The 51,195-nt window shown below is 41.0% G+C and overlaps 2 protein-coding genes across 2 annotated transcripts; one reads left to right on the top strand and one right to left on the bottom strand.

Annotated features, from left to right (window-relative positions):
* Positions 1-19,353: 19,353 nt before the first annotated feature.
* On the bottom strand, positions 19,354-27,670 carry LOC307128954 (uncharacterized protein). The gene is made up of 3 exons (XM_079821044.1): positions 27,618-27,670; positions 27,278-27,410; positions 19,354-20,963 (listed from the first exon to the last, which is right to left on the bottom strand). Exons 2-3 carry the CDS (start codon positions 27,360-27,362, stop codon positions 19,651-19,653), a joined length of 1,398 nt encoding a protein of 465 aa, XP_079677170.1. The 5' UTR covers positions 27,363-27,410; positions 27,618-27,670; the 3' UTR covers positions 19,354-19,650.
* A 1,583-nt stretch (positions 27,671-29,253) lies between these two features.
* LOC307128953 (uncharacterized protein) lies at positions 29,254-44,233 on the top strand. The gene is made up of 3 exons (XM_079821043.1): positions 29,254-29,310; positions 29,864-29,996; positions 40,706-44,233. Exons 2-3 carry the CDS (start codon positions 29,912-29,914, stop codon positions 42,022-42,024), a joined length of 1,404 nt encoding a protein of 467 aa, XP_079677169.1. The 5' UTR covers positions 29,254-29,310; positions 29,864-29,911; the 3' UTR covers positions 42,025-44,233.
* The last annotated feature ends 6,962 nt before the right edge of the window (positions 44,234-51,195 follow it).

The following is a 51,195-nucleotide window of genomic DNA, read 5'->3' as shown; positions in this document are numbered from 1 at the left end:
GTAACATACTAACTATTGATGTTGAAGTAAAGTAAAACTGTTTGCATGTGCTTTATAACAGAGCCTCAACAGGTGCGGGATTGTTTTGTCCCCAAAAGTTCCGCAGTCACAACGCAGTGATTACCACACATCTGAACATATAAAAAAATCTATCTATAAATATAAAAAACCTAAACAATTACACTTGCAACAAATACATGTGCAGAATAAATAAAAATAAATAAACCAGTGATTTTTTGTTTACCTGCCATGCTGAACACCCCCTTTCTGTGTAAATAAATTACAACAACTGGAGGATGATGACCACATTTAAGACATGAAAAGTTGTAATCATGGTGAGTCAGTACCTCAAAATAAATAGCCATGAAGAAACTCTGGGTGCTTCTCAATATCCCTCCTCGTTTCCTCGCTCCTCCGTCGTCCATCCTATGAGCCGGAAACCGACCGAGCTCAGCCATCTTGTAGGACATCTCAATTCTCTAATTGCACCGCGAGGATCGAGGAGTGAGGAGGCTTCCTGAGGAATCATGAGCGAGGATACACAGGTGTATCCTATGCGGAAGTGATTTATCGACTAAACGTGACGCGCGTATAAATTCTCCTCCCCATCTGTACCAAGAGCCAACCATGGCAGAAAATACAAACACACATAAATGTGAGTGTTAAGCATTAAGTTATTGTTAATGTGGGTTATGTTTTGACAGTGCCTTTATTTTGTATGTATAACATGTACTTTTCAGCACAGTTTGAATTACGTTTATTTACGTCTTTTGATTTTAATGGCTTATTATTTGTAATTTTTTAATTAACGCCTCTTATATTGGTTAATAGAGAATACCTTTTAATATAAACCTGTAAATTCGTTTTGATGTGTTGATTACACAGTATATTGTAGTTTATGGGTTAATATGTAACACATGAACATGTAGAACTGCTTCACTGTGGTGTAAAAATCTTTCTTACAGGGACTGATAAGGAGACCAAAAAGTTAATTAAAATGCGCATAGAGCTTGATTCCAACTTCACTGGGAAGAGAAACCAAAAAAGCCTGGATGTGAGTTATGTTCCAGTATGCATGGAAAGATATGCTGTCTTCACTTCACTTTGTTTGATAATTGCATATTTCTAATAATATTGTTAAACGATTTTTGTTTTTGTGTGTGTTTGAGTAAATAATTTGTTGATTTTTATTGTATAGTAATGTTATTCACAGGAATGGTTTAGATGGAAAAGTTACACCAAGTCAAATTTCCAAAAAAATGGGGCAACCTAAAAAGAAAATATAAGGTATGGAAAAATTAATGCATGTATTCATTTCATTTGGTGTGCATTTTCTTCTTGCCAGTTTAATAGAGAATATATTTATTTTATTTTGGGAGCTTCGCTGTTCTCCTACAGGAACTGGAACAGATAGTGGGGAGGCTACAGCAGCCACATGGCCGTGGTTTTGGGGGGAGGCCGTCTATTGAGCCTCCCATCCTAATAGACTCATGCGATGCAGAAGTCACAGAAGCTGTGGCCAAAGACACTGGCTTGCCACCATCCGCATCTGTAGAGGAAAGGGACGAGGAGGACACGATGTCTGGCACAAGCAACATACAGGAGGAAAACCCCTGTACTTCTTCGGGTCCCCCGCCACCTAAAAAAAGAGAAGATCCAACAGAGTATTAGATTTTCTTGAGAAGGAGACTGAAAAAGAGGAGGAACGTTTTCACGCCACACATGAACTAATGAAATTTACTTCCAATAGGTTCCTTGACCTCTTTGAACAGTTGATTAAAAAAAGATGAACACAAACTCTTTTCTTCATTTGTCCTTTTTGTTTTGAGAATGTTGTTTGTGTGGCTTAATATGACTTAATATATGTTTTATGTTAAACACAGTTGCCAAAATATTGCTGTAATTGGCTAACTTGTTTATTTACGTGAAACTATTTTATTTATTGATAATGTGGGTATTGCAAATAATTTAATGCATGAGACATGGGGAAGAAACTGTAATCCATACATGAATAGATTATCTGAACACAATCTGAACATAAACATTGTGTGGAGCAACAACTATCTTTTATGTATCTACAAATAATCATGCTCATTTAACTCCACCGGATACACCTAAGGAGCTGAGAGTTTTGCTGGCAGTCTATCACGCCAGGCATTACCACTACAGACCCCTCTCGCTGGACAGGGTACAGGTAAAACAACATCATCCACAACTTCAGTGGCTTCAATTATGTCTCTTGTTGTCAGACAAATGTTGTGCAGAACTGCACATGCCACAATAACTGTTGGGGCAAAGGTGTGGTCTACCTCAAGAGATTTGAAAAGCAGGCACCTCCAGCATGTTTTCATCATACCAAAGACCCGCTCAATTATGGAGTGAGCCTTGGCATGGTGGTGATTGAAGCGGACCTGCACTCTCCCTTGGACTGGCTGCCGGTACGGAGTAATGATGGCCACAGGATGGATGATGCAGGGGTAGCCTCCATCCCCTCCATCTCCTTGTGGAGGATACAATGCCTCTTTATAGATATTGCTGTTTCTCAGGACTCTTGTATCTTGGACAGAACCAGGATATCACACAAAAACATTAAGGAACCTGCCTTTCCCATCACATACTGCCTGCATTTGAATGGATGGGAAGAGTTTTCTATTGATGTAGTCCTGGCCAGTGGGTCCAGCACTTTAGCCCCCACACACTTTGGCCAAATTTTCAGAGCCAAGGCCAACCTCATTAAGGTCTTGTGCATCTGGCAACTGTATGACCTGCTGGTGCAGGGCAGCAATCTTTATGGTTCCTGTGTGAACCAGCCTGCAAACAGAGGATACTGGCACCTGAAAGGTCCGGCCCACCACACTGTATGACGGACCGTGTGCTAGCCAGTACACAGTTATCAGTACAGTTATGTGGTGTCCCCATCCATGTGCTTCATCTTGTGGCAGCATCCTTATCAGAGCTGCCATATAGTCCCGGCTCAGTCGAAAATCCACCTTGAGGTCCTGCCTACCATCAAAGTATAATTGTAGCACTGGTACAGTGGCATTTATTTCAGCATAAATCGAAGTAGCTGTTCTTTTAACCTGTTATTAAAAATATCATGTAAATGTTTATTTTTTGTATTCACATAGCACTGTTTAGTTTAACCCTTAATCGCCCCTCAAGTAGGGTTTACGTTTGAGTCCCTTGGGGTCAGATAGACCCCAAACTTTTACAGAGCGATTGCATAAGGAAATATAATTTTTTTACATGGAAAACTATATATCATTTTTTTTATTTACTTCTCAACTATACATTTATGCTGTGTTTGTGGGTATTTGGTAGTTTTTTACCTATTTACTGCACAAATACTTAACTATGTCATAAATTGGCTCATTAAAAATCATTTTTTTATGAAAAAATCACTTGAATGATGATCTTAAATAAATATAAATAGTTTTTGGACATTGCTCTATGTGTTAGGGATAGAATACCGCCATCTGTAGGTTTGTGGAAAAACTTTAGGAATTATAGTTAAAGAGAAAGAGAGTGCAATGACCACATTATCCACTAGAGGTCCATAGGGAAGTTATGCAAAAGTTAAGCTGCCTTTCATCTTTCTTTTATTTGCCCTTTTCCCTCTCTTTCTCATGATTGTTCCATGTTGCATTTGTGCTCTAGTATTTGTCCTTCATTTATGTATGGAATTTTTTCAGATTTATGCCAGTTTTGTTGATTTTATTTGCCAGTTTCTATAAAAATGCTCTCTGTTGCAGTCACACACATGTGTGTGTTTATGTGTGTGTGTGTGTGTGTGTGTGTGTGTGTGTGTGTGTGTGTGTGTGTGTGTGTGTGTGTGTGTGTGTGTGTGTGTGTGTGTGTGTGTGTGTGTGTGCGCGTGTGTGTATGAGACAGAAAGTTCGTTCCACTTTGTGTTTATGCTCTAGGACCAGATCTTGATATAAATGTAGACATTTTCAGATTTATACTGGATTTAGTTGATTTTTTTTTACAAACAAAGTGAAAAAAAAGCATTTTTTACATTTTCCCATTCATTGCCAAAATCCAAAAAAATGCTCCAGACACCTGTGTTTGTGTTTGTGTGTGTGTGCGTGTGAGTGAACATGCTTGTTCCATATTGCATTTGTGCTCTAGTATTAGTACTTCATTTATGTATGAAAATCTTTCAGATTTATGCCAGTTTCTATAAAAATGCTCTCTGTTGCAGTCACACACATGTGTGTGTTTGTGTGTGTGTGTGTGTGTGTGTGTGTGTGTGTGTGTGTGTGTGTGTGTGTGTGTGTGTGTGTGTGTGTGTGTGTGTGTGTGTGTGTGTGTGTGTGTGTGTGTGTGTATGAGACAGAAAGTTCGTTCTACTTTGTGTTTATGCTCTAGGACCAGACCTTGATATAAATGTGGAAATTCAGATTTATACTGGATTTAGTAAAAAAAAAATTGACAAAAGTGAAAAATGTATTTTTTACACTTTCCCATTCATTTTCAATGTGGGGTCAATCTGACCCCAAGGGACTTAAACGGTAAAACATTTTTTACACACCTTTAGAACAACCAAATCAAGCCCAGATTTTTTGTGCATGTTTAGATAGATTATTTAGGAAAAGTCAACGAGTCTCATGGCCCCGAGATGAACACTTTTAAAAAATGGAGGAAAAGTCCAGTGGGGTCAGCTGGACCCCAAGGGACGATTAAGGGTTAAATAAATACAAAAATAAAGATTCACAACAAAGGCTGTAAATCTGAATTCAAATATTATCCTCACAACATACCTGCACATAGTATTTTTAACAATACCTCAGCCAGGAGTAGTTGTACACAATAACGCAATCATGCTTTCCATCTACTTGAGTGACGCGGTTCATGTGGTGCAATTTGGTGTAGAATGTGGTGTAATGATAGGGCACAGGATATACCTACTATCGTTTTCATTTTAATTGTAGATGGAAATGCATAATGCAAATTGGTTTATATACAAATACACACCTGACACTTATAAAAGTCCACTGATGATGTGATGGAATTAACAATAATACTATTAGCCTAATAAGTAGTGTTGTAAACAATTGATCCTTGTATGTGTAACCGGTGTTAGGGCCGAGGGACGATTACCACACTCCGGAGGAGCAGACACCTGAGGATACCAAGAGGCGGACAACAGAATGACTTTCAAAGGCAATTTTTTTTTATTAATTTAAATCAATAAAAACAGTGCTGAGAATGTTCGTGGCTGGAACCCGATTTGGGAAGAGGAACTGGGGGGGGGGGGGATTCCTCTTCTCTACTGACTCGTGGGTGGGACAGTAATTTCTTCGACTCGTCAGAAGGTGCTTGTAGGACGGACAGAGGCTTCTTCTCGCCTTCAACTTTCCCCACGGACAGAGCAGGTAAGTATTTGGCCCGTGAAGGTGTTCTTAGGACAGCCGATCGAATGAACAGTAGCTTCCTCACCTCTTCTGAGGGACAGACAGTGACGGTGCTCAGACTCGGCTTGTGGACGTGTTCATAGAACAGCCGATCGAATGACAGCAGCTTCCTCACCTCTTCTGAGGGACAGACAGTGACGGTGCTCAGACTCGGCTTGTGGATGTGTTCATAGAACAGCCGATCGAATGACAGCAGCTTCCTCACCTCTTCTGAGGGACAGACAGTGACGGTGGATCAGGCAATAACAAGTGAGACAGGACCGTGGTAATTTACCCGCCTTTACTCTCGTTCCGTGCGTAGCAGAGCGGCGTCGTTGGGAGAGTTCGTGAGACTGGACTTTCGTGGACGCGAGAGACAGTGCTCGTGGAGTGTGGTACTCGGGGTGCGTTGAGCTCTTTCCCTCCACACCGTACACTCAAGTGGGAACCTGGACACAGCTTTAGACAGATCAATTTGAAGGGATCTTCACAGTCATAAGTCAATATTCATCCATCAAAGTTTCAGAGGGAAACGCAGTCGTTTGATCTCACCACACTTGTGCATAAATCACTCTTATAAATCTTCACACGTGTGCACTTCACTCTTTCAGACACTGCAAACTCACTTCATCTCCACAGGGATTAATCGACTCGTTTCTCTTCTCTCTGTAGGGTGGATGACTCGAGGAATAACGTTTTCAGAAGATCAGCATGAACACAGCAACGATCCTCCCAGCTGTTCCAGTTACTACGCTTCGTTCTGTCAACAAGATCACACACACTGCCCACAAACAAAGGTTAGTTGCACTCTGGTGATGGTCAATCTTCAACTGTGGTTCTCAACGGGTAATCAAATGAAGGGTGCACTTAACTTTTCCTCGGTGAGTCACTCAATATCCTGCAGTGGTTTCCTCTCTCACTTACTTCATTACGTTGCTGTTCGTGGTTTCTTCAGCAAACTCACTAAATGAGCATGCCTCGGGGAATCTCACAGTAGAACTCCGATCCGGCATTAAACCTTCAGCCTTCCTCTTTCACCGCCGCTGTCAGAACACACACTGCTGCCTACCCGTCCTCCCACACTGCGCAAACACTGCCTTTTTATTCTCCTTTTCCTGAGCACATGCTTCAATGAAGCACAGCTGATTTGCTTCAGCTGGCGCTCGTTATGGCCAACACTCAACAGAGCCAGATTTAGAACCAATGAGGAATCTTTTTGGATTTACCAGGTTTTCACCCGGTGACATATGTTTGCATATGCAAAAAAATATGTATGTATTGTGCATGAATTCATAGTTAAATAACCTAGACCTTTTGCAAACTTTTATTGTATTCTGATTTAGAAAAGTGTTCTTGCTAATGATAATTATGATTATCATTATTGTTTACATGTACAAGACAGAAATGTATGTCAAATCACAACTGTAGTAGGACAGGTGCAAAATGATATCAAAGTTAAAGAAATTAAAGAAAATTAAACAAACTGTAATAGTATACAACAAATAAATAACTGGGAATAATTCATTGTTAATAACAACTGGTAATATAAAATAAAAAATTGACAAATGTGGTATTTTGTGGAGGTTGAAACTATTACAATATAAATAGTTATCTCTAATGTTCAAGAATCCCGACGTGCAAGCTAAATCCAGCAGTGTAGAGTCATCATTAATTGACGACGCTTTGAAGTGACGCTAAAGGGAGCGAGGATATTTTATTTCACTTGATTCAATTCCTCCGTCCTCATGTCTTTTCCTTGTGTCCTTCCCTCGCATCCTAAAGGGGTGGAGCTAAGACGTGAGGAAAGGAAACGAGGATGCACAAATAAGAATTGAGAAGCACGCTCTGACTCCTTTGGGCAAGGCACACGTGTTGTTTTTTTTGCAAAATGGAACGCACTCTTCCAACTGACACATGAGTCTTAGTGAGAATAATCAAAAGTACATGCATTAGTTTTAGTTGAGGAAGAATCTTAGAATAAGAATAATTGGTCTCATTCACCAAGCATGCGTACAAACAATTAGGAACAAATTCACGTGTGCACACAAATGTATTGAATTAGGTGGAGATTTTTCTTGAGAAGTTCTCCTGTGCGTACGAAAAATGAGAGAAACCATTAAGTCATTAATGAACGAGACCCAATGTCCTTTCCATTTCACAAATAACTCATTAAAGATCTTCCTTATAAAGATGCACAGGAAGATGGTCAGCAGCACTTTGTCATTAAAATTGTGAAGCCCATGCATCCAGTCCTGGTATCTGTAAAACATACCACAATTACTGCATTTCTTGCAGTATGTGGATAATCCTAAAGGGAAAAAAACAGACAATAATAGGACATGAGGTAAAACAATCACTTGCAATTTATTTTGTGTATAGCATATTTCAACCTAACACTGCCCCAATATTGGAACAATGCAAAATTACTGCAAACTGACATAAACCAATGACTTACTGAATATTAAATATTCACATATATTAAATATTGAAAAAACAAATAATCCTACCAGTCACTACACCAGTGAGCATTGCCACTTTACCATGTCTTGTGATGAGGACAGGAGCACTGAGAGCAGAACTCCTCCTCAGGAACAAGATGTTGAGGAATACCTTCCTTCTTTATATCCTCCATAAAAACATCTGATAGTGTGTCAGGAAGCTTTTTATTATGGTATATATATTGTACCATTTGCTTCAGGCCCTCACTCTCTGGAGGATATTCCCACTGTTGACCACACAGGTGGTTCAATCTCTGCCTCTGCTTGTGACAGCGTTGTGAAGAGCTGTCGCTTCATTTGAAAGAGACACCATTTTGCAATGCTCTTATGCAGGCATGATTTCCTACCTTTAATACAAGGGCAATGCCAAGTGTTTCTCTTGGAATTGTAATTAATCAAGACTCTGCCCAGTCTACTGTAATATGAAATCTTTGCCTCATACACCGATATATAATACTTGTAGTCAGGTCCAATACTTACAAGGCTAGTAAATGTGGCACCTTTACTATTAGCCTGATCTTGCTGTTTAAGGCATTGTTTTTTTCTTGTGTCTCCAAACCCTTTTTGCTCAACAATCTCAGTCAACACATCCTCTGATAAATCTCCATTTGGAGCAATAAGACTGGAGTAGTCTACAGACCTCAGATGAAGACATGGTGTAACCAAAAGGTCACTCATTTGGGCCATTTCAGCACAAGTGTTGCAGATGTCCATTTCACACATATCCTTTTGTGAAGAGGGCCCACAAAAAAAACATACATCCAATTGTTTTTATCAACACACTGTGCTGGTAGATTACAAGTTGAAGTTATAGGACGTATGACTTCATGTTTAGAATTCATCCTCACTCCACAGTGTGGACACTTGACAAAGATTTGCTTTCTCTTAATCACTAGAGGAGCTGCTGATTCTACAGGATGAGTTGCATGTTGCAGCAAAGTTGTGGCCTTTGCTAAATGATTTGGAACTTGCAGCAAAGTTGTGGTTGAGATTCCAATCCGAAGGGGGCAAACATTTTCAGTTCAAATGGCACTGCGAATGGCGTAGGGAATTTGGGAACATTGATAAGGGATCAGTCTCCAGCCCACCTTCTATGGCCTTAGTCTCCAGTCCACCTTCTATGGCCTTAGTCTCCAGTCCACCTTCTATGGCCTTAGTCTCCTGCCCAGCTTCTATGGCCTCAGTCTCCTGCCCAGCTTCTATGGCCTCAGTCTCCAGGCCACCTTCTATGGCCTTAGTCTCCAGTCCACCTTCTTTGGCCTCGATCTCCTTCCCAACTTCTATGGCCTCAGTCTCCAGCCCACCTTCTATGGCCTTAGTCTCCAGTCCACCTTCTTTGGCCTTGATCTCCTTCCCAACTTCTATGGCCTCAGTCTCCAGCCCACCTTCTATGGCCTCAGTCTCCAGCCCACCTTCTTTGGCCTCGATCTCCTTCCCAACTTCTATGGCCTCAGTCTCCAGCCCACCTTCTATGGCCTCAGTCTCCAGCCCACCTTCTATGGCCTTAGTCTCCAGTCCACCTTCTATGGCCTTAGTCTCCAGTCCACCTTCTATGGCCTTAGTCTCCAGTCCACCTTCTTTGGCCTCCATCTCCTGCCCAACTTCTATGGCCTCAGTCTCCAGCCCACCTTCTATGGCCTCAGTCTCCAGTCCACCTTCTATGGCCTTAGTCTCCAGTCCACCTTCTATGGCCTTAGTCTCCACTCCACCTTCTATGGCCTTAGTCTCCACTTCACCTTCTTTGGCCTCCATCTCCTGCCCAATTTCTATGGCCTCAGTCTCCAGCCCACCTCCTATGGCATCAGTCTCCAGCCCACCTCCTGAGGGAGGAATCTGTCAGGGTAGCCACAGGACACATCAATAAACCTGCCATTGTAGTCACAGATGGCTTGCAATACAACAGAATGGAAAAGTTTTCTATTGAAATAACTGTTGAGATGCCAACTGGGGCTTTTATGCGTATGTGGCAACCATCTACAGTGCTCAATGCCCTCAGGAAAGAATGGTGATCTGCCAACCTGGCAAAACCTTCACTTACTGCCTTCCTTTCATCTTCTGTGGATGGGAGTTTTATTATATTGCCTCTGTGGTGCAGGAGGGACCTCAGTACCTCTCTTACTGAGCGGAAGACTGTGGTCTTGGCTATAGAGAATGCCCGGCAGCCAACTCTGTAGGAGGTACTGCAAGCCAACCAGAAGATGAATACCAGCACCTTTATGGTTTGCCCCCAGCCATGGTGTCAATCTTTATACAGCATGCTCAGGAGTGCATTCAGGGGTTCACGAATAAGGCGGTAATCAGGTCTGGTGTCACTTTCCTCATCAAAAAATAGATGAAGCACGGGCACAGTAGGGTTTATTTGGATGTAAGCTCTGGACTTTACATCATACAAAATTAGATGCAGGGCCACACATCAACTTTTATACACTTATGACTTCCCTCATTCTATTCAGTGTTACTGATATGGTCGTATGGATATGTTTATTCACTGGACTATATTTTGTAAAAATGTAGAGGTATAGTGCATAGTTAATTAGTAAACATTTTACATAAATCTACTTGTTATATGGTCTCTTATTCTGCCCGATTTTAGCCCTGATTTTGACTTGCCAACTGGTTTTGCAATATCGCAGACAAATGCCTGAAATCATAGGCAAATTGGTGCTTGTTCATGTGAGTGACAATCGCGCAGTGTGAATTATCAAAGACGCGATCTGAGACAATCCCAGACGAATCGGCGAATTCAAAATCTGCTGTGAAATGTGTTCTGACTGAAAATTACAATTTAAAAATGGTACCGCTCAAATAAATGCATGTGGATATGACAAAAAAAAAATCCTCTACTGACGTAAAAGTAACTCCCTACAGATTGGGAGAGAATACGGCGTAAATTCTTTTAAAGTGCTGGAGTAACAAAATTGTTCTTAAACTGCTAGAATAACAGTCATATAATGCTGCAGCAATAAACAAGACTTTGAAGTTTTAAAACAATTACAACACACCTTGCATGGCTTTTTAAAATTGTGTCTATTACATTTGGTGCATCCATGAAACAAACGTGCTAAAGCAATCAAGTATTGCAACTGTTAAAACAACATTCGACCTTACATTAAAACTCAAAGCTTTCTTTTTTGGCATATGTTGTGCTGTTAAGGAACAAATGTTACTGAAAAAAACAGGAACAACTGGAATAACATTAGTGCTTGCCCTGCTTATCGACTGCAGCTTTTAGACATTAACACTTTGTTTTTGAATGACTGGACTCTTGCTGAGCACTGGGGGTCAAGGCCAGTAAACACTATTTGAATTGTTTCAAAGGTGTACTTCAGTTATTTAGGATAGTTTATGTTCAGGCAATACATCAAGCCAATGAGGAGAGAAACACCAGTGGGAAGGTCTTGCACATTATCCAGCACAACTAGCTCCTCTAGAACAACCGATAGGCACCTTACATTCGAGTTGAAATGGTTGGTGGCAACGTCATCTTTGACGATGCTCGAGATGCCCATCTACATCCCCTTTGTGTAATTGTCCTCTAGCTCTGTGTCCTACAGTAAAAAAGCAGCATAAAAACAGGGTCAAAAGCAATTTTTGATAAATTTAGTTCTGCTGGACCACAGTGTTAAACACCTTCCTTAACATACCTTCATTTGTAAAGTAAAGGTGATCATGTTTTGAAGCTTGTTCCAATTCAGCCATAGCACTAAAAAACAATAAAACTGCCTTAATGTGCCAATCCCAAACAATGGCACACTTGCAACTGCACTGTTAGACAGCATATCAGCACTGATGCGAACACCTGTAGCACCCGTTGGCAGCAGAATACCCAGCCATGTTGATCTAACACTTTATATATTGTTTAAAAGATTTAAAAGAGATGCAAAATGCATTGTGTTGACAAAAATGTCTCAATAATCCTTCCAAATATCTTTCGAGATCCTCAGAAGAAAGTAAATTGAGTTTGAAACAAGGCTGAGTAAATAATTTAATTTCTCTTTAGTTTGAGTTTATATCTGCTGTGTTCATATGCTTGTGTACGCTTTCATATTATATTAATTTGATTTATTCTTTACTGTTGCTACACTTTTTAATCTTATGACTGTGCTGTATTGTTTTCACAGGTTGAAGATGAGAGGGAATGTCTCAATCTTTAGGTTCTCAGGATTAAAGCAATAATTTCCCACTGTCTTTGCTTTGGTATAACACTTGTTGAATTTGTGCTATCAGATGAAATCAGATTGATCACTTAGGAAAAAGATTATTCTGCAACACTTTACAATAAGGTTTCATTAGTTAATGTTAACGAATGAGACCTTATTGTAACGTGTTACCATGTACCTGTGCATGCGACAACAGGAAGTTAAACGGTCGAATTTAGAAATCACAGTAACTTAACAATCCGTGTTTTTTCCTTTTTATATGGTAGAGGGTGCTATTATGTCAAAACAAAGGCAAAAGAAGAAGCAGAAACAAGTGATAGAAGCAATTATTTTGTGTATGTGCTTGGGTTATAGAGGGAGACTCTAGCCCCTTTTATGAGCTTGTCCCTCATGATTGCACATTTTATACTTTTCCCCTGGATTCACAAGCGTTCATATTCATTCTGTTCATCATATAAAGCAATCGTGTCTCTTCAGAAAATTTTGGACTACACCACAAATTTTTCCTTTAGTACAGCATTATATTCCTTATTTGGCTATAGAAGAAGATAGGGTACTTTTCAGCAAATTCTCTCACAAAGCATGACTCACATATTTCTCTTCAGCTTTGCACAGTATATTTCCATTTGCAAGAGCGCGCAACACATTTTCTTTGCATATATGCACAAATATATATTCTTAACATAAAGTCTGCCTTCAACTCTCACTAGCAGGCAGGGGGTATAATTTCACTTCTCGTTTTTTTCTCCCCAACTAGACAGGATGTGTATTTCTGGCTTGGTGCATGCATTTGTGTAAGTCTTCACAAAGCATATATTGTATGTTACATTATTTTTACCTGCTTGACAAACGCTAATGTTCCTCTGGGATCAGAAGCTTATTATCCTCATTTGTCAAAAATTCCAATTCACATTCAAAACCTTACTGAGTTTCATAAGCCTGTAGCGACTATGAGTCAGATAAAATAATAACTCAACGGGGAACTGAATTAAAATGAAAGACTCGAATGACACTATGTAGTATAAATAATTCAGAATTAATGTTTACACCTTAACTTATTCGTCCGCCGATATGTAAGGACTTAAAGGGGGCTCTGTTAAAGGGAAACCTGTATATTTAGCTCAAATGAATGAATTTAATGAATTCATAGGGAATTTTGAGAGTCTATTTTACAGCCGAGCAAATGACTCTTCTAGCGTTCATTTGAACGGGCCGTAAATATCAACTCTGCAGCGGATATTAATATCCGAACAATAGTGAAACACTATTTAACAGCCAGGTAACTTAGATCGGCAGTTCAAGACATTAAATTGATAAGCACATAACACAAGAACAGTTATCTTTGAATACAAACGGAACTTTATTGATTAATCTAACACATCAAACTAATATCTAACATAAACACACACACTCGCACATTCACACGTTGCAGAAAGGAAGAAGGTGAGGAAAGAATAAGTTCTAAGAGAGAGAAATTATGAAATCCTAAGCAATCTATGCATTTATGAAACATGACCTGAAGAAACCATTGATCAGTAATTTAACCTCCTATCGTTTCTTAGGCAGGGTTATTACATTTGATCTAATGCACCAGTTCAGCTTGGAATCAAAAAGGCGTTACTTGCGTTTGGGTTTCGCGTGTCGTCTGACAAAGGGGGATTCCCTTCTCCTGGCTGTACAGGGATTTTCCCGGATCTTTGATTCGCTGAAGGTCTGGTCGACGTCTGGGGAGGCCGAACACGTGGGGTGTTGGCGGCTGGATGAAAGTCTTGTGGGCGTTGTTTGAAGTTGGAGCGCGCTGTTAGAAACTCGTTGTTGAGAGACTTTTACGGCGAAACTTAACAGACCCGAGACTTAGCGGAAATAAAATAAACTTTAAGTAAAAGAAAGGAAAGTGAGAGAAAAGCAGATGGCCTGAATGAAATCGTTGTTAACCCATTTTCTCTGAAGTTGGTCTGTCACGATCGTCAGATCGTCTCCTGGACTCTCTCTGGTCATACTGCTAGGACTTAGCTCATCTCTGAACTGCGAACAGGCCGCGAACCAGCTCGAACCGAACTGGAACCGAACTTGAGCTGGACTCTGCACTGCTTCTGGTCTGAACTGTACAGAACTGTAGGGAACAGAACTGTGAACAGAACTGAGAACTGAACTTGAGAACAGAACTGAGAACTGAACTTTTCGTTCGTGTTCTGAGACTAAACTCAAACATTTGCCCATCCCCTGGATGGGTTCTGGCCAATTAGGCTTCAGGGGTGACTGTGTCTCCACCCCTCCCACAAAATTAGGTTATCTCTAGAATTTAGTTTCCTGCTCTTAAGCAGAGAGTAAATTTAGACCTAATTTCTTACTATAAGGACATGATCAATTCTATAAAGATTTCATTCAGCTCATCTGTTGGATTATACCCATACGAACGCACCGGTACCAAACACGATGCTTTTTCATCCACTCATTCAATAGTTACATAATTGCATGAATTGTGAGTAATATACATGCATGATAGTCATGTGTATCAGTTGTAAACACACTAACAAGTTATGTCGAAGGCTATTTGAATGAAATTCCAATAATCAGCGATTTGGTGCACTCATATGTAACAGTTTCTGTGAGCTTGCTTGGAGTTTTAGCTGTCACGTGGAGTTCATTTACTGGTCATGCAAAGACAGAGGTCTGGTTGTTTCTTTGTCTTGTGACAACCACGAGCCTTTTGTCCTCTTTTAACTGAGTTTGGTGGCGAGTCCATAGGAAGTCAGAACTAGTAGCTCCGGGCAGAAACAAACCCCCCATCTCACTCGTGATGATGATGGTTTCCTGGAGCTGCATTGTGCTTTGTTGAAAAGGATGTTAATTTGATCGAATCATTGGAAGATTAACTCATCTATATGTCTGCGTCCATAATTGCTACAAGCCTTTTGTTCAATCGTTCATTCTACCTAAGAAATCAAAATGATCTCTCTTCCTTTTGAGGCGATCGTCTCCTGGTTGGAGTCCATTCTTCTTCCTTCTCCTTTTCCTGTTTGGTCATTTTTGTCATGTTTCTTTTGCAAATCTGCTGCAAGTAAATCATCCATAAAAACTTTTAGTTCACCTGGGTTATCTTGGATTTCATTTACTACAAGAATTTGGCCTAGGGATTTATCGTGAGAGTGCCCTTCACAAGCTCCCGTTCAAGATGATAACAAAGAGACACATATTTGGATGCATTCATCCCCAAGATCGACCTGAAGGACGCATACTTTCATGTCTTGATTCTTCACAAAAGTGCCCTTGCCCCTCTGAGGGAGCTCAGTGTTCATATTCTCAAATACCTCAACAACTGGTTCGTCCTGGCGCACTCGTGAGAGCAGTTGTGCGAGCATAGGGACTTGGCGGTGCTCAGTCACCTAAGCCATCTGGGGCTTCGGGTCAACTGGGAAAAGAGCAAAATCTCCCTCGTGCAGAGAATCACTTTTCTTGGTATGGAGTTGGATTCGGGTCAACATAACAGAATGTCTCGCGGATGCTCAGTCAGTGATGAATTGCCTGAATTTGTTCAGAGGCATTACAGTGTTTCCACTGAAATTTTTTCAGAGGCTCCTGGGGCATATGGCATTCATAGTCACACTGCTCGGGTTGCTTCATATGAGAGCAATGACTACATGACCGAGTCCCGAGAGAAGCATGGCAACGCAGCACGCACCAGGTGGTCAAACCTTGCTTTTCTACGGGCAAGAGTTCTCCTACAACAAGTGTCCAGGCATGTTGTTGTCTCAACAGATGCCTCCAACACCGGCTGGGGTGCCATGTGCATCAAGCATCGGGCTCCTAGAGAGGACCTTGACTGCAGTGGCACATCAACTGCCTCTAGTTGCTAACAGTACAGTTTTCTCTGCGCTGCTTCAGATTGCTGCTACAGGGCAAGCATGTGCTGGTCCGGACGGAAAATCCTCCTCTGGAGTCAGAAGCATCTGAGGTCCCTTCACAACATTCACATTCTGGGTGAGCTCAAATGTGCCTTGGGAGAATTACAACTCCATCCCCAGACGGTCCAGCTAATTTGGAGATGCTTTGGGGCAGCACAGGTCGACCTGTTTGTCGACCATTAACATTTGTTTTATTCACTGACCGAGGGGACCCTCGCATTGGATGCGCTGACACAGTAAGTATGTGTTTCCCCCAGTGAGTCTTCTTGCACAGTTACTGTGCAAGGTCAGGGAAGACAAGGAGAAGGTCTTGTTAGTTGAACCATACTGGACCTGGATCCCAGGCAAATTCCTCTGAGAAAGGACCTCCTTTCTCAGAAACGGGGCATCCTGTCTCACCCGTGTCCAGACCTTTTAATTGGATTCTGGTGGTTTTCTATCAATGGTATTCTTTTCGCTGAGAAGATCCCAGAAATCCATGCTTTTCTACTGCAAGAAGGGTTAGAGTAAAGGCTTTCTCCCTCCATCCTGAAAGTGTATGTTGCTGCTAGATGTAAACAGATATGTGCAGGCTGCACATAACTGAAAACACAAAAGCACTCATACATTTTAAATGTATAGAAAATATTATTAGACCTTTTAAATTGTCTTCTGCGTTTGTTCCTCTCTTTGGCAGTTTGTTGTCATGTAGGGTTAGATTTTTAAAATGCATCAAGGTGTGTCTGTGTTGGAGGTCAGCAGGGCTGGACTGGGGCTAAAATTCGGTCCTGGCAAATCCAGCCTATCCGGCCCATGAGTTCCTCTTGAATGTTTTAACTGGGGTTAGGGCCTTAAATTGGAGTAAATAAATAAATCTAGGACAGGGACAACTAATGATGGATATTATCGAATTTACTGCAAATGCAGATAACAAACGTAATATTGCACTTTTGTCACACAGAAATGCACTTGACAGTAAACCACTGATTTTGAGCTAGGATACATTAAAGTGAATTTACTGCTTTTAAAATCTGTCATCATTTACTCACTCTCATGTCGTTCCAAACCTGTATGACTTTCTCTCTTCCGTGAAACATAAAGAAGATATTTTGAAGAATGTTGGCAACCAAACCATAGGCTATACCATTGAATAGCCTATTGTATGGACAAAAAAAAGACTCAAATGATTTTCTTTTATGTTACACAGACAGAAATTCATTGAGGTTTGGAATGACATTAGGGTGCGTAAACGTTCACATGTTTTGGTTGAACTACCCCTTTAAAAACAATAAAAAATGTTCGAGAGTTAACTCCTAATTTATGTAACACACTGATATGATATCTATCTTTCATGAGGTTCTCATTGAAATAACATTTTGTTAAATTTCATTAGATCTATTAAAAAGTTCATAAAACATTTACAGAGAAAAAAGCTTTGTCCTTAAAGGGATAGTTCACCCAAAAATTTAAATTGTGTCATCATTTACTCACCCTCACGTTGTTCCAAACCTGTATGAGTTTCTTTGTTCTGCTGAACACAAAAGAAGATATTTTGAAGAATGTTTGTAACAAAGCAGATAGAGCAACTATTGACTACCATAGTATTTTTTTTCCTACTATGGTAGTCAATAGTTGCTCTATCTGCTTGGAGATTCCCCCCTTCTATGTAAAAAGCGCTTTGAGTGAGTGCCTAGAAAAGCGCTATATAAATGTAATTAATTATTATAATTAATGCATGGGATCCAGGCTTTAAAGCTGTTTTGTTGAATTATAATTTAATTACCCTATAATGACATTTTAACTGAGTTTAACTGTAGGTCAGTTTCATTTAACTGTATGGGCATGGTAGTCACAGGTAAAATCATGCTCCTCATTACCATAGGTAGGCTGTATGGTTTCGAAAATAAATAAATAAATAAATAATAATAAAATATTGAATTTGGTTGTGCTAGAGTGACAAGTTTGTAGTTGTGTATATTGCTGTTTTCCAATTTACCTCGTGATGTATTTACATGGTCGCGGCTGTTTTCAGCTGATTCACCACAGAACCTTTAATGTTCCCATATCACACGATTGTAAAACAACATTCGGAGTCAAAGTGCCGGTTCATCACTTCATAGAGCAGCAGAAACGCAGAGCACGTTCGTCGGCGGCAGCGCTGTTGCGCGGATATTCGCCTTTTGCAGTTTCATGCGCCCAAATTTTTAAACAGCACCTAATACACAGTCTATGGAGGAGGGAAGGTCTCTCTCGCTTTGGCCTGTAAATTCAGAAGACAAACCAATGGGCCGCTGTCCCTGCATGATGGGCCAGTCCGTGGCAAAAAAATAAATAAATAAATAACCTTGTATCGGCCCCAAAGTGCGTCGGCCCACCAGGAAAATGCCCGGAATGCCAGATTACCAGTCCAGCCCTGGAGGTCAGTGTTATACTCTCTCACTTTTCTAGACTTTTTCCAACTCTGATGTGTGAACTGAAACAGGGGTTTGTAATATATTTTCCCATGTCTTATCAGGACTTTTGTTGTATTACCTGCCCTAGTGCCATGTTTGTAGTTTTTCCATGTTGATTAGTCTCCTCAGGTGTTTCTCATTTCCTTGTTTAGCCCTGTGTATATATAGCCCTTGGCTGAATCTGAAATTGCCCCCTATACCCTCATTCACTACTGCCTATGTTAGTCCACTAATACAGTTCACTTGAAGGAGTGAATGAAAACGAGTGAGTGAATTCGGACAGCCATTGTTTGTGCATAATCTTTCGAATAATCTGATCTATTATGACCTCTGACCTGTAAAGTTGCCAGAATAATAATCATATGCTGTTTGTTAATTGGCCAGAGGAGAACTGGCACCCCGACTGAGCCTGGTTTCTCCCAAGGTTTATTTTTCTCCATTATGCTCCTGATGGGGTTTTGGTTTCCTTGCCACTGTTGCCTCTGGCTTGGCTTGCTCAGTTGGGGACACTACATTTTTCAACTAAATATCCAAATAAATCCAATTATTAAACTAAATTAACCATATACAATAAATTACTGATCGAATTACTGTTCTAATTCCCACATTGTCACTGTATGATAATTGAAATGAGCTGATGACATCACCGTTTTCTCCAGAATGGCTATACGGCTGAATAAAATTCTGTTGCATTATTTTCCTGTTTAACACTGTGAAGCTGCTTTGAAACAATCTGCATTGTTAAAAGCGCTATATAAATAAAGTTGACTTGACTTGTTGTTTGCCGTTTGTGGTGATTGTTATCTTCCCTCTGCTCTCAATGTTGCATTTGTTTTTGGCTTTTGTTATGTTCGTTTCTTCAATAAACACTTTGCACATGAGCCTTGTGGATTGTGATGAAATTTTTTTGAAGTGCACAAAGAAAAATAAAGATTTTTCAAAGATTTACACAAACTGCAAATAATTGTCACCAACTTCTTTATTTTGAGCCTTAAGAAGAGTGTTTTGCAAATTTTTTTTTAAATGACAAAATAATTAGTTTTACTCTCAGACACAGTATGTATGAATGAATAAAAAAGACACAAAGGAAACTCCAAATGTCAGCCTCGTCTGAATTAGTCCATAACTTGAGTATGGCCACACACATTCATATGTACATGACAAAAAAGGAAGTGAAAGATTAAAATGAAGACTATGGAAGTGTAAGACTAAACTAACACAACACATTCAAATGTTGGCCACATTCAACTTCGTTGTGATTACATCTTTGATTTTACACAGATTTTCTGGTGCCATTTTAAACTGCTGGGCCAATTAAAACTCTTTCTACAAAACAAACAAGAATATGGTCTGAATATGGAATGAGTTTGCGAATGACATTTCAGGTCTCTATGATATGTGAAACTCTTTTCACAGTGAGGACACTTGTAAGGCTTCGCTCCGGTGTGAAGCCTAATGTGAACCTCAAGGTTTCCTTTAGTTGTGAAACTCTTTCCACACTGAGGGCAGGTGAACGGCTTCTCTCCAGTGTGAACTCTCATGTGAACCTCAAGGTTTCCATTGTTTTTGCAAGTCTTTCCACAGTGAAGACACATGTGAGGCTTCTCTCCAATGTGAATTTTTACATGATTCTTAAGCTGTGTCCTGTCTGTGAAACCCTTTCCACACTGATGGCATATAAAACAGTTCTCTCTTGAGTGAATCCTCATGTGGGTTTTAAGAGTTTCTACACTTCTGAAACTCCTTCCACACTGAGGGCAGGTGAACGGCTTCTCTCCAGTGTGAACTCTCCTGTGAATCTCAAGGTTTTCTTTTCGAGAGAAGCTCTTCCCACACAGATTGCAGGTGAAAGATTTCACTCCACTGTGAATTCTCATGTGGATATTAAAGTTTCCTTTTTGAGTGAAACTCTTTCCACATTGTTGGCAGGTGAAAGGGTTTTCTCCCGTGTGAACTCTCATGTGGACTTCAAGCTTTGCTTTTTGAGTGAAACTCTTTCCACAATGAGGGCAGGTGAACGGCCTCTCTCCAGTGTGAACTCTCCTGTGAACCTCAAGGTTGGCTTTGTTTCTGCAAGTCTTTCCACAGTGAAGGCACATGTGAGGCTTCTCTCCAATGTGAATTTTTACATGATTCTTCAGATGTTTCCTGTCTGTGAAACTCTTTCCACACTGATGGCATACGAACGACTTCTCTCCTGTGTGATCTCTCATGTGGCTTACAAGGCTTCCTTTTCGACTGAACCTTTTTCCACATTGCTGGCAGATTAAATGACTCTCTCCAGTGTGAACTCTCATGTGGGCTTTAAGACTTGGTTTTTGAGTGAAACTCTTTCCACACTGTTGGCAAGTGAATGGCTTCTCTCCAGTGTGAACTCTCATGTGGATTTTAAGGTTTCTATTTTGATTGAAAGTCTTTCCGCACTGTTGGCATGTGAAATGACCTTTAGTCTTTTCAGTCTGTGAGCATCTGAAAGGTTCTTCTTCAGTTGTGAAATCATGAAGGTTCTTAATCTGGAGTTTTTCTTCTGTTTCATTCAGTTCCTGACTCTCTTCTTGAACTGTCTTCAGGTCTAAGGCAGAAAAAGACAAATAACACCAGTTTAATGGCACAAAGCAACAGACATCAAACATTTTAGACATGCAAAGCATCGAAACCAATGTGTATGCTCACATTTAGTTAGTATCGCAACTTCTTAATATTGTTAACTCCTGGCTTTCTTTATGAATACTGAAATACTTTGAAGCTGGCAGTTATCAAAACCTTTATTCATATCACAGAAATGGTGCTTATTGGCGTTACAAATGACCTGCTTTTGGCATATGATCATGGCTACATCTCTTCTGGTGGTATTAAATTTTTTAACAACAACAAGGGATGGGCACCATCAGTCCTGGAGGGCCACTGTCCTACAGAGTTAGTCCCATCACTAACCAAACACACCGGTCAGTAATTTTCAAACAATCCAGATTTAGATTTGTGTGATTAGAGATGGAGCTAAACTCTCCAGGACAGTGGCCCTCGAGGGAAGTATTCCAGAAAGTAGATTATGCGACATACCCATGCAAGTTTACGTTTAATTAAACAGTTTCAGAGGTATTCATATCATTTTGATAATGCTCCAGTGGGTATAACAGCACAGATTATTCAAAATATAATATTATAAACTTATGCAATTTATAATTAAACTGAAGATAACTCTCCAAATTATCAGAGTGTATTAACTCATTTTCCCTTTTGACAGAAATTTCTATAATTTAGAAGACAACACTTTTTCTCCATTGACAGAAATTTTCAGCTTTCCGTGTTTTAACTGTTTGTTTTTTTAACTATATGCCATTATGCATCTTCTGAAAGAGTACTGAAACTCCTGATCAAAACAAATGCGAAGAAGCACGTCCAACATCGAGGGTGATGGAAGACTTAACAGGATTTGCTCTGGAGAATATAAGCGCCACCAGGGCCGTAGCTAGAGGATTTGGGGCCCCCTGAAAAAATATTGATGTGGGCCCCCCACCCAAATCATATACTGTACAATATATGAGAATGGAGGCCCACATGTAACCTAATAGGAGTTTATTACAAAATAACAAAACAGATAAATGTAAATAAAGATTTTTACTTAACACCAGCAAAAGCAAAATAAACATTATAAAACAAAGAGATAGCAAACACTAAAACAAATCTCAATCAGCAATAAACATTGCAATAACTATGAAAATTAAATGAATCATTATTATATGTATATCAGTTTGGTTAATCTATAACCTTTGATGACCTTACTCATTTCTCCCTGCACTTGCTGAGTTCGGGCTGTCTGTTACTGTGTTCTGACTGGTGCTACTTTCAGCTTCTTCACTTTGACCTTCACTAACTGATGTTGGCCTACTTTCATGCATTTGCTGGGTTGAGGAGCCTGGCTCTGTAGACAACAAATACCATGACTCAAATAGTTGTATCAAGAATAAACCAATACTTTCCAATTCAGTTCAGTTAAAACATATGTGACTACTAAATACTAAATACAAAAAAATTAAGTGATTCCTGACAAGTTATATACCCAATGAGGATGTTCCACAATGACCCTCCATGTCATCTTTGGAATGGGGTTGTGAGTCAGATGATGCCACAACTGTTGCTGCAGAACATTATAATAAGTATAAATAAGTCACTACGACAGTCTATATGTAACAAAAGATGGTGGTGGTGTTGTAAACTCTTTATTTTAAAAGGTAAATGTTTATATACATTTTTACAAATTAACAAAAACCAAGACATTTTTAAATATTAATAAATTCAAAAAGTGAACAAATAAATTGTCAAGAATTCAGTCAAATGTAAAGACTTTTGTCTTTTTTATAAGAATTACTTGTCTTATTTATATAAAGACACTATGTAACTGTGTAATATATTATTTATGTTTTCTTGACTGTAGCCTAATAAAATAAATCAACAGCCAGTAGGTGCATAATGCTTGTGACATGCGTTGTGACATTTTTTTCTGTGTGTTATACAAACAAACTCTATTTACAATAGCGTAAAAAGACGGGGATTTTGACCACGTAATCATTTAATCAATTTGACGGCGGTGCGTGCCGCGGTGCCGGTAATGACAGTAGGCGGCAGGCGGTAGTTTTCCTACGAAAGTAAATCTGACAGCGAAATAAAAATTCACTAAGGGCGTTTTCACACCTACCTTGTTTGGTCCGGATTTTCGGACTTTTCAGTTTGGTCCGAATCAAAATTACAGGTGTGAAACCTCCCCCGTACCACGGTCCGGACCAAACAGACGAAATTTGGTCAGACGAAAAGAGGTAGTCTCGGTCCGGATCAAACTGAACAAAGGTTTGGTTCGTTTCTAGTCTGAAAGCATTTTCTGTATGGTTCGGACTTTCAGACCATTTACAGGAAGTTCCTGTTTATGTTTAAATATTATAACGTTATTTTTAATTTCAATCTAGGCTACATTGATTATGAAAAGTGAAAAATATGCGCAATATGTCAGAAGACAGAAAGTCAGAAATAATTTTGAACAAAATTTTGTATGATTTTGCTTAGAAAGCATTTCTTTAATGGGAATTTCGTTTTGTATAAATTGTATCTTAATTTTAATCAACGTTTAATCAGATAATTGCCTGGATTTAATAAATAAGAAGCAAATAGTCTATAGCAGACAATAATCGCGGTAGCGATCACATGCTTTGCACATGAACAGGAGCGCGTCTCAAATAAACCGAAACTCAGCAGGCTACTTGCATCACAAACATGAGAAATATGTGTATATAAAGCTTGAAATGTCCACTTTTAAACGTAACGAATAAAAAATAGTCAAGCAATGCGCACGGTTCAATAGTGGCAACGATATGCGTCCGTTCATTCATTCTGTCAAAGACGCTGACGTCAGACGCACGTCCGTTTACAAACCAATCAATGTCCAGATGTCGCCCACATAGATGACGACGAGTGGACGCAAGTGCGTCATGTAAAGTTCTTTAGTCCGCTCACATAATTGCAATGTGAAACCAAACCAAAACTAATCGAATATATAAAAAGTATCAAAACATGAACTTCGGTTCGGACCTCGGTGCGGACTTTCAGGTGTGAAAACGCCCTAAGTTACTAACCTGTCTTAAAGAGTGTCTTGATCGGCTGGGATACAGCAACTCTCCTGGCCTCCCTCTCGTTCTTTTCAAGGCGTTTCTGGTACCCTGATTTATATTTTCTTTTCCCTGACATTTTCAGCCTGTCAGTCAGTCTCCTGTTCTTTCAACAAGTTCATCGTTAACTTCAGCTGCCGCCTCAACTCCGATTGGTTCTGTTCACGAGCTGGGGTGGGACTTACAGTTTTATTGGGTCAAATGATCTAATGTTCGTCACTGACTGATTTAATTAATAAATACTAAACCGGACTGAACCATTTGTATGGAGAGGAGAGGAGCAGATATTTGAAAAACTTCTTTAACCTATTTGCATGGTTTTGTGGTTTTCATTAAAATCTCAGGCATACATCTAGTAAAAATATTAGAATTATTCACAGAACAGGGGCCTATATAGTATAACTTCTGGATTTTGTTGGGCCCCTTGGGCAGTGGGGGCCCCTATAATCGTCACCAGCTTTCACCCCACTAGCGACGGCCCTGAGCGCCACAGTTCAGGGCGCATCAAGGCGACGACAGAGCCTGGGCCCTCTGTGCTTCTACCCCGTTTGAGGCGAGAACACAGGAGGAGACCGGCTCTACCAGAAGGCTATAGAATCTAGCGAACAGTGTCGCGCAGCCCGCAGCTCTAAAGATGTCTCATACAGACCAATACATTTTTGCCCGTATCGGCTTTTTGAGGTGGCTCAGTGCAAATATACTGCCCCTGACACTGCATGCTCGTTGTACGTGGCCTCCCAGCCTATGGATGGGGCATCTGTGATGGGGAGTGCCCAGGAGTGCCCTTAGAACAGGTGTCCAGGCATGCTGTGGTGTGCCTGTTCTAAGGGCACTCCTGCCCGAAGAAACAAGGGGTCTGACCACGGGCTGTAGGTTTGGCGACAGACCGGTGTGATACTCACCCGGTGAGTGCCGAGCTGCCACGGGACTTGCCCATGAAGCCAATGCTTAAGCGGTCTCATTTGAAGCAAACATAGAGGTGTTACTGCTGCTTCCGCTGGCATATGCCCCAGGAGCCTCTGAAAAAGTTTCAGTGGGACCGCTGCCCTCACTTGAAATGTATTCAAGCAGTTCAGCATCGACTGAGCATGTTCCTTTGTGAGGCGTGCTGTCCGTTCGACTGAATCCAACTCCATACAGAGAAAAGAGATCCTCTGCACAGGGGAAAGTTTGCTCTTTTCCCAGTTGACCTGAAGACCCAACTGGCTGAGGTGTCTGAGCACCAGGTCCCTGTGTTCACACAACTGATCCCTGGACTGTGCTAAAATGAGCCAGTCATCAAGATAGTTGAGGATGCGAATGCCCTGTTCTTTCATGGGCACAAGGACCCCCTCCATGACCTTTGTAAAGACACAGGGAGACAGGGACAGCCTGAAGGGTAGGACTTTGTACTGATAAGCTTGTTGCTCGAATGCAAAGTGCAGAACCGGCGAGGGAGAATCGAAACATGACATGAAAGTACGCGTCCTTCAGGTCAATCGCTGCAAACTAATCTCGGGAATGGATGCAATCGAAAATGCGTTACTTCGTAAGCATTTTGAACGTTAGGCTCAGATTCGAGACTCGCAGGGCCGCAACCCACCGGTTTTCTTGGGTACAATGAAGTAAGGGCTGTAAAACTGTCTTCATATCGACTGGAGGGACCAGCTTTACCGCATCCTTCGCCCATGTAGGAATGCAATCTCCACAGTCAAGACATGGCCGTTGACAGCTTTCACCGAAGTAAACTGGACACTCCTGAACTTGGGGGGACGTTGGGCGATCTGAATCATGTAGCCGAGCCTGATGGTTCGAATGAGCCAGGGATCGAGCCCCGGAGTGGCTCTCTCTTGAAGGCGGTCCTTGAACCGTCCACTGCTGCCCATTGGCAAAGGAGGAGGAGAGTGGTACAGTGTTTGACTGTCCACAGTTCTCCGAGCCCTCTTGGGAGATGAGCAGACTGGGGCACTGCAGCCGGTGGTGGGGTGGAGACAGCAGCTAACCACCGGGGCAAGATGTGCCTCAGTCTGCTTCTGTGCGGCCGTGAACTGATGGGTGAAGCTCTCAACCGCGTGGCCAAAGAGGGGAATAAAAGAACCTGACTTTGCCGGTTTCCCTAATGTTGGCCAGACACAGCCAGAGATGGCTTTCCTGGACCACTAAAGTGGAAATGCACAACCCACCGACCGCACCTTTGTCGCACAAATTGGGAGGTCCATAACGGTCTTAAGCTCTTGGAGAACCACAGGATCATGACCACCCTTGTATAGATCCAACGCCATAGCGTGTAGGGCAGAGAGTCAGCTTCCCCACAGGCCTGATAAGTCTTAGGAGTTAAGAGTTAGGGCACAGTTGCATAGCAATGGCCCACTCCAAGGGAGGAACCTGTGTGTAACCCTTAGCTGCTTCGCCTTCAAGGGTGGTGACGGAGGAGGAGCCACTGGGTCGGTTTCCACATCTGTGAAATTTTACTTTCACTTTAGAATTAGATATCTAAATCTTGACAAAAAGTAGTTTGAGAATGTCTAAATATATATCCATATCTACAACTTAAAAAAAGAAAGTAATTAACAACTAGAGTATTTGGTTTTATCCTAATGCACATAGAGATACAAATAATTCTGCCATTGTTATAGAAACAAATATTGGCTTCGCTGCACGACACTCAATTTATATCCAAATATAGATTTGCATTTGCAATCATTTAAATAGGTGACTTTTTATGCCCTAAATGAAAAGTGTAGGCAATTTTCCCACTGGTAATACCGGTATCACCCTCTTTTGTTTTCCCTCCTTTGCACATTGCTTTTAAAATGTTAATTCGCAAATTCTAAAGTGAAAGGAAAAGGCGCATGGGCATTTTTAACGGTGCGGCACAGAGGGAGTGTTTTCAATTAATTCATTTGGGAGTTGAGCTTCCATATGAACTGAAAATGCGTAAATGGACACGCACAGGTATGAATGGACGTGCAAATTTTACTTTCGCTTTAGAATTAGATATCTAAACCTAAAAAAGTAGTTTGAGATTTGCCTAAATATATATCCACAACCTAATAAAAGAATGTAATTATGTCTAAAAACAACTGGAGCATTTACAGCCACTTTATATAGAGCTATACAGGCATCTAGAGGTCACACCATGGCATTATGTGTTAATATTTGTACTCCCACCACTAATTAGTCATTAATCTGCCTTAAAAAAAAAATTGGGGATCACAGGACTGAGTTGAGCTTTGAGAATGACACTAACCTGTTTGCTCCTCAGTTTCTTCATGTCTCACACTGAACACTTCTTCAATCTTTATGTCTTCACTCTCCTGTTTAATCAACGCCATCTTTATAACAGTGTCACGTGGATCTCAGAGGCTTCTCCAGGAGTTCTCCTGTGTGTTTGGACAAAATCATGTTTAAGATAAGAATAATTAAGAAAAATAAATCCAAACTTTAGTAGTTTGTAGTCAGAGAACCGGAAAGAGTCAGTCAGATTGACAGTTAATGGCCTGATTAGACCAAAAAACAAACAACTCAAAGCTAGTTGTACAAATTCATTAATATAATACATGTTCTAAAATGTTTATAAAAACACAAACCTCTCTTCAGCCGAATAACAGCAGGCGCAGATTTATGATGTCATATCACCAGAGCAAAATAAAAGTCCTGATCAAGGTTTGCACAGAAATGTACATTGTACACTGTAAAAAATTGTTTTATATGATTAACAAGTCATAAAGACAACATATGTTTTTACATTACTTTAAAGAGCACCTATCATGGCATTTAAAATGTTCCAAATATTGTTTTAGAAGTCCCCAACAACAGTTTTGCATGCATGCAATGACAAAAAAGACTTTAGTTTTCTTATAATATGCATTTATTTTTACCTGTTTTGACAGCGATTCTCAAATGATTCCTTTAGTGATTCACTTTTCAAAACCCCGCCTTTACGTGACGCTAATCTGTGGTGATTGGTCCGATGACCCAGTCAGTTGTGATTGGTTTAGTCTGTGCAGATATTTTCGGAAACGGAACGCCCATCAAAGTCTTATAGTGACAGTAATTTGTTAATATGTGTCAGGAGTTATGAATATGAAAACCGCGTCGAAAAAACTCCTCTATTCTCCTCACGAAGACTCGCGACAAATCAACATCCCTCAGGGCTTTTAGTTCAAAAGTGTGCAGATGAGGAGACATATTGATAGATTCTCATATGTCTGTGTCAAATTTCTAAACAGAGGAGTATTTTTTATTCAATACTTCCTCAAAATGGGCAGTTATAGCCTAATCATGAGCGATTGAGTCTCTTATGTGTTGTTTTCAATTCATACTGGCAGCCGGAGGGCGCTCTGTGCACATGTAGTCCATGTATGGTACAGACAGACGAAGAAGAACCATGTGCCATAATAGAAGTCCATAATAAAAGCTTCCTGAGATCGCGAAACATACATTTGACGACTAATAAACACACAATCGCGACGATGTATGGTTTGTCTTCAAGCCACTTAGTCTTCAAATGCTCATCCTTGGGCAGATGAAAGAAGTTTGCTTTTGAGTGGCACTTCAGAACACAGCGTCTCGTGGCCATGATGTTTTCTAGTTTTCACTGGCGTCTTGGAGCGCAATAAGTGGGCGTATCGTATTCAAATAACTTGACAAGTTGACGTCATCTAGTCAGAGAAAAAGCTTCGGTCTTCTAACGATTCTTAAAAATGACTCCGAGTCGACTCTTACTTTTGAAAGAAAATAACTATATATACGGTGCACTGTCATATTTCAAGCTATCACAGGATGTTTTTGTTCACTTAGATCTATGTTACACACTACATGAAAGGTAAATTTCAAAATTCCATGATAGGTGCTCTTTAACTCGTCAAAATAATGTGAGCAATTTTCATATTTTAATTACGTCAGGTTAATATAATATAATTCAAATTTTAAATAATTAAAAACGCAGTTAGTTAAAAAAAAAGTAAGGCAGCAAAAGTTTTTTTTATTTATTTACATTGTATAGAATGGTTTCTGTGCCGATTACAGTTTTGCCTTTTAGAAAGAACATTATTTCTATCTTTTAATATTAAATAGATTTTCAGCACATCAAATGACGATGAAATACACCAAGAAATAAAGTCTAATTTCCTCTGACATCTATTTTACTATTTGTATCTACATTTTCTGTGCATTTTTGTGATTTTAGACACAACAGAGTGAACAGGACTTTTATTTTGCTCCGGCGATGACATCATAAATCTGCGCCGCGCTTCTCTGTTGTGATTCGGCTGAAGAAAGGTTTGTGTTTTACACATTTAAAGTGTCTAATTCGATGCGAACCGTTCTGTGTATTTTATAGTGTTTACAACGACTATAAAACGAATAAGCTGTTATTGAATGTAAGATTGTAATGCTTTGTCTATCATTAATGAGCGGTATTTAGTGAGTAAAGCTTGAGTAACAGAAAAGTTGCGTCTCATTTCGCTCCATATGTGGTGAATCAGTTCATCATAAACATGAATTCAGTCTCTCTGACATTAATAATGGGAGAAACGGGTATTTCTGAATCAAACAGTTGAACCGATGCTTCGCCAAATGATTCAGTGTTTGAATCGCTCGATTCACTGATCAATGCAACAATGACTGTAAGGAGAACACAAACACGAATAATGACAACTTTAACAAACCAAATGAATGAATTTGTACTACTAGTTTTGAGTTGTTGTTTTTTGTCTAATCAGGCCATTAACTGTCAATCTGACTGACTCTTTCCAGTTCTCTGACTACTAAAGTTTGGATTTATTTTTCTTAATTATTCTCCTCTTAAACATGACTTTGTCCAAACACACAGGAGAACTGCTGGAGAAGCCTCTGAGATCCACGTGACACTGTTATAAAGATGGCGTTGATTAAACAGGAGAGTGAAGACATAAAGATTGAAGAAGTGTTCAGTGTGAAACATGAAGAAACTGAGGAGCAAACAGGTTAGTGTCATTCTCAAAGCTCAACTCATGATCCTCACAGCACACATGAGGGATATTCTCCACTCACTACTGCTTCACATCAGACGTGTTTGCAGTGCTACTGATCCACCATTAAAGGTTTAGTTCACTTCAAAATTAAAATGTCCTGATCATTTACTCACCCCCATCTCATCCTAGATGTTCATGTCTTTCTTTCTTCAGTGGAAAAGAAATTAAGTTTTCTGGGGAAAACGTTGTAAGATTTTTCTTCATACAGTGGACTTCAATGGCAACCAACGGTTGAAGGTCCAAATCAATGCAGTTTTAAAGGCTCTGCACTCTGCACTCTGCACCTAGGGTGACCACCTGTCCCGCTTTGCGTTGTACCGCACAGCATTTTCACCCCTTGTCCCTCATGTCGCATATTGAGAAAATGTCCCGCATTTTCACCAGTCTGTTGATTTTTAATGATCATATTGAGAAAACATGCATGCGTTCTTTTTGCCTTTTTAAGAAAGCATTTATATTATTTTCGCGGCATCGTTTTTCACCTATATTTAATCAGAAGTAACATCCCGCCTTACACAAATATACAAAAGCCATTTTTTAAACCATATCCAATGGTTGAAAAGAAAGGAGTAAACACGGTCACTAGTAGGTTGTGACGGCTGTCAATCAAAATGTGGAGCGGTGATTCGTTCCATGTGTTCCCTGTCAGAAAACGAATGGATAGTTCTGTATATAAATGAATATTTATATAAAAAATTAAAAATACAATCCCCCCCCAAAAAATGTGATGTGTATATATATATATATATATATATATATATATATATATATACATTTATACATATTTACATTTATATACAGAACTGTATTTATATATATATATAAGATTAACTAATGTTGTTTTATTTGTTTCATTATTTATTTAGTTGGATTTTAGTTGCACTTGGTCAGAACTGTTTCAAAAGTAGTTATCTGCATGATGCCTGCTGCCTTTGGGCTCAGTTATGTTGAATTTAAGATTATACAACAGTTTCAGGTTATGTTTTAGTGTTGGTAACATGTCCCACATAAACTTAGTAATCGTCCCACATTTGGTTTGTTTGATGGTGGTCACCCTATCTGCACCGAGGAAAAGGGTCTTATCTAGAGAAACAATATATATATACACTTTACACCGATCTATTCCTTTGAGGCTTCCAGAGCAAACAGTCTTAAGCTCAAACAGTATTATATCTCACGGAGTGAGACAGAAAAGGATCAAATTGTATTTCTCTTAGAAAATATTATATATTTATTAATACAACAGTTCTTTCTGGTTCTCGAATCTGATTGGCCGTTTCACCGTTTGTATCACTCCACCTGCGGCGACTGTCATGGCGGCTGAGCAAATCCACCATAAGTTTTAAAATACTACTGTTATGTCACAAAATGTAGTTTTAACAGTTTTTTTAGAATGTAGTTATTTAGACCTCAAATTTGTGGCTCATATATAAACATAGCACCTATTTTACAATTTGTTTAGACGCTTTCGGGAAGCTACACAATGGGCTACACACAAAAAAAAAAAAAAAACATGCAGGTTGTCTTACCTTACTCCTCTCCGCTAAAATTAATATAAATCCAATCTTCAATTCCCGACCCGCGCTATATGCACATTCAGGGCCTGAAATTAACTTTTTTGACCACCAGCCACAGTGACTTTTTACCAGCCACTTTTTTTTTTCTCCTCGACATTAAGCCTGTTCACGTGCTTGTCCGAATTTTTTTTTGGTGTGTGTTGTAAATATAATTTATTCTGAAGAAATATTCTCAACAGTGTTCAATCAGCTGTGACAGCTCTGATTGAATATAGGCTATGCTTCAACTTTCAGTTTATATTCTTAAATTTGATCTATAAATTAAATTAGAATAATAAGACACTGTAGGGCTGTTACCAATCAAATTAAATAATTTACACTGAAAAATTACAACTGCATAAAAAATTATATGGGATTGTTTTAAATATTTTTGAATATACAAATAAGAAAAGTTTGAAAGAATGTTTAAACATGAAAGTAAACCACCAGTAGGTGGCAGCAGGTGACCCTTTTTAATGAGGGCGTCATTGAATCGATTCGTTCAAACACTGATTCATTCAGTAACATTGATTTCTCCACGAGAGGCTGCGCGAGTGTCAACAGCGCAACATTGTTACTGTCAGTTTATTATACATTACATTAGGCTGTATATTATTATCCACTATCGATCGCCACTTAAATTCAACTTAATGCACAATCATTCTTGCATTTTGTTGATTCTCTAGTTTTTTGTTACTGATGTTTTAATCTGTCTAGTAAAATTCTCTTTCACTTGCCCCTTCAAAAATCCACTTGTCCCACAAACATTGTTCTTTAACTTGTAAGAATACACATTTAAGTGTTGTCAAGTTATTAACGAAATCAATATAAGTAAAAATAAATAAATAATAATAAAAAAATAAAATAAAAAAATTATTTTTATTCATTGATGTCCCGAGTCACAGACAGTCATAATGACTGCTGCTAATCTGAGTCCACAGATATAGCCCTACTGCAGCTCGTATGTGAACACATCACACACGGCTGTGTTGATGGATGATTTAGTCACGTTCAGGAACGGTTAAACAGAACTAAATATTATTATTACTGGTAAAGTTACCGCGTACTGGACATTTTGCACATTTAACAGAGTTCACATCAACGAAAGCAACAGATAGGCTATGAGCTGGATTTGATTCATCAGCTCATTTCAAGATCAAAGACCGCAATATGAGAGAGTGATCTAAGCACTGGCAAGAGCATTTAGTCTCATTAGTTTTAATGAAGATGATTGTGTTTTTGAGCATCTAAGACTTAGCCTATATTCAGTTTCACTTGTGGCAGTTTGCGTGTTGGCTTGCTTTACTCATTTGCGGCGATGCGAGTTGCAAGCGCTATACTCTAAACACTGCGAGTCAGTCTTGACAGTCGCGGTATCATGGTCTCATGTTGTTTCCACCAGCGCAGCACATCTCATTGTTTCTTTTAATTAATTAATGTCTAATATATAAAACGAAGGATAAGACTAAAAAAAGGCCCGAAGCCCGGCTTGCGTTTGAGGTATGACGTGAAAATTGGCCCGGCCCTAGTAAAAATGTCGGGCAGAAATGCAGAGCTCTAGCCTTAACTTCTATGTACTTACATCAGAAAATGAGTACACTGTATTATTGTATTCATATTGTATTGAAAAACACTTTTGCAGGTGTGGAAAAGACAGAACATTTATTTTTGTCTCATGTGGATGAAAGAAAACAACGAGGCCACTCCTTACACCGCCCCCAGCGTCGTTTTGATCTTCATAATAATACAATAATTTAGTTCAGTTAGAGAATAAACACTACAATTAAAAACTGAATGTGTCTTTTAAAGTGCAAGTGAGCCGAACAAAAGTCACAGGACAAACGCAGCAGGAGTCAGACTTCATTCATCACGAGAGGGAAGTAAGATCTGAGCAGAGCTGAGATAAGTGTGGCGGTCATTCTCAGCGTGTGTCTAGTCTGGAGCGTTTTCTGATCGCATATGGAAGATAAACTTTCATAGGAATTCATTGAAAAGTTGAAACACTCACTTTACTCTGCACCGCTCCGTTATGAATGCCGGAGGCCGAGCCAAGCACATTTACATTCTGTGCGTGAGATCTCTCCCCTATGGGCGGGTTAAAACATAAGGAACAGCTCCTTCTACTGGCCGTAGTTTTTAGCCTCTAGCCAAAAAATCCTCTGATGACGCAAAATGGCGAAATTTGCGTTCATCGGAGGATTTTTCCCAGAAATAAAATGCATAATTCTCTCGTCTCAGGGGGATATGAGGGGGGAAAGTACCATAATTCAAATATACTATGGGGTTTCTACTGATACAAAGCTTAAAGGGGCTATATGCGTTTTTCTGAAATTTAAACTCGCGACTGACACCTGTGGCCAAAAAACAGAACTGCTCTCATTTTCTGCTCGCTCTCGCAGTGGTGGTGACGTCACATCCGCAGACAGCGCGGGAAAAGACGACCCGCCAGAAAATATGAAAAATAGGATACAGACTTATAGGTGCACCCACTGTGAGCGGACAAGGTGTCAGTATGCTCATCAGGAGATCTTTGAGTCATAAATGGTAAAATAAAAAGGCTATTGTTACGTTTATTTTGGGGAAAAAGTTGCATATAGCCCCTTTAACGCTAAATCACTGAAGTTACCCTTTAAGTTTAAGGGTAAAGTTAGGGACAGGTGTGGTGGTATGAGTAAGTTTAAGGGTAGGGTTAGGGACAGTGTGGTGGTACAATATTGATATTATTGATATTATTTAGTCCATATCGCACAGTCCTAGTGTAACAGAAGTCCACCGGATGCGAGTGTAGATGAACCCAAGTGCAGTTTATTTACAATGCATATTCACATACCAAACATAAAATAAACAAACGACTTGGCAGAGAAAAACTTAACTAGACCATGAACATAAACATAACTTGACCATAAGTGTGAGGGACCGAGAAGTCAGGAACAAGGCACTCAAGCTTTCCACTGAAAAATGGGTCTTTATTTGAACCCAAAACTAAACTTTACAAACTCATACATTTCTTAACACAAATAAACAAACAGAAAATGAGGTCAAACAATTCAAACAGAAACGAACAAACAAACAAACCAACAAGCTACAACTGACCTACCCAAATGAACAAAAGCAACAGCTTATAAAGGAAAAGTTGGGCCCATTACAAATTAAGAGGGAAACAATTAAACTTTACATTGAACATAACTCAAGTAAATCAAAATTTAACCAAACAAAGAGATATATTAAATCAAGATAACGAAAAGCAAAATGTAATGAAATACTATAAGTGTACATCTAAATAAATCTATTAATAAAGACATCAACTATTTCTCCTCCCCCGGGCAACCTCAGCAAATGGTATGTCCGGGCGGAACCAATCACGCTTAAATTCGTTGTTCCTGCCCGGCCTCTAATTTTCGTCACACCAGGTTACGGCTGCAGCGGACCATGTTTGAAGATCATTGCCACACTCACGGGTAAACTTAAACTCAAAATAGAAACAAATGTAAGTAACAGATACAAAGCAACGAATACAAAGTAACTAATTTGTGTGCACTTCAAATCAGTAACAATGTATATCAAGTTGTGTTGTAAACGTAAACCTAACAATAAAGAATCAAATCAATCTTGTTTGCTTTGTGTGGTTATTATAATAATCATACTGAAACAAAAAAATGTGAATGACAAAAGAGGGAAGTTTAAATAAAGATTATCCTTAAATGAATAAACAGATGTATGAGTTTCTGTAGATATAAGTGGGTGCGTGTACAAGATACATCCACATTACCAATCTTGTGCGGCCACCACTTGGGCCGTCACAATAAGCCTGGATTAGACATGGACTCACCAAACAGTGGTTCCAAAGACATCAACACAAACACAACCCGTAACCGTGACAACCCCCTCTATATGGGCGGCTCCCAACACCCAACAAAACCAAAACTATACAAAACCGTACAGGAGGATGGTGGGCCAGGCCCGTGCAAGGGGACAGGACATGGACCCTGGCAAGGGCGGAGACGGACCTGGGCCGTGGAGCGTGGGCGAACCTGGTAATTCAGGAAGCCGTGGAGGCACAGGCAGTTCAGGAAGCCATGGAGGCACAGGCAGTTCAAGGGACCATGGCATTGCATGAAGTCCAGTGTGACGTGGTGGTGCAGGCAGTTCAGGAGGCCATAGAGACAGACAGTTCAGGGTACCATGGCGGTGCAGGAAGTTCAAGGGACCATGGCATTGCAGGAAGTTCAGAGTACCATGGCATTGCATGAAGTTCAGGGGACCGTGGTGGTGCAGGCAGGTCAGGGGATCATGGCATTGCATGAAGTTCAGGGGACCATGGCATTGCATGAAGTTCAGGGGATCATGGCATTGCAGGAAGTTCAGGGTACCATGGCATTGCATGAAGTTCAGGGGATCATGGCATTGCATGAAGTTCAGGGGATCATGGCATTGCAGGAAGTTCAGGGTACCATGGCATTGCAGGAAGTTCAGGGTACCATGGCATTGCATGAAGTTCAGGGGACCATGGCATTGCAGGAAGTTCAGGGTACCATGGCATTGCAGGAAGTTCAGGGGATCATGGCATTGCAGGAAGTTCAGGGTACCATGGCATTGCATGAAGTTCAGGGGATCATGGCATTGCATGAAGTTCAGGGGACCATGGCATTGCATGAAGTTCAGCGGACCATGGCATTGCAGGAAGTTCAAGGGACCATGGCATTGCAGGAAGTTCAGGGTACCATGGCATTGCATGAAGTTCAGGGGACCATGGCATTGCATGAAGTTCAGGGGATCATGGCATTGCATGAAGTTCAGGGGACCATGGCATTGCATGAAGTTCAGGGGATCATGGCATTGCAGGAAGTTCAGGGTACCATGGCATTGCATGAAGTTCAGGGGATCATGGCATTGCATGAAGTTCAGGGGATCATGGCATTGCAGGAAGTTCAGGGTACCATGGCATTGCAGGAAGTTCAGGGTACCATGGCATTGCATGAAGTTCAGGGGATCATGGCATTGCATGAAGTTCAGGGGACCATGGCATTGCAGGAAGTTCAGGGGATCATGGCATTGCAGGAAGTTCAGGGTACCATGGCATTGCATGAAGTTCAGGGTACCATGGCATTGCAGGAAGTTCAGGGTACCATGGCATTGCATGAAGTTCAGGGGATCATGGCATTGCAGGAAGTTCAGGGTACCATGGCATTGCAGGAAGTTCAGGGTACCATGGCATTGCATGAAGTTCAGGGTACCATGGCATTGCAGGAAGTTCAGGGGACATGGCATTGCAGGTCAGGGGGCCAAAGAGACACAGCCTCCGTGGCCTTAGCCAGGCACCTAGAGCCCCTCCTCTGCAATTCCCACAGTAAATGAGGATCCATTTAACAGGAGGGCATGGTCTATGTATTGGGCCAGGGAAAAATGTATCTTTCCCCCTGGCATCCGTGAGCGAATTTAAGTCCATGCCGAAAAATGTCCTTTAGTGCCACGTCATTGAAATGTGACAATGTCCACAGAATTTCTCCACATGTGCATTGATTCCCTTGACAGAGGCAAAGCAAACAAATTGCTGGGTTCATTGTTTTGGTCTAGTATGCTGTAACGGAAGTCCACTGGATGCGAGTGTAGAAGAACAAAAGTGCAGTTTATTTTTCAAATACCAAACATAAAATAAACAAAAGACTTGGCAGAGCAAAACTTAACTAGACCATGAACATAAACATTGAACATAAAGGCCAATTTATACTTCTGCGTCGAGTGCACGCAGAGGGTACGGCGTACCCTACGCATAGACGCGTTGGATACGCCGTACCCTACGCCGTAGCCTGACGCGCACCTCTCCAAAAATGTAACAACGCGTCAATTCTACGCGGACCGCAAGCGCTGTGATTGGTCTGCCAGAACCCTTCCCTCAGGTCAATAAATAAATAAAAAATCTGCTATAGGAGTGTGTGTGTGTGTGTGTGTCCAGAAATTGGATGATAGTTCCTTACGTCTGCTATAACACACTATTTTGCAGTCCAGCGATTCTTTATGGTAGTAAATAAATACATAGATCCGCTGAATATAGTTTATTTATTTTCTCATTAAAACCAAAGATGTTAATCAGTAATTGTATATCAAGAACAGGGACACATTAAGGTATATTTCGTGAATGAAGTCTCCGCAACAACAATCGCTTGCTGAGCCACCGCTGCTGAAAACAGCGGCCACGAGCTCCGCATGGTTTCACAAATGCATTCCAGCGCCAGATCGCCTTATTTAACTTTACTAATCAACTAGAGATGCTTAATTTGTATTAGATACAACAACTCAAGCTGCAAGAAAAGCCGCTCTCTCACTGCTGCTGATATTCCGACATGAATGTACAGATTCTACACATCAAGCTGCTTCTTCTTCGGCTGTTGTCTTGATTACACCAACATGCCCGAGGACACTGCCTTCTAGCGTCTGCATGTGGAATTGCACATTGACGCAGACAACAGCGCAGAAGTATAAATGCTCACGACGGCGTCGGCTACGCGCGTAGCCTACGGCGTACACTACGGCGTACTCTCGACGCAGAAGTATAAATGGGCCTTAAGCCTGGACTAGACATGAACTCACCAAACAGTGGTTACAAAGACACGAACACAAACAAAACCGTGACACCTTGTCAGAAAGCTCTCGAATTTCATCTAAAATATTTGAATATGTGTTCCGAAGATGAATGAAGGTCTTACGAGTTTGGAACGACATGAGGGTGAGGAATTAATGACAGAATTTACATTTTAGGGTGAACTAACCCTTTAATTCTTCAGGATTGTTTGAAAATGACTGACCGGTGTGTTTGGTTAGTGATGGGACTAAACTCTGTAGGACAGTGGCCCTCCAGGACTGATGGTGTCCATCCCTTGTTGTTGTTGAAAAATCTAATACCACCAGAAGAGATGTAGCCATGATCATTTGCCAAAAGCAGATGTTACGATCTAAGTCCTTAACCCTTAATCGTCCCTTGGGGTCCAGCTGACCCCACTGGACTTTTCCTCCATTTTTTAAAAGTGTTCCCTTCATCTCAGGGCCATGAGACTCGGTGACTTTTCCTACATAATCTATCTAAACATGCACAAAAAAATCTGGGCTTGATTTGGTTGTTCTAAAGGTGTGTAAAAAATTTTTTACCGTTTAAGTCCCTCGGGGTCAGATTGACCCCACATTGAAAATGAATGGGAAAGTGTAAAAAATACATTTTTTTGACTTTTTTTGTCAATTTTTTTTACTAAATCCAGTATAAATCTGAAAATTTTCACATTTATATCAAGGTCTGGTCCTAGAGCATAAACACAAAGTGGAACGAACTTTCTGTCTCATACACACACGCACATACACACACACAAACACACACGTGTGTGACTGCAACAGAGAGCATTTTTATAGAAACTGGCAAATAAAATCAACAAAACTGGCATAAATCTGAAATATTTTCATACATAAATGAAGTACTAATACTAGAGCACAAATGCAATATGGAACAAGCATGTTCACTGACACGCACACACACACAAACACAAACACAGGTGTCTGGAGCATTTTTTTGGATTTTGGCAATGAATGGGAAAATGTAAAAAATGCTTTTTTTTTCACTTTGTTTGTAAAAAAAATCAACTAAATCCAGTATAAATCTGAAAATGTCTACATTTATATCAAGATCTGGTCCTAGAGCATAAACACAAAGTGGAACGAACTTTCTGTCTCATACACACACGCACACACACGCACACAAACACACACATGTGTGACTGCAACAGAGAGCATTTTTATAGAAACTGGCAAATAAAATCAACAAAACTGGCATAAATCTAAAAAAATTCCATACATAAATGAAGGACAAATACTAGAGCACAAATGCAACATGGAACAATCATGAGAAAGAGAGGGAAAAGGGCAAATAAAAGAAAGATGAACGGCAGCTTAACTTTTGCATAACTTCCCTATGGACCTCTATTGGATAATGTGGTCATTGCACTCTCTTTCTCTTTAACTATAATTCCTAATGTTTTTCCACAAACCTACAGATGGCGGTATTCTATCCCTAACACATAGAGCAATGTCCAAAAACTATTTATATTTATTTAAGATCATCATTCAAGTGATTTTTTTCATAAAAAAATTATTTTAATGAGCCAATTTATGACATGGTTAAGTATTTGTGCAGTAAATAGGTAAAAAACTACCAAATACTCTCAAAAACACAGCATAAATGTATAGTTGAGAAGTAAATAAAAAAAATGATATATAGTTTTCCATGTAAAAAAATTATATTTCCTTATGCAATCGCTCTGTAAAAGCTTGGGGTCTATCTGACCCCAAGGGACTCAAACGTAAACCCTACTTGAGGGGCGATTAAGGGTTAAATCGCAACAAACAAAGGGAGACGCTACACAACCGCTGCATAAATAATAAGATTTATTTAACATAATAAAATATGAAGTGTCAAGTATTCAGTTTACATGTTAGTCAGCGTGTAAGCGTATGAGTGTAAGTAGGAAATGCACATGTAATCAGTCCAACAAAACATCACCAAAAGGAAAGTCCAAAGCAATACAGTGAAGATGGCTCCACGTGAACTCCAATGCGGCTGTGGTCTCCCTCCAACTCCCACCTAACGTCAGATCTCAGGAACTCATGAGGAGCAAACGAATAACACTCTGCCAAGCCCAACTTGCTTTGCTCTCACGTGCTTCCCATCCTTTGCTCTCTTCCTTCTCCTCTGTTTGATCCAGTCCCTCTTAAAGGAACCTGATTAGGTTCAGGTGCGAAACCACACCCTCCATCAGCCAATCATCTGTAACTCAGGGATAAACAAACTCAGGGAACCGTCACACAGGTCATTTGTAACTTCAATAAGCACAATTTCTGTGATATGATTTTGATAATGGTTTTGATAACTGCAGGCTTTAAAGTATTTCGGACAAGTCCTAAAGAAAGCCAAGAGATAACAATATTGAGAAGAAGTTGTGATACTAACTAAATTCTTGTAGGATCTAGCATACACATTGGTTTTCATGCTTTGCATGTCTTAAATGTTCGATGTCTGTTGCTTTGTGCCATTAAACTGGTGTTATTTGTCTTTTTCTGCCTTAGACCTGAAGGCACTGAAAGAAGAGAGTCAAGAACTGAATGAAACAGAAGAAAAACACCAGATTAAGAAACTTCATAATTTCACAAATGAAGAAGAACCTTTCAGTTGCTCACAGACTGAAAAGACTGTATCACAAAAAAGAGCTCAAAAGACTAAAGGTCATTTCACATGCCAACAGTGCGGAAAGAGTTTCAATCAAAATAGAAACCTTAAAATCCACATGAGAATTCACACTGGAGAGAAGCCATTTACTTGCCAACAGTGTGGAAAGAGTTTCACTCAAAAACCAAGTCTTAAAGCCCACATGAGAGTTCACACTGGAGAGAGTCCATTCACCTGCCAACTATGTGGAAAAAGGTTCAATCGAAAAGGAAACCTGACGGTCCACTTGAAAGTTCACACTGGAGAGAGTGCATTCATCTGCCAACAATGTGGAAAGAGTTTCACTCAAAAAGGGAGCCTTAAAGTCCACATGAGAATTCACTCAGGAGAGAAGCCTTTCACCTGCCAACACTGTGGGAATGGATTTATTCGAATAGGAAGCCTTAAAAGCCACATGAAAATTCACACTGGAGAGAAGCCTTTCACCTGCCCTCAATGTGAAAAGAGTTTTAAACATAAAGCAACTCTTAATGCCCACATGAGAATCCACACTGGAGAGAAGCCGTTCGTATGTGGTCAGTGTGGAAAGAGTTTCAGATTTACTGTAACCCTTAATCACCACATGAGGATTCACTCAAGAGAGAACTGTTTTATATGCCATCAGTGTGGAAAGAGTTTCACAGACAGGACACAGCTTAAGAATCATGTACAAATTCACATTGGAGAGAAGCCTCACATGTGCCTTCACTGTGGAAAGACTTGCAAAAACAAAGCCAATCTTGAGGTTCACAGGCGAGTTCACACTGGAGAGAAGCCGTTCACCTGCCCTCATTGTGGAAAGAGTTTCGCTCTCAAAGGAAACCTTGAGGTTCACATTAGGCTTCACACCGGAGCGAAGCCTTACAAGTGTCCTCAGTGTGAAAAGAGTTTCACATATCATAGAGACCTGAAATGTCATTCGCAAACTCATTCGGGAAAGACATTGCAAGGTTCTGAGTGTGGAAAGAAGTTAACGAAAAAGAGCAATTTCAAACCCTCTGGAGGAAGGATTAATTTTGAACAGTGTAATAAAAAAAATATTTTGTTCTCACGCTTACAGAGACCAAGTGTGAGACCATATTGTTGTTCTCTTTGTAGAAAGAGTTTTAAATGGCCCAGCAGTTTCAAATGGCACCAGAAAACCTGTGCAAAATCAAAGATACGTTCACACCGCAGTTGAATGTGGCCAATTTTTCTGTGGTTCAATTATTTTAGTTGCTTCCTTCACCTCTTTTTTTTGTCATGTACACGAGTGTGTGTGGTCATACTCCAGTATGGACTCATTCAGACAAGGCTGACATGGGAGGAGCTTGTGTTTAGTATTTTTCTCTTTTGTCCACTTTCAACCACTTCTGTCCTCATTTATTTGAAATAATGGCTTTTTTTCAAATCCATGGACAAAATAAGCTTGCACATTTTACATATGAACGAGCACGGAGACGACGGAAAAACACTTGAGAACATCTGCTTCCGTTTCTGCTCTGACCATAACGAATGCTGTGCGTGTGTGTTAGAAATCAGAAATGGTAAGAGAACATTGTGCTTGGTATGTTTTTCGTCTTCAAACCAAACGTAGGCCGAAAAAGTTTAAATCCCGTCTGGCTAGTGCGCTTCCCATAATGTTTACGCACTAGGTCAGTAGACGGACATTAGTGGCTGTTCGAACACATTTGACCACATGGGCGTTCATGCTACGAAAGCAATCCGGTCAAATGTGTTTTCCACTACTTCTGGAAGTGGCCGAAAGTGGACAAGCTCAAAACGTTTTAGACCCTGATTACACCTGTATTTAGCGTCATCCACTTGTAATCCGATCGACCAAAACGCATCTTAATACCAGGTGTAAACAGGGCCTCAGTGAATGTGTGTGTAAAGGGGCTTTCGCACTGGGTATTTCTAGGAATTTAGTTATAGGAACTAGCCGCCAGGGTCCTGCTGAGTTTAGCTCCAACCCTAATAAAACACACCTGAACCAGCTAATCAATGTCTTCAGGATTACTAGAAGGCTACAGGCAGGTGATTTGTATCAGAGTTGGAGCTAAACTCTGTCGGACAGTGGCCCTCGAGGACTGGAATTGCCCACCCCTGCCCTAGGGCCATTGTCCCGGTTGGATTCACACCTCCAGTAACTCCGAAGTGACATAAGCCGTGCTTGTTCTTGTGACTTTTATTTTGATGGCGCTGAGTCTGAGCCCAACAGCTCTCACATTCTCCGTCTTCATTAGCTAACGATCTGTTTAACAGTCCTGTCTAATACGTTATTAGAACTTTATAAACAAAGGAAGTAGACAGTATATGAAAAAGTATTAGCGTTTGCCATGTGGTTGATGCCCAATGTCGCTAATTTAACAGAAACACATAATCATGTTTTACTTGGTCCACTCAAAGTTGTGTTGGATTTTCTCTTCTGCGTAAAGGTTGAGAGGTCCATCTATCAGTGTTTTCCATGTTCGTAGAGTTATTTTGTGGAGTAAATACATAGGCTATAATATGTGTGTGTACGCAGCTTTTTTTAAAATGGGGGTTTTGCGTGCATTTGGCCAATCAGCGTACACTTATATCACTGGTAATTCCTATTGTTCTGGGTTAGGCCTTACTCTGAAGTAGGAGCTAATTTAGTCCCCCCCCCAAAAGGCGTTCCTAGAACTAAAATCGTTCCCAGTTCCTACTGTGCGAATGCGCCAAAAAGTGGGTACTTCTGCCATTTGCTTTAGGAACAATGATACCATAAGAGACATCACTTAATTATATTAAGCTATACAAGTCTTAACACCAGGGGTTCCCTTTAAAGTGTTGGCAGTTGATCAGGATAAATCTTGATGATAATAAAGTTATATAAGTCTAATGATTGGATTAGGGCTGTAAACTCCTGGACTTCATTTGTTTAAGGTCATCACCTAGGTGCTTTGTCTCTATCTCTAATCATTGCCCCCTAAAATGTAGGGTACACAGTGCAGTAGACACTTTTTGTTACTGCAAATATGTGCTACTGCAAGTAGGAGCTAATTTAGTCCCCCCCAAAAGGCGTTCCTAGAACTAAAATCGTTCCCAGTTCCTACTGTGCGAATGCGCCAAAAAGTGGGTACTTCTGCCATTTGCTTTAGGAACCATGAAAAGATTCCTTCAGTGCGAAAGCCGCTTAAGACTGTTTCCTGCTAAAACAGAAGATGAGCTCAAAACGCCCTGCAATAAAACAATAAGACTGATCTGGAGAGAAAATCTCAAAGACACCGCCTTGCCCTGCTCTCCCTGCTGTCAGGTGCATTTCTTTCTCTTAGATTCATTCTTTGAGCAATTGATGCATTTATTATTTATGAATTGTCTTCTGATTGTGTAATTGGCATGATACATTTTTACCTGACTTTTAATAAAGTGTTACATTTTATTTTATTTTGACTTGGTCTGAAATTATTAACTCTAGTAAATAATGTATCCATTGTTACTGCAAATATGTGCTTAGGTTAGTAATGGACTAAAGTCCAGTTTTGAGGAGAGCACCAACTGAGATTTTAGAGCTCTGGCTAACACTTGGTACTGGTTCAAGTGTACTTAGACTGTAAAGACTAAAAAGGGGAATTGACCAACCTAAATAGGGTGAGCCTTACCTCTGAGTAATGTAATGTTACTCAAGCTGAGTATACATGGTAACCTAAGCAACACTGGTATCCAAATGAGAAGAGAAGGAGATTAATTGGTATCTTAAGGAGAAGTACATTGTATTTGGCATTTAAGTTGAAGATGATGACTTAAGATAAATGAGTTTCTGGTAGTAGTTTTCTGCCAGTGCCTGTTGTCCACATTCTGAGTTAAACAATCCTGGAAACTGAGACGATCACATTTTGACTTTAATGGCTCTCAGTGGACCTGTCCTGTTCTTTAAAGGGAACCACTGGTGTTAAGACTTGTATGTCTTAAAATAACTTAAATGATGTCTCTTACTGAAATATGTAGCAGAAAACCCATGAAATATTTGTTATTTAAAAAATCCACATCGTTTTATGTATATTTTGAACAAAGGGGGAGCCATTTTGTTTAGGTGCGCAGTTGATGACATCAAAACCGTAGGCTTAAACAAAATGCTGTACCATCGATTTTTCCCCACAGGAAGTCTCAATGCCCCCGGATATCAAGTGAAATCCACGCTGTGAAACAGCAGAAACAAGAAGCACTAGATGCCATCCTGACAGGATGTAAACATGCCGACGCTTGCAGAAACCAGAGTCTTTAGGAAGTTTTATTTCTTCTTGTCGCTAGACTTGCATCACTTCTCCTGTTGCCCTTCAACTGTGGCATCATCTAAGTTTTTTTTCAAGTTATGATATGGTAAAAATAGCAACATCGAATGCACACCTAAACAACATGGCACCCCCCCACCCCACCCCTTGTCCAAAATATATATAAAACGATATTTCATGGGTTTTCTACTACATATTTCAATAAGAGACATCACTTAATTATATTAAGCTATACAAGTCTTAACACCAGGGGTTCCCTTTAAAGTGTTGGCAGTTGATCAGGATAAATCTCGATGATAATAAAGTTGTATAAGTCTAATGATTGGATTAGGGCTGTAAACTCCTGGACTTCATTTGTTTAAGGTCATCATCTAGGTGCTTTGTCTCTATCTCTAATCATTGCCCCCTAAAATGTAGGGTACACTGAGTGCAGTAGACACTTTTTGCTTTTTTCATCACTACACAAAAACTAGATGCTGTTTCAATTTCCAGCCGATTTCTACATAGATAGCTAGCTATTGGAACAAGACCACTTCCGAGCCATATACAGAGTCTCATTTTATACCTTAAGCCCGGCCCCTTCCCGCCCGTTTTGTACACAGGTAGTGAAGCTAGCTAACAAAGGTACATTTCGTTTTAGCAAGCGCTGGACAAAGAAACAATCCTGGCATGCAACCTGCTCTGTATTTGGCTGTAAAGGCTCACAGGCGCCCTTACACCGAATCCCAGACTTAGAGGAAAAAGCAAAATGGCTTGATTTTTAGTTTGAAGGAAATGTCCCAAAAAGAGTGGGCAAAAACTTGCAGCACCATCTACATCACTAAGGCTAATCAGGCTACCGGGATACAACTAAATTAAGTTCAAGGGGAGGGATAAGTTAAAAAAAGTTGGTGTTTTTTTTTTACTAGTCTGGTTTGCTACCCACACAATCAATGTATTTATTTCTCTACCGTAACTTGTTAGAGACTATGCTGGAAGATGAGGTCCCGTCAACTTCTACTGATGAGCATTGGCTCGCGTCCGACTGTGAGAGACAAGTCTCAGCGCTGCTTGTAAACGTTGATGACCCCAGCAACTGGGCTGTGCCTCTAGATGACAAGACTGTGAATTTACTCACTGTCATAGTTTGCAACTTTAATGTCCCCTCGAATCAAGAAAAAAGACACTTTTCAGATGACGTCTATATAATAAAGTTGCCCAATGGTGAAAAAGCTCATAGAGACTAGATTGTCTTATTTGCACTGCAAGTTAGCTTCAGACCAAACTTGCTAATGAGAGCAATAATGATTGGAGACATTTGGCTGCTGTGCTGAAATGACACAAAACATCCCGTGATCATATCACAAGTGCTGCAAAATTGGAGACTAAACGAAGATTCGAGACAATGACATCTATAGACTACGCACATCAAAGAGAGATCAATTGAGAACGTGCACACTGGCAGACTGCTTTAGTACTTTCAACCGTTAGGTTCCCTTTCGAAAGGGAACTCGTGCTGCGTCAGCTTGACGCTACGGGGAACGCCTCCAGCGTGACAGGTGTCTGAGCTACAATCGAATCACATCAGTCCTACTGACCGGCGACAGCCGATGATGTCATCAGGGTGCGACCAGGAAGTATATAAGGGCGCCTCTGCCAACATGACACCGCTTCTTCGTCTTCAGTGACTGTCTTGTCTGGTGTTTACATAGAAAAGAATCACGTTAGTTGAAGGATGAAGTGCGCACAGAAGACGCGGCACTTTAGGAAGTGCGCGGATCCGTGTCCGAGGTATTTGACGCCTGAAGACACGCATAATCTCTGTGTGTACTGTCTGGGGGAAGAGCACGCGCGGGAGGTTCTCGAGGGAGGGATAATTGAGCTAGTATTGCTAGTGGAGGCCAGCAAATATTATATATGCTACACGCTGTGTGTGCTGTACACCCCTTTATTATTCCCAGTTCTAAAAATGCGTTAGAATTAACGCTGGGATTGCTGCTTTTTCCTGAGGGTTTGTAGCGAAAAAAAAAAAAAAAAAAAAAAGAGGGGCTTGTTTTTCTGAGGAAAGGCTTGGCATTTTTTCTCCTAGTATTAAACTACTAACTGGTAGCCGCCTCAGGGTAAGGCGGTCTGTTTGTTCTCTCAGTGTAAATTTCTGGAGAATGCAGGATCAGACTATGCTAGAACTACAGTTAGATCTAGGGCCAGATCAATGTAATGACTGGCACTTTTACTCGAGTGCCCTTTTTGCTATGATGCAATAATAGTGGCCCTGTTCGGGATCTCGGGTATAGATCTAGATTGGCCTAGGCTTTCTAGGGATTACGGAGTCGCGCGCCAAGAAGCGCTAGCGCTCCGGGTAGCTGTTCCTTTTTTGAACTTAGCTTTATTATTTGTCCCTAATGCAGCCTCCTCTTACGCAGAGTAGTCCGGCCAAGGCCCGCCCCCTTGCCTGCGTTCTGGGGCCTTTGCTAGTAATGCAGGTTGGTGCTGTGCAGAATTGATAGCGACTTAGCCAGTAGTCGTGGGGCAGGGTTAAGGCGTTTTTTCATGCAAGTACGAAAATTCCGTATGCATATTCAACCCGGCCCTCCAGAGCTAGTGTTTAGAGGCCGCCAGTTTTTTGGCAGGCGCTGGCCTTTCTAATGTAAATTTTCATGGCCAGTTGGTCGTACTCCCCTGACAAAGTAGGGTAGATTTGAGTACCTCCACATCCAGCTCTGTATCATTCTGCCTCACCCATGGCTCGGGTTGAGCAGCACTTCACAACCTTTTGGTTTATGTAGGTTTGGTCGTGAGCTCCCTTGTAGCCAGAGCATTGCCATGGCTGACGCCCTCACACGGTATGATAGGCGCTATTAAAGCTAGGACCTTCATGAGGTGGGTGGCGTATGTGGTACTCCCCCCGCTTAGGGGGTACAGGGCGTTTGGTTTGCCGAGTACCCTGCTATGGACAATGTGATTAGGTTCCAGTGTTTGTAGGCGCTGCCGATAAGATTGCACCATTGTACAGTTGGCTCCAGAAGGAATTGGAGGCCTTCGGGATGGGTCACCCAGCTAGGCTGGGATGATTTTTTAGGCCAGCTGGCTGTGGGTAGCCAGCTGGGGCAGTCTTGGCAGTAGACTCCAGGTCAGGTGGTAGGCCTCAGAGTTAGGCCTCCTTGCGAGTGAGTCCCGACGTTTGGGGAGGTTGGCAAATTACTAGCTGCAACCTTGAACATAGGTAGTCAGCCTTGGTAGGCCTCTGCAAAGTTCGGCCCCTTGTGTATGCTGTATATATTACTCCCCAACGATGTCGGTTTCACATTTACATTACATTACATTTAGTCATTTAGCAGACGCTTTTATCCAAAGCGACTTACAAATGAGAGCAATAGAAGCAACTACAACAGTCAGAGGCTACAGTATGCAAGTGCTGTAACAAGTCTCAGTTAATCTAACACAGAACACACAGGATTTTTTTTTTTTTTTTAAATAAATTAGACAGACAGAAAAATGAATAGAATGTTAAGTGCTATTCTTGATTGGTCAGGTGCTGCTGGAAGAGATGCGTCTTTAGATGTTTTTTTGAAAATGGCTACAGACTCGGCTGCTCGAATTGAGATAGGCAGGTCATTCCACCAGGTGGGGGCAGTCCAGGAAAAGGTCCGTGACAGTGATTTCATGCCTCTCTGGTATGGCACCACAAGGCGTCGTTCACTGGTAGAACGCAAACTCCTGGAGGGTGTGTATGTCTGAACAAGCGAGTTAAGGTAAATTGGTGCAGAGCCAGTGGTTGCTTTGAAGGCGAGTACCAGTGCCTTGAATTTGATGCGAGCGGCTATTGGTAGCCAGTGGAGTCTGATGAAGAGAGGAGTGACGTGCGCTCTCTTCGGCTCGTTAAAGATCACCCTCGCCGCTGCATTCTGGATCAGTTGCAAGGGTTTGATAGTGCATGCCGGAAGGCCTGCTAGAATAGCATTACAGTAGTCCAGTCTGGAGAGAACAAGAGCTTGGACCAAGAGTTGTGTGGTCTGCTCAGATAGGAAGGCTCTAATCTTCCTAATGTTGTATAATGCAAATCTGCAGGACCGGGTTGTTGCAGTAATGTGGTTAGTGAATTTTAGCTGATAATCGATCACAACTCCAAGATTCCTGGCTGTCCTGGACGGAGATATGGTTGATGATCCTAGCTGAATGGAGAGATTGTGATGAAGTGCTGGGTTGGCTGAGACCACAAGCAGTTCAGTCTTTGCAAGGTTGAGTTGCAGGTGATGCTCCTTCATCCAGGCAGAAATGTCTGTTAGGCAGGCAGCAATACGAACACCAACCGTGGGATCATCTGGTTGAAATGAGAAGTAGAGTTGAGTGTCGTCTTCATAGCAGTGATAGGAAAAGCCATGTTTCTGAATGACCGATCCCAGTGATGACATGTAGATGGAGAAGAGAAGTGGTCCAAGCACTGAGCCCTGTGGAACTCCAGTGGCTAGATGATGTGACTTAGACACTTCACCTCTCCATGACACCCTGAAGGACCTACCTGAGAGGTAAGACTTGAGCCACTGGAGAGCAGTTCCTGAGATGCCCATCTTCATGAGAGTTGACAGGAGGATCTGGTGGTTAATTGTGTCAAAAGCAGCAGACAAATCCAGTAAGATAAGTACTGTGGATCTGGAAGCCGCTCTTGCCTGCCTCAGTGCCTCCGTAACCGAGAGCAGGGCAGTCTCAGTTGAGTGGCCGCTTTTGAAGCCTGATTGGTTGATATCCAGGAGGTTGTTCTGTTCAAGAAACATAGAGAGCTGGTTAAAAACAACTCGCTCGAGTGTCTTTGCAATGAAAGGCAGAAGGGATACCGGTCTGTATTTTTCTAAAAGTGCTGGGTTCATAGAGTGTTTCTTTAGCAGTGGGGTTACCCGAGCCTGCTTAAATGCTGTGGGGAAGGTCCCGGTGTGAAGAGAGGTGTTGACAATGTGAGTGAGTGCAGGAGTAACAGAAGAAGAAATGGCCTGAAGGAGGTGAGTGGGGATAGGGTCAAGCGGACAGGTAGTGGGGTGGTTGGAAAGGATGAGTTTGGAGACTTCAGCTTCAGAGAGCAGAGAAAAAGAGGGGAGTGTATGTGTTATGGTTGTTGAGATGTGCGTGTCGGTTTGTGGTGCGGAGAATTGGCTGCTGATGGAGGAGGTTTTTTGTGTGAAAAATGATGCAAAGTCATCAGCTGTAAGAGTTGATGAAGGAGGGGGGGGGGGGGGGCAGAGGAGCGAAGAGAACGTTCTGAAGAGTGCACGAGAGTCAGAGCAGTTGTGTATTTTGTTGTGATAGTATGTATTTTTAGCAGTGGAGACGTTACTAGAGAAAGAAGCGAGAAGAGACTGATACAGGGTCAGGTCAGTAGTGTTTTTAGTTTTGCGCCACTTCCTCTCTGCCGCCCGGAGCCCAGAGCGATGTTCGCGGAGAACATCAGACAGCCAGGGGGCAGAGGGAGTGGTGCGGGCTGGCCTGGATGAAACGGGACAGAAGTTGTCTAAGCAAGATGTTAGAGTGGAGCAAAGAGTGTCAGTAGCACTGTTAGTGTCCAGTGCTGAGAACTGAGCAGGTGGAGGGAGTGAGGAGGAAACCATAGTGGATAGACGGGAGGGAGAGAGTGAGCGTAGATTACGCCGAAAGGTAATCAGCGGAGGAGTGCGTGTTGTGTTAGGAGTTAGTAGGAGGTTAAGAGTGATGAGAAAGTGATCTGAGGTGTGTAAAGGAGTAACTAAAGTGACGTCTGTGGAGCAGTAGCGTGTGTAGATAAGATCAAGATGGTTACCTGATTTATGAGTAGCTGTAGTAGATACTCGCTTAAGATCAAATGAGGTCAGAAGAGTGGTGAAGTCTGCAGCCTGGGGTTTATCAAGGTGAATTTTGAAGTCACCGAGCAGTACCAGAGGAGTGCCATCCTCAGGGAAGTGAGAGAGTAACATATCCAATTCCTCCAGGAAGTTACCCAGTTGACCTGGAGGACGATAAATAACTACAACATGGATTTTAGCAGGGTGAGTGACAGTGATTGAGTGCGATTCAAATGAGCAGTTGCCAGATAGAGAAGGGATGGGCTCAAATTTCCAATCATTTGAGATGAGCAGACCAGTACCTCCGCCCCTCCCAATCTGGCGAGAGGT

The sequence above is a fragment of the Gobio gobio genome, assembly GCF_949357685.1.
Source record: "Gobio gobio genome assembly, chromosome: 7".
Lineage (NCBI taxonomy): Eukaryota > Metazoa > Chordata > Actinopteri > Cypriniformes > Gobionidae > Gobio > Gobio gobio.
The sequence above is the reverse complement of the archived record's forward strand: the minus strand, read 5'-3'. Positions and strand labels throughout refer to the sequence as shown.

Excerpts from the sequence above, each read along its gene's own strand:
- LOC307128954 (XM_079821044.1), bottom strand. The coding sequence starts at position 27,362 with ATGGCGTTGATTAAACAGGAGAGTGAAGACATAAAGATTGAAGAAGTG. Across the intron at positions 20,964-27,277 it reads AGAAACTGAGGAGCAAACAG|ACCTGAAGACAGTTCAAGAA; the intron begins GTTAGTGTCATT and ends TTTCTGCCTTAG.
- LOC307128953 (XM_079821043.1), top strand. The coding sequence starts at position 29,912 with ATGGCGTTGATTAAACAGGAGAGTGAAGACATAAAGATTGAAGAAGTG. Across the intron at positions 29,997-40,705 it reads AGAAACTGAGGAGCAAACAG|ACCTGAAGGCACTGAAAGAA; the intron begins GTTAGTGTCATT and ends TTTCTGCCTTAG.